The following is a 72,089-nucleotide window of genomic DNA, read 5'->3' as shown; positions in this document are numbered from 1 at the left end:
ACCCTAATGCTTGGATCTAGGTTTCTCTATTGTACATACAAGATATCCAAGACTATAAACCCTAATTCTAACATTCAAGTAATCATATTAACATGAGAATAGGTTTAATATGTTACCTTGATTGTTATGTAGCAATAACAATCCCAAATCTCCTTGTATTGACTTTAGAATGCATAGAGTCACAATTGTCACTCCTCTAATGGTTCACAAACACCATAAGCAAGAGGATGAAGAGGAGAGAGGATGGAGGCAACCAAAACCGTGTGAAAACCCTAGCAAGAAGCTTGTCCATGCTTTTGGTCCTTAAGGGATCTATATATAGTTAGGCTATTATGGTTATCTAACAAGGAAACCCTAATTTGGATGCTTAAGCCCTAAGCAACCCATGGAGCCATTTCCTTAAGGCCTTGGACGATTTCATATGGGCTTCCCCCATAGAATTCGTCTATTCCTTATTTAAAGGCAATCCATGGCCCAAATTGCAATTATCTTATAATTACAATTCCAGTCCCTTAAGTTTAATTAATCTCTTTTAGTCACAAAACTAATTACCAATTAATTATTGACTAATATTAATTAAACAATATGATTTCTCCTTTAATATATTATTCCCATAATATATTAATAAATCATATTTAATCCTTTCTCTCCATAATTCATCCTATCAAGTTGCTTTGGTGAAGGCAACCCAAAAGGACCATGCACCATCGGGTCAAGTACATACCAAAATAGTTATGGACTTAGACACTAATCCAACAGTCTCCCACTTGGATAAGTCTAATAACTATTATGCGTATGACTTCAGATCCTGATCTACAATCGTAGCTTTCCAAAGCCGCTGTCAACTCTGATCCTATCAGATACGCGTGTCCTTAGATAAGGGATCATATATTCCTCCATTCTAGATATCATATGAGATATGATTTCAAATCATTCTCTTTGTACTATATCTCGATTCCCAATTTATGATGACTGACTAATTGAACAAATCAAATTAGCCCTAGCCCGGCCAAGCATTTACGTTTGTCATCACTAAATCATCGAGGGGCCCAAAGATATCTCTTTTATCCTACTTTGGATAAAAGGAACGGATAAACTTTGATTCAATGCTCGCTTGCACTCACTCACCGAATCACACACAATAATATGTTTTATGACACCAAGTTACTAGTGCATTTACATATTATCAATGTGCAACCGATTTGCAAGATACAACTCACACATCTCGGTTCAAGAATATAAGATGTTATCGTCTCACCAATCACTCGTGATACAATTCATGGAGTGATCCAAGTGAGCGTGGGTTTAATCCAATGCTCAAATCATATTCATAAGCACTCATGAACGTTGCAGCAAACATTTGCTTATGTCTAATACTCTTTTAGACAATCCACACACCAATTCACGACAGTCTTCTTTCATACCTACTTCCAACATATGAACGACTGTGGCCTGTTCGAATAATTTGACTGTTCTAAACCAATTAAATTATTCAAGAAGTCAAAACATGCAAAGTGAAACACAAGAATAATACTAATCACATATGGCCTCAACCCTTTGAGCATAAATAAAACACCTTTTATTTGTCACCATATCGATTACTCATTATTTGTCGTTTCGGGTAATCAACTTCTTACTTGAATTATTACACTTGTCCCATGCTCCTAGCATGCACACAATGTTTACCTATGGTTCTTACTTTGTGAAATAGACCAAATTGAGTACATTTCCAATCATTCTCATTTCACAACTCCAAATCCTTTTTCATAAGTGAAAGAATATCAAATTCTTGCTACTTATAGAATATGCTAGATTCTAACATTTTATGCAATTGTCCTTTCGTAAATTCACTGCACCAAAGTCACAAAGACTATTGCCAATGATATTACAAAGTCCTCTATCGTAGATTGTTACAAGACAATTCCTTAGATATGACGTCTCTCACTCAAAGTACATTCCTTTGAACATCCTTTTGCATAAAAGTTTCTAATCTTAGACATAGATTTGCAATATTCAATTTCCCAATATGGACGCGTTTCCATATTTACCATATGACAACTCATTCTTAATAGAATCTTATCTATTCATAATAATGTCCATATGGTCCATTCAATACCATGCTTCCAACTACTCACAAGCAACCAATCCTCGTCGAACTTTGGATTGTCCTTTGATAGTTGTTTAATTATTTTAGTCAAAACCGATTCTTGTCCTTTTTCCCTCTAAATGCGCTAGACATTTGGAAAATTTTAGAATGGTCAAATATTAAAGCATTTGCAATCGATCCTATACCCGAAGCGTATGGGACACGACGCATAATGTTTTATTTGCTATGTTCTCAAAATTCAAATTGTGAAAAGGAATGCCGTAATCATAATCGAAATTTTAAGAACACACTATGTACCTTTGACTAAATTTATTAACATTTCTCAACCTAATCCTTTAGATTTGAAATGAAGCATAATATTCTCTCCCTTAATTATAGCAAACCACTTTACAACCCTTATGACTTTGCAAGGTATAACTCTTGTTTTCTATAATTAATATTGCCAACTTGCAATACGTGCCTTAATAATCATACAATCATAACATTTATGCTCCCACTATCATGATGATTATTATAAAACATAACACGTATGCTCCCACTAGCTTCACATGTATTCAGAAACATCTTAACTTTCAGGAAAACAATACCTATTGAATTTCTTAAGTCCATGTTTCTAATACTTAATGCTTTGATAATCTTTTTTTATCAAGGCTTCTTGAACTTATACACCTTTGCCTTAGATAGTTCATATGCGTGTCTAAACAATTAAGACTAATTGCCAAACCTCACAATTCAAATTATGGAAAGGGATACCGTAACCATAATCGAATTCGAGAATGCAATTTTACAATCACTATCTTCTTAAAATCTTTCTTAGTGAAAGTATTTCCTCACATTCATTTTCATGAAGGAGGGAATCTTATGACACTTAGATTTTAATGGTGTATGCGTTCCTATCCATGTGAATTTGTCAAAACCAAAGTTTACGACAAATTCAAACTCATATGGACCGAACTTTCTTAATCTTGATTTCTTGCCTTATGGTAGCACAGCTGCCCACCATGTCTTCCAAGTAGTTAAGCAGCTCACCTTTTCTTATCAATGTACTTTCCATTGACCAAGGTCCTTGTCTTTTATGCATTCAAATGAGAACTCATAGGACTCACATGCATAATTAACTCGATTGGACTGGCACATAAACAAAATGATGTCAACACGATAGGTTGTAAACCTTAACTCGTGTGTTAGTGATGATTGATAAGGTTTATTTGATTTGTTCTTGAAACCTTTCAAGACCATTAAGACTCCCACTGACTCCTTGACATATAAGATTCTCTTGTCAAAACATTTCTTGACAAACAAATATTCAAGAGTTAGTGTAGCTTTTATCAAAACACTTCATAAATTGGTCCTAGTTGATCTTTGTCTTATCCAAGACATCACAACTTTCCACATTTGATGAATGTTATAAACCTTTCATACTTTTCACTCATTGTCACAATCTTAACTTTAAGACTTGTTATTGGAACGAAGTATGATTGACTTCTTGATTTAACCATTTCTTCAATCCTTGATTCCTCTTCTTAAACATACAATTGTACTAAGACTCACTTAGAGGATCAATTGAGATATGGTTCTTAATCATTAAGACCTATCATAAAGCATAAAAGGTACTCTCCCTTCTTCTTAGAATGGAGAAACTTTTATCTTTCTGCCTACTTGATTCTTCTTATTCGTTCTGCTATTGATTTAAACCTTTTCAATCAATTCAGAATTACACTTAATCTTATAAGTATAATCATATTTACTAAACCTTTAGTAAATCATGACGAATATCTTTGTTACTCTTATGGTGAACTTGATCAACACACAACTTTGTGTGCTTGATCTCCTAGTCCTTCACTTGACACTTTGTCAATGAATTAGTCTAATTTCCAAATATGAAATTTCTCATTCAACGTGCAACCAAGTTGCATGATTCCAAGTTTCTGTCCAATTGAAACTTGGGCGATGAGAAACTCTCCCTATTTGGTAAATTCTCGACTTTCCATAAATAACATAAATAAGAACCAAATCCATTATTGCTAAACATTCAAACATCAATTTTTCATATACGCCATTGCAAGGATAAATAAATAATATAAAATCAAAATTTATTTTATTGCGGAAAAACTTTGTCCTTACAATGCAATTCATTGAAAAACTATGCTAATACATCTTTCTTAGCTATCTAATTCTAACTCTAATTAGTAGCTCAAGAATCTAATCTTCAAGTAATGCGATCGAAATCCATTTCTTCATGGTTAGATTCTGCTCACTTCTTCCCTTAAGCTTCCTTTCTTTTCTTCGATCCTTCAAAACATCAATTGTAATTTTATCACATTATGTATTAAGAATCTAGAATAGAAGCTTAAAAGAGTTAGTTAATGGATTTTACCTATATTAGAGCCATACGTTTCGACTCTCCCATCTCTTAGATCTCTTAGGTAAATATGGCAGCTTCGTCTCCAATGCCCTTTCTCTTGGCAATAAAAGCAAATTGACTCTTTTGGAACATGACATGGAACTACTTCAGACATTGCCTTTCTCTTATGATCAAACTTTTCGATCATAGCATGTCTTTCGTTGCCATTTTCCATATCCATAGAGGTCTTGAAGGCAGATTCACCAATCAACTTTGCTTTTCTATTGCGCCAAACCATTGCTGATTCAGCAGCAATAAGCATATAGGTGAGATCTATAAGGGTCACGTCGCGGTTCATCATATAGTACTCTCTTACGAACTCACTATATGAGTTAGGAAGTGACTGAAGAACCCAATTAACAGCCATTTCCTCACAGACAACGGATCCCAACATTCTTAACCTATCAATGTGTGACTTCATCCCTAGGACGTGTGCACACACCGGCTTTCCTTCTTTATGTTTACTTGCCAAAAGGGCTTGAGTGATCTTGAACTTTTCAAGTCTTCGAACTTGTGGGTTGGGGAGAATAATTGGAGGAGGTGGAGGAGGTGGAGGAAGTGAAGCATGATTTCTTGTTCCTCGATCGAATCGTGGAATATCATCTTCATGTGGAAAGCTTGTTCCACGGGATTTGGGAAGACCATAGTTGTCAAACTTTGACATCTACAAAACGGGAGAAAACGAATTCAAGTTAGTTGATTGATTGAGTCCTTAGTAAATCACCCAAATGAGATACTAAGGCTAGGACCCAACACAATATTCTATAACTCGGGAGAGGGATGCCGTAACCCAAATTGCAGAACATTTGAAGGTAAGTGAATGACGATTCACTAATTTCCACCATGAAAAACGAAAAAAGAAATTTAAGTTTTAAATCTATGAAAACTCCTAGATCCTTTGAGATTCATTGAACGTTTCAATGGCATGTTTAAATCTCGATATGCCCCTCTTGTTTGTGACTGGGATGCCGAGGATCACAAAGCGGGTATGAATAACCATGCAAACTACATGGTGCCCTCACATGTTACAGTCACCTATTCGTTGTGCCGGTAAACCACACACGCTCCACCGAACTATGACAAACATTGAGTCACCCTTTGCTACCATTGCTTAGAACCATTTAGTGTGTCGGTAAACCACACACGCTCCACTAACGTCTTCGCAAGGGCACAAAGTGTAATTTCATTGAATTGCATCAATTCACTTTTGCCTAAGTAACTAAGATTGGGAATTTGAAAAACATTTAGTTACTTTATTAATTCATTATACTTATAATGGAAGGTTTCGTCCTATCCTACCCGTTCGGCTAACGACCCTCCACTAGTCAAGAGTGCGGTAGGTAAGAGTGGATACCCATTCAATCGCCATTTTATAGGTAATTTCCTATAACACCCCTTATAGACCAGCTTCATGAATAAGGCCTACTAACGGTAAGACTGACTTTTACTCATACATATATATAATGTTAGACTTTTAATGTTATATATAGTATAGGGTGTATTTTACACTTTTAAAATATTAGGTGGTTAAATTTAACAATTATAATTTTAATTCAATTAAATTGTAAACCTAAAATTTTATGGATTTATTAAACCTCTTTTAATTATACACCTTAATTAATTAATAAAACCATAAGGGTGTGATTTGAACTTTTCAAACAATACTAGGGTTTTAGAATTTAACATTCCTAATTAAACTTTTAATCAACTTTTAAATTCCAAAACTTGAGGGCAAGTTTTGAAACATTTCAAAACATTAGGGTTTAGAATTTAAATATACATCAAAATTAAACAATTAATCAAAATTTAAATTCCAAAACTTGAGGGCAATTTTTGAAACCTTTTTCAAAACATTAGGGTTTTAACTATTTAAATTTCAAAACAACAAAACTTTTGGGTTCAAATTTAAACTATAAAACCTAAAGGGGAAAATATGAAACTTTTCAAAGCACAAGGATCAAATAACAAATAATCTAAATTAACAATTAATCACATAATTATCCATATTTGATTTATTTAATGATTTCTTGCAAAACAATTTACCAATTTAATCAAAATAATTAATCAATTATCACATAAGGAAACAATTATCTTATTAATTGATAAATATCTTCAATTAGATCAAGAATATATTCAAATATATCATAAAATCGGATTAATATTGATCTAATATGATAAGGTAACTATCCCAAATCAAAAACAGCAAGAAATCCCGAGATATGCTCCATCTGACGAGTTGACTCGTCGAGTCAAGCTTGGACTCGTCGAGTCTGCATGGACTCGGCGAGTTCAGCTATGGACTCGGTGAGTCCAGCCTCCAGAAACCAAAAAATCGAATTTTTTATACATATCAAGCATCAATACAATAGAAACCAACCTAGGCTCTGATACCACTGATGGGTTTTGGTCCTAAGAACATCCTATGTGCTCATAGAAACCCTAATGCTTGGATCTAGGTTTCTCTATTGTACATGCTAGATATCCAAGACTATAAACCCTAATTTTAACATTCAAGTAATCATATTAACATGAGAATAGGTTTAAGATGTTACCTTGATTGTTATGTAGCAATAACAATCCCAAATCTCCTTGTATTGACTTTAGAAAGCATAGAGTCACAATTGTCACTCCTCTAATGGTTCACAAACACCATAAGTAAGAGGATGAAGAAGAGAGAGGATGGAGGCAACCAAAACCGTGTGAAAACCCTAACAAGAAGCTTTTCCACGTTTTTGGTCCTTAAGGGATCTATATATAGTTAGGCTATTAGGGTTATCTAACAAGGAAACCCTAATTTGGATGCTTAAGCCCTAAGCAACCCATGGAGCCCTTTCCTTAAGGCCTTGGACGATTTCATATGGGCTTCCCCCCATAGAATTCGTCCATTCCTTATTTAAAGGCAATCCATGGCCCAAATTGCAATTATCTTATAATTACAATTCCAGTCCCTTGAGTTTAATTAATCTCTTTTAGTCACAATACTAATTACCAATTAATTATTGACTAATATTAATTAAACAATATGATTTCTCCTTTAATATATTATTCCCATAATATATTAATAAATCATATTTAATCCTTTCTCTCCATAATTCATCCTATCAAGTTGCTTTGGTGAAGGCAACCCAAAAGGACCATGCACCATCGGGTCAAGTACATACCAAAATAGTTATAGACTTAGACACTAATCCAACACAATTGTGATATGGTTTCATAATCACTAAGATAATCGTAAAACACGATACTCAAGTACTCTCCCTTCTTTTTTAGATTGGAGAAACTTTTATCTTTCTGCCTAATTTGATTCTTCTTATTCATTTTGCCATACATTGAAACTTTTCCGATGATTCAGAATTACATTTAATCATGTAAGTGTAACCATATCTACAAAAAATTTAGTAAATCATGACGAATAGCCTTATGGTTCTTTGTGGTGGAACTGACCAGCGCACAACTAAGTGTACCCGATCCCCCCAGTCCTTCACTTGACTCACATATACTTGTGAACAAGGAATTAGTCTTAATTTCCCGAAGACAAAGTTCTCATTTGTCACACAATACAAGTTGCATGATTCCAAGTTTCTATCCAACTGAAACTTTGGTGATGAGAATCTTTCCTTATTTGGTTAATTTCGACTCTACCACAAACGAAAGAATCAAATCCATTTTCCAATATTGCTATCAGTGGAAACATATAAACAACAATTTTCACAAATGTCATTGTAAGGAAAAATAAAATAAAACAAAATTTTTTTCTTTTATTTATAAAATTGCGGAAAACTTATCCTTACAGTGCAAATAGATATGAAAACTATGTTGTTATCTATTCCTAAGCAATCTATCATAACTCTTAAGCAGCAACTTAAAGTTCTGATCATCGAACCACGCGATCGAAATCCATCTCTTCACGATCAGAATCAACTTACTCTTCCTTTAAGCTTCCTTTCTTTTCTTCGATTCTACAAAACATCAAAATGTAATTACATTACATCATGTATTAAGAATCTCCAAATAGGAACTTAATAGAGTTAGATAGTGGACTTTACCTGAAATAGGGTCAAACATTTTGACTTTACCATCCTTGCGATCTTTCAGGTAAATATGTCAGCTTCGCAACCAGTGCCCCTTCGCTTGGAAATAGAAACATATGGACTCTTTGGGAATGGTACACGGGACTATCTCAGACTTACCCTTTCTCTTTACCATTTGGTCAGTTGACTTGACCATGGCCAATCCCTTTCCATTGGAAAGAGATAGCTTTTCTGGACTTCCAATGTTACAATTGTAAATGTCCATGAAAGTTTGGGGAGTAGATCTTCCAATCAAATTTGCTTTACTAGTACGCCAAATTATTTCTAATTCAATAGCAACAAGCAAATATGTAAGATCGTTAAGGGTCATGTTGTGGTCTGTCATATAGTAGTCGTTAATGAACCTACTATACGACTTAAGGAGTGACTAAAGAACAAAGTCAACAGCCAACTTCCTTGACACAACGACTCCTAACATTCCAAGCCTGTTAATGTGCGACTTCATCTCCAATACATGTGCACACACAGACCTTCCATTTTGGTGTTGGCTTGCCAATAGGGCTTGAGTGACCTTGAAATTTTCAAGTCTTTGAAATTGTGGGTTAGGGAGAACTATTGGAGGAAGTAGAGGAAGTGAAGTTCCGCTACAACACGAAGAAGGGATTAATCTTTCACCTTGAAATATCATCTTTATGAGGAAATCTTTTTCCAAAAAGATAAGGTAGACCATAGTTGTCAGAACTAGACATCTATAAGGGAGAAATTCAAGTTTTGTTAATTTAAGTCCTTAATATAACACCCAAATGAAATATTAAGGCTAGGACCCAACAAAATATTTTACAATTCGGGAGAGGGATGTCGTAATCCAATTGAAAAATATTTGAAGGTAGGTAAATGACGATTTACCAATTTCCACCATGAAAAACAAAATTTATTATTAAGTTTTAAATGAATTGAAATTCCTAGATTCTTTGAGACTCATTGAACTTTTCAATGGCATGTTTAAATCTTGATTGTGCCCTTCAGGTTTGTGACTGGGATGCCAAGGATCACAAACAAGGTGTGAATAACCATGCAAATGTGTTTGGTGCTTTTAATGTTATAGATCACCTAATCAATGTGCCGGTTAACCACACACGCTCCATTGATCTATGACTAACATCAAGCTACCCTTTGCCACACACTGTCAGTCCCAAATTAGTGTGTCAGTTAACCACATACGCTCCACTAACGAATTAACAAGGTGCAAAGTGTAATTTCATGGGTTAGCACCAAATTCACATTTTTCCTAAGTAACTAAGATTGGGAATTTATAAAGGTTTAGTTACTTGGTATTTTCATTATACTTTTAATGAGAATTAATGTCCTATCCTACCCGTTCGGCTAACAACCCTCCACCAGTCAAGGAAGCGGTGGGTGAGAATGGACACCCATTAAACCACCATTTTACAGGCATTAACCTTATACCCCCCTATAGACCGACTTCGTGAATGAGACCTACTAATGGTAAGACTAACTTATACATATATAATATATTAGACTTTTAATTTTATATAGCAAAGCAGTGTATTTTAAACTTTTAAAATACTAGGTGGCTTAATCTCTTAATTAAACTATATTTAATTAAACTTAAACCATGTTATTATGGATTTATTAAACTTCTCTTTTAAATTAAACACTTTAATTAATTTAATAAAGTTCATAATGTCTAATTGAACTATTCAAAGCAACTAGGTTATTAAAAACTCAAAATTAATATTGTTTAATTAATTTTTAAGTTATGAACCCAAGAGTTGCATCTTTTGAAACCTTTCAATTACAAGAGTTAATGTTTTCACAATTTGAGACTTTTCAAATACCAAAACTTGAGGGAACGTTTTGTAACTGGAAATTTTTTGATTTTCCATAACTTATGAGTTAATATGGTTATTATGAAAAAAAATTCATGTTCCATAACTTGAGGACAAGTTATGAAGGACTTTAAAAAAACATTTAAGATCAAATTTACCAAGTAAAATTATTGTATAATTTTCATGATCTAAATTAAACTCATAAGGCAAGACAATTCATATCAACAATTTATAAGAAATTAGTCTATCATATAAACTAATACAAATCCTGAAATTTTGACAATTATCTTTTGATTGGGTGAGCATAATCACTACCATATTAGAAAAAACAGATTTTATGATGCAAAACAGTTTGTGGTAGTGATCTTAATCCAATCCAGGCCAAAAACCCCGAAAAACTGGAATCTGATGATCCAACTCGTTGAGCCCAACTATGGACTCGTCGAGTTCAAAGAAAAATGCAACCTACTCGTCGAGTCCAAGCATGGAATCGTCGAGTACATGCTGACAGAACAGTTTTTCAGCTTTGAAAAATAAGCCATGCATCAAATATAACAGAAAACTATCTTAGGCTCTCATAGCACTGTTGGGTTTTAAGCACTATAACACTCCTATGGTGCACATGAAAACCTAAATGCTTTCGATCTATGTTTTCTCTAATTATACATTCAATAAAATTTCCAAAGCATGAAGCCTACAACTAGCATACAATTTGGTACATGAATCATAAAATCAAGTTAGAAGAATACCTCTTTATTGTAGCTTGTAGTTTTGGCATTTCAAGAGCTTAGCACCTCAAGTGTGATGTCTCAAATGATTTAAAAACACCATGAACAAATGAGGACTTTGAGAGAGAGGGTGGAGCACACAAAATCATTTATATGAACTATTAGAACACATAGGGTCACGATTTTGGCTAAGGGGCAACATATATATAGTGTAGGATTCCAAGAGTCATGGGTAAACCCTAATCCATAAACTTGGGTTATGATCCATATCTCACGTGGGCTAACTTTTATGGATACTTGCATAAACTTAGCCCAACATGGATCAATAGCCCAAACAATATATATATATATATATATATATATATATATATATATATATATATATATATATATATCATTGATTTACATAATCAGTCCACGTTAATTTAATTAGTCTCTTTTGATCACAAAATTAATTCTTAATCAATACTAATTAAATAATATGATTTCATATTAATATATTATACTTGTAATATATTAATAAATCATAAATAACCTCTTTCTCAAATGTCCATACTATCAGATTGTTCTGGTGAAGGCAACCAAATGGCCCATGCTACTCTCGGGTCGAGTACATACCAATTATAGTTATGGGCTTAGACACCAAATCGAACAGTATCCCACTTGGATAAGTCTAATAACTATTATTTCAAGTACAACTCAAAAATCCCGACTAGCAATCGTAGCTCTCAAAAGCCGTTGTCAAACTCTGGCCTAGTCAAATGGCGCGTTCATTAGATAAGGGATCATATATATTCCTTCATTCTAGATATCATATGAACTGAGACATTGATTATAATCATTCTCTCTATTCATGTGTTGTTTCCCAATTTGCGATTTATGACGACCGACTAATTGAACAAATCAAATCACTCCAGGTTTGGCCAAGCACTTAGGGTTTTCATCACTAAATCATCGAGGGACCCACAAATATCTCTTTTATCCTACTTTGGGTAAAAGGAATGGATAAACTTCGACTCAAATGCTTGCTTGTACTTACTCATCAAATCACACACAACAATATGTTTTATAACACCAAGTTACTGGTGCGTTTACATATGTCAATGTGCAACCGACTTGCAAACTACAACTCACATGTCTTGGTTTCAAGAATATAAAATATTATCGTCTCACAATCACTCATGATGTGTGACATCCCCATTTTCACGGCAAGAAAAGACCGATTGTGTTTATGCTTTATAAAAATCAGAGTATGTCTTTTAATAAAAATGTTGCAAAATTTGTTCCCAGTAAAACATGATAAACACGTTATCAAGGCATTTCCGAAGAAAAGTATTTTTATTCATTTTAAAACATTTGGGATGTCATCATCAATACAGAAACATAAGCATAAACAGAACTTACATTCATTATTACTAGTGATTTATATATCCTTGATCTCTCAGTGTAATGTGACTTCATATCAACACCTGTGATATAAATAAACTGAGTGGGTCGGGTTGGAAAACCTGGTGAGTACATAGGGTTTTCAACCCATAATAATATAATATGTTTAATCTTCAAACAATTAATCAACCCAATTACCCATCCCCATTATCTTCTTTACTCTTAAGGATCTACCCTAAGAATAAGCTATTTCTCATTCATTCATTCCTAAGGATTATCCTAAGGAATAGGTACGAAGTCCATCATTGTCAATGATACAGGTGTCAAGCACAACTGCTAGTTCTATCACTTAGGCGCAACTGCCAGAATTGTGACATTCTCTATGAGGCGCATCTACCGGTATTGTCAATTAGGTGCGAATGCCAGGGTTATCTTGTTTATTGACAGTATCGTTTTTGAGAGTCCACTCGCAATACAGGTCAATGGGTTTTTAAAGTACACCGGTGAACACATCATACACAACACCTACAGGTTGCGAGCCTGCTAGTGTTCCACTTGACTGTCTAGAATAGTCCATGGTTGTCATCCATACTCTGCTAGATGACGGGGCCAACATTTGGGAACAAGGTTTCTCACATCGTCCACCTATCACCCTTACCTCATGGTATATATCTGTAACGCCTGCAGATCCGGGCTAGTCAATTTAGAGGCAATAGGGGTCGAAAACGACTTTTCGACAAAAAGATTATTTAGAATAAATAATCTTAACCAAGTTGTAGAATATGTCACAGGGTTTCCGTATATATAAAGAACGCCGAAATCCGAGTTATAACGAAGAAGTTATGACCCGTCGAAGTTTCGCGTCGGAACCGGCACGGCGCCGAGAAGCGTAAATAGTAAATTTATGATAGAGCGAGATTTAGATTTAGCGCTCTAAACGAAAGTCGTAGAATATGTTAAACTAAGAACTTCGATAAAAAGAACGCCCAAATCTGACTTCGTATGAAGAAGTTACGATTTTTCGAAGTTTCGGATTAGTAGTGTACAGTCCGAAATTCGAATATTAGATCGAGCGATTTTTAGCCGACACAACCTAAACGAGAATTGAAGATCTCATTATTAGTAGTGTAACAATAAAAAGACAGACGAAAATGGACATCGGATGAAGAAGTTATGAGATTTTAACGGACCAATCCTGTCCCGACCTGTTAAAAATATAACTTTAAAAATAAAGTCAAAATTAGCCGACGGAGTCTAAACGAAAGTTGTAGAGTACGTCTCCACCTACGCGTGGATATAAATAACGTCAAAAACGGAGTTCGTATGAACGAGTTACAAATTATAATAACATATTTACGTATTAAAATAAAGTATAAATCATATATACGTACACATATATATACATATGTATATATCATTAGAAAGGTATCGACGATGCGGTCATTATAAGACTAATGTTGAGTTCTTTCGACATTAGTTTAGTGCAAATATCATTAAATCTATTTAAAATAGTATTATAAAGGGGTGTTTAGTTGTTTATATAACTATAAGGTCATTAAGTAATTATGGAGGGTAGTTTTTGTAAATTCAATTACTATAAATAAGAGGCTTGGGCTCTCATATTTCTTGCACCATTCTCTTGATTCAAGAGTCTTTCTCTCCTTATCCCCCGAGCATTTCGGTCCCTCGTGATTCGACTTCTCTTTCTGTAGTTTTAGTATAGTAAGGTGAGCGCTGAAGCGCTGCACGAATCTTTCTTAGAAAGATTCAGCGACGAAGTTCTGCCCCTACAGAGCCCGACTCCTAGCTAAAATCCCCTTGTAAGTAAGTTATGCTTATCCTATTTTAAATATAGTTTATATTTAAAATTAGTATTGTTATTATAAATTTATAATAAATATTTGAGCTATTATTATGAATTATATAAGTGTCGTTATAATATCTTTTTAACTACTCGCGGTACGGGGAATCTGGTTTAAAGGGCCGCATAGGGTTGTTGGATTTCAGAAGTGCTATATGCCAAAATGGTCCTGTCCTCCGGTGTTTTATGTCTGGCCCCTGTCTGTACATAGTGGTTGGAAAGTATTGTTTAAACGCTTATATAATAATAATAATAAGACTAATAATTAGTCACGGTAAATCTTAGACTAAAATCTAGTGGTAATAATACTAGGTTTCGTCGAAGGAAATTATTTTAAAGTAAACGAAGCGCTGTCCGAGTACCGAGTCACCACCTTCTCAAGTGAGTGCATGGTCCCTTTCATCTTACACATAGATATGAAGTATTTTAATATAAATTACGTGTTATGTGTGCATATTGTCTTAATACTTGCTGTCTATGCTGGTGAAAGATTTTTATACATGTTTTAAATGATTTAAACTGTATAAAGTATTTTATATCTACAAAATATGTTGCGTAAAACATGGGTAGATGAATGATGAGGGATAAAAGCTGAAATAGAGGAACATTAGTAGTACGGACCTAGTGCCCTATAGGTAATACATTGGCAGCAGTGGACCAAGTACCCTATAGATGAGCACTGGCAGCTGCGCCACAACCCGTAGATGTTTTAGATCTACGGTAAACGTCCTAGCAGCTGCGCTCTAAGGACAGTATCAACAGCTGTGCCTAATAGGGAGCCTTATGACCATGACAGTGGCGTTAAAAGGTCAATACCGGCAGAAGCGCCTCATAGGAAATGTCCCAATTCTAGCAGTTGTGCCTAAGTGACAAGATTAGCAGCTGCGCTTGACCAAAGTGTCATTGGCAACAATGGACTTCATGTTGTTTCCTTAGGATGATCCTTAGGAATGAATGAATGAGAAATAGCTGATTCTTAGGGTAGATCCTTAAGAATAAAGAAGATAATGGGGATGGGTAATTGGGTTGATTATTTGATTGTTTAAACATAATAATTATATTATTGTGGGTTGAAAACCCTATGTACTCACCAGGTTTCCCAACCTGACCCACTCAGTTTATTTATATCACAGGTGTTGATATGAAGTGACACTACACTGAGAGATTTAAAGAGATGTAGATCACTAGTGTAAATAATTGTAAGTTCTGTTTATGCTTATGTTTCTGTATTAACGATGACATCCCAAACGTTTTAAAATGAAATAAATACGTTTCTTCGAAAATGTTTTAATAACGTATTTACCATGTTTTTCTGGGAACAAATTCCGCAACATTTTTATAAAATGAAGTACTCTGATTTTTATAAAGCATAAACAACATCGGTCTTTTCTGGCCGTGAAAATGGGGATGTCACAGTTGGTATCAGAGCATTAGTTTAAGCGAACTAGGAATATGGATTTATTTATAGACTTAAACTTAGAATGCTAAGCGATGATTGTGAGGTGTGAGCACTAGCTTATTTTAGGAATTGTGCCTAAAATGCTTTTATGTGCTAAATGCTTGTGCCTGATATGCTGTTATTTGTTCGGATCTATGGTTTGTTGCCGACCGGATCTGGAAACTTTATGTGTTTAGGATTCTAAGCGTTTAACTACGATATTAGAACTAGCATATAAATGTTTCGGAGTGATAAGAATGATTTAAACGTCAATCCTAAGTAAAGGTCTAGATTCACCTTATTCGGCGTATAGATCAAGATGGCAAGAACCCGTAGCGGAAACGTGAATGCAAATGGGAACCGAGATCAACCCCCAGCGATTGAGCAAATACCGGTTGTGGTAGCCGCTGCTGAGCCAATAACGATGGCAGGAGTGCAAGCAATGATCCAAGCAATGTTGGATCGTCAAATGGAGGAAACCAGACGTTTGCTCCAACAAAATCGTGAGGAAGCGACTATTCAGATCGAACAGCCCAAGTTGAACGAAGGGCAGACTGAGGAAGGAAACTACAGTGGGACTGTTGGTCAAGTCAACCCACCAATAGTTCGACAAAACAACCAAGATGACGAAGTCGAGAGGAATGGATGCAAGTACAAGGATTTTCTGACTTGCAAGCCATCGACTTTCATTGGAAAGGAGGATCCGATCGGGGTCATGGATTGGATCTCGGAGATGGAATTAGCTTTCATGACGTGCGGTTGCAAGGGAAAACAACAGACCACGTTTGCAGTGCGTCAGTTTCGAGGAGGCGCTGTACGATGGTGGAATACCTTGGGAAAGACGCTGAGCCCCAATGAGCCCCTGCAACTGACATGGGCAGAATTTTTGGTGCATTTCAAACGTAGGTACTGCTCAGCCCAAAATCTGCTCGAGCTAGAAAACCAATTCCTTACCTTAAAGAAAGGAAGCATGTCTATTGATGAATACACCAACAACTTCACAGAGAAGATGGAGTTCGCCTTACGTCTTGTTCCGGATGAGCTGACAAAAATTGACAAGTACGCAAAAGGACTTCCATGGGAATATGCAGTGCCAGTGCGTCAGGCACCTACTTTGGAGGCAGCTATCTGGGCTGCCAAGTCGGTTGAGGAGATGATCAAGGGAAGAGCCGCCAACAAGACCGAGGTTGGCGAAAAGAGGAAGTTTGAGGGGTCTGCGAAGCCCGATGAGAGAAGCAAATCAAGTACCAGGAAGTTTAGAGGAGGAGGGAGTGAAGAAAGATGGTGTGAGAAGTGCAAAAAGAAACACTCTGGAAAATGCAGTGAGGAAGTAACTTGTTTCAAGTGTGGGAAGCATGGGCATTATGCCAACGAGTGTAAATTCAATAAAAGGGTGTGTTACGAATGTAATGAGGAAGGACACTTCAAGCAAGATTGCCCAAAGAGAGAGGGGGCTACAAAGCCAAATGTGCCGCCAAAGCCAAAGGCGAGAGCATTTCAAATGATCCTTGACGAAGCAGATAACAATGCGAGGATTCAGGAGTGACAACTTGACATCCAAAGATCGAGTTATGAGGTAGCCATAGAATCGTATGATGTAGCCTGTTAGAGGCATATTCTAGGGTGAACTTGAACACCTATGTAATAGTTTCAAGGAATAATAAAAACCTTCGTTTTGATATCTGATGTGTTAAGCTGTTATATGATTTTCTTGTGTGGTGACTTGGAAAACTGTGGGACAATACCTGAGACGAGTATGAGTAGGTGTGAATGGTAGTAGAGGCCTATACTACCGGAAGCACAGGACTCACACTTGGATCAGGGAAAGTCACAAGGTTACCAAGAAGCTAGTAATTGGTTTCGTGTGTGTTGTTACCATCGTTTCGGTAATGACTAAGAAGATTGTTGATATTCCGACCCTAGTGGTCGTATCGAATCGAGTCCGACTACGATGAGTATGTTGTGTGGTTCAGAGAACCAAGTTTGATGTAGCGTCCGACTTAAACCAAACGGTTGAAATCAAAGCGATCAATAGAAGTATCACACTCGTTGTTAAGGAAGTTGGTGGCTAGAAATGCCTAATGTTAAAGTGTGATTATATCACATTAGAACATGAAGGAATGCATAGTCTGTTTTAGAATTTAACTCTAAGAGACCTAAGTCTAAGTGTTGCAACATACGATGATAGGTCATTAGAATATGACACATCGATCTATAGTAGTAATAAAAGAACTTATCTCAAGTCCGTATCCAGCAAGGATCGAGATTGTGACTTGAAGGTCATAATTTGGAGTCTAACCTGAGGTAGAGAGCAGGTGCACGATCGAGTACTCTTACAGTCAATGAGTTTAAGAGATAGAATTGAAGGAATGTAGAAGTTATAATTATTACCTAGGATGAAGAGATGACGTATGGAGTCATTATATGACCCTGTTTCGTTGATGATTCCGGGACGTAATCATCCAAAGGGGGAGATAATTGTAACGCCTGCAGATCCGGGCTAGTCAATTTAGAGGCAATAGGGGTCGAAAACGACTTTTCGACAAAAAGATTATTTAGAATAAATAATCTTAACCAAGTTGTAGAATATGTCACAGGGTTTCCGTACATATAAAGAACGCCGAAATCCGAGTTATAACGAAGAAGTTATGACCCGTCGAAGTTTCGCGTCGGAACCGGCACGGCGCCGAGAAGCGTAAATAGTAAATTTATGATAGAGCGAGATTTAGATTTAGCGCTCTAAACGAAAGTCGTAGAATATGTTAAACTAAGAACTTCGATAAAAAGAACGCCCAAATCTGACTTCGTATGAAGAAGTTACGATTTTTCGAAGTTTCGGATTAGCAGTGTACAGTCCGAAATTCGAATATTAGATCGAGCGATTTTTAGCCGACACAACCTAAACGAGAATTGAAGATCTCATTATTAGTAGTGTAACAATAAAAAGACAGACGAAAATGGACATCGGATGAAGAAGTTATGAGATTTTAACGGACCAATCATGTCCCGACCTGTTAAAAATATAACTTTAAAAATAAAGTCAAAATTAGCCGACGGAGTCTAAACGAAAGTTGTAGAGTACGTCTCCACCTACGTGTGGATATAAATAACGTCAAAAATGGAGTTCGTATGAACGAGTTACAAATTATAATAGCATATTTACGTATTAAAATAAAGTATAAATCATATATACGTACACATATATATACATATGTATATATCATTAGAAAGGTATCGACGATGCGGTCATTATAAGACTAATGTTGAGTTCTTTCGACATTAGTTTAGTGCAAATATCATTAAATCTATTTAAAATAGTATTATAAAGGGGTGTTTAGTTGTTTATATAACTATAAGGTCATTAAGTAATTATGGAGGGTAGTTTTTGTAAATTCAATTACTATAAATAAGAGGCTTGGGCTCTCATATTTCTTGCACCATTCTCTTGATTCAAGAGTCTTTCTCTCCTTATCCCCCGAGCATTTCGGTCCCTCGTGATTCGACTTCTCTTTCTGTAGTTTTAGTATAGTAAGGTGAGCGCTGAAGCGCTGCACGAATCTTTCTTAGAAAGATTCAGCGACGAAGTTCTGCCCCTACAGAGCCCGACTCCTAGCTAAAATCCCCTTGTAAGTAAGTTATGCTTATCCTATTTTAAATATAGTTTATATTTAAAATTAGTATTGTTATTATAAATTTATAATAAATATTTGAGCTATTATTATGAATTATATAAGTGTCGTTATAATATCTTTTTAACTACTCGCGGTACGGGGAATCTGGTTTAAAGGGCCGCATAGGGTTGTTGGATTTCAGAAGTGCTATATGCCAAAATGGTCCTGTCCTCCGGTGTTTTATGTCTGGCCCCTGTCTGTACATAGTGGTTGGAAAGTATTGTTTAAACGCTTATATAATAATAATAATAAGACTAATAATTAGTCACGGTAAATCTTAGACTAAAATCTAGTGGTAATAATACTAGGTTTCGTCGAAGGAAATTATTTTAAAGTAAACGAAGCGCTGTCCGAGTACCGAGTCACCACCTTCTCAAGTGAGTGCATGGTCCCTTTCATCTTACACATAGATATGAAGTATTTTAATATAAATTACGTGTTATGTGTGCATATTGTCTTAATACTTGCTGTCTATGCTGGTGAAAGATTTTTATACATGTTTTAAATGATTTAAACTGTATAAAGTATTTTATATCTACAAAATATGTTGCGTAAAACATGGGTAGATGAATGATGAGGGATAAAAGCTGAAATAGAGGAACATTAGTAGTACGGACCTAGTGCCCTATAGGTAATACATTGGCAGCAGTGGACCAAGTACCCTATAGATGAGCACTGGCAGCTGCGCCACAACCCGTAGATGTTTTAGATCTACGGTAAACGTCCTAGCAGTTGCGCTCTAAGGACAGTATCAACAGCTGTGCCTAATAGGGAGCCTTATGACCATGACAGTGGCGTTAAAAGGTCAATACCGGCAGAAGCGCCTCATAGGAAATGTCCCAATTCTGGCAGCTGTGCCTAAGTGACAAGATTAGCAGCTGCGCTTGACCAAAGTGTCATTGGCAACAATGGACTTCATGTTGTTTCCTTAGGATGATCCTTAGGAATGAATGAATGAGAAATAGCTGATTCTTAGGGTAGATCCTTAAGAATAAAGAAGATAATGGGGATGGGTAATTGGGTTGATTATTTGATTGTTTAAACATAATAATTATATTATTGTGGGTTGAAAACCCTATGTACTCACCAGGTTTCCCAACCTGACCCACTCAGTTTATTTATATCACAGGTGTTGATATGAAGTGACACTACACTGAGAGATTTAAAGAGATGTAGATCACTAGTGTAAATAATTGTAAGTTCTGTTTATGCTTATGTTTCTGTATTAACGATGACATCCCAAACGTTTTAAAATGAAATAAATACGTTTCTTCGAAAATGTTTTAATAACGTATTTACCATGTTTTTCTGGGAACAAATTCCGCAACATTTTTATAAAATGAAGTACTCTGATTTTTATAAAGCATAAACAACATCGGTCTTTTCTGGCCGTGAAAATGGGGATGTCACAATATCACCTCTCAACTCATCATCCAACTCATATTTCATCTACCCATATTTTACCCAACATATTATGTAGATATAAATACATATACAGTTTAAATCATATAAAACTTGTATAAAATCGTTCATCCAGCATAGATAGCAAGTATACAGATAATATGCACACATAGCATGTAATTTATATAAAATACTTCATATCTATGTGTAAGATGAAAGGGACCATGAACTCACTTGAAAAGGTGGTGATTCTGAACTCACACAGCGTTTCGCTTCTTAAAAATAATTTCCTTCGACGAAACCTAGTATTATTACCACTAGAGTTTAGTCTATTATTCGTCGAGACTAGTTAATAGTCTAGTTATTATTACTATTATATAAGCATTAAAAAATACTTATATAACCCATAATAATAGCCCAAGTACTTATTATAAGTTCCTAATGACGTTACTATAATTAAATAAAAGCTATATTAAAAATAACGTAGGCGTAGCTCACTTACAGCGGGTTTTATAGAAAACCAGGTTTTGTTGGAGCAGCGTTCCCAAGCCGAAAAGCTCTTCTTCTCGGAGTCGTCGAGCACTTCAGGGCTTTCGCCTCGTGCTAGGGAGGTTCCCTAGGCTTTTCGGGGGATTTCGAGGCTAGAGAGAGGTTCTAGAGAGAGAGAGAGTAAAGAGAAGAAAGATTAGGAAATGTGTGAAGAAAATGAGGGTGTGAGAGGTTCTATTTATAGGGTGAAATATGGCTGAACTTGGTGCCACATGTCACCATCTGGTGGCAAGACTTGGGAGAAAGCAATGGTCAGGATTGTGTCACGTCACCCATTTTTGCACAGTACACTTCCGACTTCTAAAATCCGTAATTTTCACATACGAGCTTCGTTTTTGACGTTCTTTATATCAACGCATAGGTAAAAATAAGATCTACAACTTTCATTTTGACTCCGTCGGCTAATTCTCGACCGATCTTAAATTTAACAATACGATGAGATTATACTGTTAAATGTCCGCGTAAAATTCATAACTTCTACATACGGACTCTGTTTCCGTCCGTCTTTTTACTGTTGAGTTCCTATTAATGAGATCTTGAATTCTCATTTAGGTCGCGTAGGCCAAAAACTGCTCGAACTAAAATTCGAGTTTCGGGTCGTGCACTGTTATGCCAAATCTTAGAAAATTTATAACTTCCTCATACGAAGTCAGATTTGGACGTTCTTTTTTTTTTTTGTATGTTCTCGGTTTAACGTATACTACAACTTTTGTTTAGATCACTAAGGCTAAAAAGTTCTCTATCGTAAATTCACTATTTACGTCTCCCGGTGTCATGCCGGTTTTGCAGTAAAACTTCAGCGGGCCATAACTTCTTCGTTATAACTCGGATTTCGGCGTTCTTTATATATACGGAACCCTAGTAACATATACTACAACTTGGTTAAGATTAATTCTTCTAAATAATCTTCCATTAAAAACTCATTTTTGACGCTCATTGTCTCTAAATTGACTAGCCCGGATCTGCGGGCGTTACATGATGAAATCCATGAAGTGATCATATGAGCAATCCAATACTCAAATCTTATTCCAGAAACACTAAAAAAATCATATGTGACAACATACTAACAATACTACCACTGTCTCCAAGCTTAATGTTGTTAATGAAGTTGTGATTTAGGATGAAGGAAATCTAGATGATATTGTCCCATAAGTGTTTAATGATGAGAAATCCTAGTAGTGTTGACATTGAAACTAAAAATATTGGTGATGAGAGCCATCCACTTGAACCGATCGTCTGGCAAAAGTTCATTAGTCGAACTACATTTACAAATTTAGCAACAATCTTTTTCTAATAAATAATATTTATTGTGTTTTTTATAGATCAATAAAGTGTATTTTGGAAGAATTAAAAGAAAAAAAACATCATGAGTATTGAAATAGGGATGTCAAAAAGTTCCGTGAGACACCGTTCCCGTGGGGGCCTCATCCCGTTTGGAGGATTTTTTTTAAAAAAAATCAGGGGCGGGGCCAAGGTTAACCCCCGTTTTATTTTCGGGGGTGGGGGCGGGGTAGGCAATCCCGTCCCGAAACCCCCATGGGGACCCCGTTAATAAATTACACATATATTTACATATATTAATTATATAAATATAATAAACAATAACAAGATTTTGAGCTTCCAAAATTCATCAAAAAACATGTTTTTAAGTTGTTAGTATAATTTTTTTAAATGTTATAACTTTTTTATTTTTAACATGTAAAATTCTGCTATAAATAATTATTTGTTACCTAAAAAATAGTTTCTTTTAGCTTAAATAACAACTTCTTTTAGCCCAAAAAAAGGTATCCCAAAATCAATCGGGGCGGGGGAACGGGGACGGGAGCAGGGGTAATAAAGGGGATTCGGGGGCAAGGGCGGGGGTAGAAATGCTGAACATTCCGGAGGTGGGGGTGGAGGCGGGGTAACCGGGAAATTTCGGGAGCGGGGATGGGGGATGCACTCCCCATCCCGTTTGCCCCCGTTGAGATCCCTATATTGAAACGCTAGTATGTTTAGTATTTCTGCCCATCATTAATATTCCGTTCATTTTCTTCGTCCCACATAACTCCAAGGAAGAAAAAAACACCATGTTGCTTGCTCAATTTTTAAAACATTGCAAAACATATAGTCTCCTCCTTCTCACATCTAATAAAAATGTTCAAATACAATTTATTATCGCCCACATCCCTCTTAGCGTCGTTCACACCATGCTACCCCCATCCATTTCTTGCCTTTTTTTTCTTAAACCATGGACCACCGTTAACCACATCCTTTAAGGATGCAATTCTATTGTTAATTTGAGTTTGAATTGTGTGGAGGTTTAAATGTAAGTTTGAATAGATTTTTTTTTGCAAGTTGTAACCGATTTTATATTAATTACTTGGTGGTTGTGGTGATTAGGGTCACTAATCTCAACTCGAACTCAACCTAACCTAGCAATTAACAGGTTGAGTTGAAAATTAAAAGGGTTAGATTATGGCTGAAATTTTCTATCATTTTACAACCCGTCAACCGGATTAATATTTTTTTTAATTTATATTTATTTAGTATTATTGTGTACTTGATTATTATATTTTTATTTTTTATTTTTGAAATAACTTGGGGTAATAATCGTTATACAAGTATTCGGGTTTTTAAGTTCTTCGAACATTTATTTGAAGGATTAGTTGATTTATAAGGGATTTTTTTTCATAAATTAATTTTTAAGTTCTTTGAACATTTATTTGAAGGATTAGTTGATTTATAAGGGATTTTTTTTAAATTAAATAGGTCAACTCAGGTTCAACCTATTTATTAAACAGACTGGGTTGGAAAAACAAGCAATGAGCCAACCCGATTTTAGCTTATTTACTAAAAAGACAAAACTGCAAAAATGGTCCCTGTGGTATGCATTTTTTTGGGGTTTTAGTCCAAACCACGACTTTTTTGGATTGGTGGTCCTTTTGAGCTAGTTTCATTGCGTTTTTTGTCCCTGTGAATAGTGAAATGACTGTAATACCCTTGGGGTATTTATTTTCCATTTTTAAATTCATTTTTTTCTAATTTAATAATTATTTATTCATTTTAATTATTAAAAAAATAAGAGGACCCACCTCTCTCTCTCTCTCTCTCTCTCTCTCTCTCCTTACGTTTATTTCAATACACCTCAATCTCCATTAAACTCCACCCAATCTAAAAACCCAGTTGCTCCTTGGAATTATTTGCACATTTGTCATCACAGCCATGGAGCAAAATCAAACTCAGATCAATATGAAGACATCAACAAATCGTTCGAAAAGAGAAAAATGATCAAAATTTATCCCTCTTGAGCTAATCCCCTGAAATTGCCACCACCCATGTTTTGTGAGTCGAGCAAATCCTTTAACAATGGTAAATAACTCCTCACAGTTTCTTCAACCAGGTTAGGGATTGAAAATTGAAGAATTCGAAATCCTTTCTACCACATCTGGAGTAGAGGGCTGTTGCTGAATGATTTTTTCCTCGATTTTGACTCCACTAGACCCTGATAATTTTCTTGATTGGGGTATTTTCTTCTTTGAACTGTTGGGATGTGGATGTGCAACACCCTTACCGTTTTGCTCGTTCAAGTTAAAAGTACAGTTTATGTTAGGATCTGGGTTTTAGGATACATCTACAATTACAGGAGTGGATACGAGAGCAGATTTGGAGCTCGATATCTTACATGATATCTCGAAAGTGATATGATCATGGGCGCTCTTGAAGACATATTTTGTGCTGGCATATAACAGATCTTCATCAGGAGGAACAGTGAAGGAATTTTACTGGGTTTGATTACAATGGCGGTTCGAAAATGGTGAGAAAGTGATGTTACAGACAGATCTGATTGGGTTCATCCGTTGGCATGTTACAAACAGATCTAAGCAGACGTGTGAGAGAGAATGATGGAAAAGTTGCAACGGGGTCGGTGACAATCCGACTACGGTGATCGGCTACGGTGGAAACTCCGATTGTGGTATGAAAATGGTGAGAGAGGGATGTACAGTAGCTGCTATCGAAGATGGTTGATTATGTGACAAAGAAATTTGTGAAGTAGTCTCGTCTTCTACCTCTCTCCGGTGGAAACTCCGATGGCATTCACAGTCAAGAAAGATTTGGGTCCGACTCTGAGTTTGAATTCCTGTGTGTGTTTTCTAAGTAGAACTGTGTGGGTTTTTTTAGGAGAGAGAGAGAGAGAGAGATGGGGTGGATATGTGGGTCCAATTTATATTTGATATTAATAATAATAATAATAATAATAATTTTAATTTTAAAAAGTGAAAGAAAAATAAAAATTAAATTCATTAAGGGTATAATAGTCTTTTTAGTTTGAACAGGGATCAAAACTGCAAGTAAACTAGCTCAAAAGGACCACCAATTCAAAAAAGTCGAAGTTTGGACTAAAACCCAGAAAATATGCATACCACAGGGACCATTTTTGCAATTTTGTCTACTAAAAATATTGGATTCAGTTGGAAATTATCAACCTGCTTATTAAACAGCTGGAAATTATTTCCACCCTTAGGCCGTTTGGTATGGGTATCACGAAGCTATTCGTGGTCCAGGTGGCCACGGTGGTTTTCCGTGCACACCATCTCGTTCCTCTCGTGGTGCTGATCTGGAACCACGAGCGTGGTCTCTCGTGTTGGCCACCACAATTCACCACAGACTCTTTCTTCTCTCTTCCTCTCCTCTTCTCTCTTGCAGCTTACACCCACAACGACCACATTCTTTCGTTGTGAGTATACCGAATTGAGAATAGAAGGATGGTGGAAGAAGAAGATAATGAGGTGTATACACACCACCAGCCTTCTCGTGATGTGTATACAGGATGACCTTAGGGGCGATGAATAGTAGAGATTGGTGATTGACGTTGCAAATGGTTGTCTTTATGTTGTTTGTTGGCATTTGGTGTGGTGGAAAGTGTTTCTAAAAAAGATGGTAGAAACATAAATTAACGATAAAATCGTATAAAAAAATAATTTACTGTTAAAACATGTGAAAATAATAATTTAATAGTAAAACATTTAAAAAAACAACCTGCTGTGTTCAAAATTATAAGTTTGAAACAATCGTAAATAAATTTAATAATAAATGCTATAGAAAAACACTAAATATATATTAAAATAACCAACATGTTATATCCTGTCAAAATTATAAGTTTGGAGACAACTTAGATAAATTTAATAATAAATCCTATAATAAAACACTAAATATATATCAAAATAATGATCGATAATCTTACAAATTCATTTTTTTTACAAAGTTATATAATATGGCAATAGGTAGTATATTAAAAGTTATATTATTGTGAATGCTTTGAGTTGAATAATATCACAATATCACGTGTCATTATCAATATTCTCCTTTTAGTTTTGTATTTCATGTATGCTCTCCTGGTCACACATTCAATTATTCAAAGAGGATGCCGACCATTCAATTATTTTATATTTTTGTCGGTTAATTGAAAAAGAATTTCCTTGGCTTTGAAGTTTTTTGTGCACATCAATAAAGTTTTCAAATATCAACTTTTTAAAGTTCCAACATAATTTGTAAAAATTAAAAATCAGGATGTTTTTTTTATGATACTTAGAGATTTAAGATTGCTTTTATTTTGTTACCCACTATATTTATTTTTGAACGGCAGATTTACATTAAATATGCAAAGCAAATTGCTAGTGGTGGAAAAGATATTATCTGAAATCACACTATATAACTATGACCAAAAATATTATTACGAAAGAATATATTTTCACGCTTTATAATAATTCAATCTACATATCACATGTTCAAAACACATAAATCTAAAAGTATATTGTAAAATATAAAATTAGACCAGATGGTGGCAGGCCAGCGCCTCTTGAATATCGAATAATAATATGGCATCACACTCATAATCAAACATTTGATTTCATCTTAAAGATGTGGATTGAATAAATAAACAATTAAATCCCCAGTTGGGAAATTATGAAGAAAAAATTACATCAATTGTTAAAAATAAAATAAAAGAAACTCCACTTCTTTGTGATCTAAGTTAATCGATAATCATCCTTGTTCCTCTAATTAAATATTATGTGATCAAGGATTATCAAAGAATTTTTGATTGCTGAAGCTTTTGCTGTTATGCCATCAGTTGTTCTTGATCTATATACATCTGCTCAACCCATTGTGGCACCTTTTCCGATGAACTGTACAGTCCGGCGCCGCCCCATGGACCATCTTGCTCGTGATTCCCTTTGACTGGTGAACCCCCGTTCCCACTTCTGAACCCGAAAGATGCCGACTTTCTAAGCTTAGAAGCATCTTCGCTGTTGAACCCCCACTCCAGCTTTCCATCAGGCGAACCCCATTCGGAATAAGTGGAAGACGGAGGCACTGACCGGAGGCTCATGGTGGATCCGGCACCACGGTCTACGAAGCTCTGGCTTCGTTGTTTGGCGAATGAACCCGATCTTGAATTCATCACTGCTTGTGCCACCGCAGCCGATGAATCAAACCCAAAACTTGTGGGGTTTCTCCCCGGAGAAGATGGGTAGTTTGCCCGGAGTGGGCTCGAGTTCTGCCGGATCTGGTGGCCTGACGGAGACTGCAAGAGAGATTGTGTAGATGACACTTTTGGAGACAAACCCTGTATTTGAGATCCAAAAACATCATCATAATTAGTTTGTTTCATTTCGCCAAATCTATTGTTGTAAAGATTGGATGATAAGTCGTCGATCATCTGCTGCCTTTGTAACATCTCCATTTCCATCTCCATCTCCATCTTCAAGTCCCTGGCAGTTAAAGACGTCTTCAAACGACTGCCGGGAAGCTGCAGCGCCGGTGGCGTTAGATGAACGAATTTGTTCTGCCACATATTCCCGTTCGCCGGAGAATTAGAAGGAGACATGGGTGAAGTTGAACCAAGACCCATCGGACTCATCGAACCCATTTCGATTGGACCTGATTTCGGCGATGGAACAGCTGAACCAGTAGATGCATACAGAGGTCTGAGTTCATCGACCTTGTGAGCAAAAAAACAAACTTTTCTTGCACAACCAGTTTCATCTTTGCAGAGACGAGTCCGGTATTGAGCAGGGTGAAGCCAAGATTCAAACACCCCGTGTGCATATTCGCAGTTATCTCCTTTGATGCAGCTTCCCTTACGAAACTCCGGGCATGGCACACAGCTATACTGATGCTTCCTCGGATCACGCCGCCGTGCGTTCTCGCCGGGATGAACAAACGGACACTCAGTCCAGTCATGAGAATAGGCTCTGGAACATGGTTTCACCTTAAACATATACATCCTAAACTCATCAGTACCATAAACACCATCGTTAATATCCGGCAACGATACGTCAACCGGGTATTCCTTCTTCGCCGCAATAATCTCTGTTTCTGTTTCTTCGGTTTCTTCCTCATCGCTTATAGAGAAACCCCTCAATAACATCTCCAAAGCTTTCCGTTTGGACGATTTGATCCCACGGGCAATCAAGTCAACTGGTTTATTGTCGTTGTCGTCGGTTAGATTAGGATCGGCGCAAGCCTCGATCAAAAGCTTCACTGTATCGATGGATGTAGAAGACCCACCTGCTGCGGCGCAGTGAAGGGCGGTGGCGCCGTCGGAATCGGAGGGCTTGTTGACATCTACCTTTTTAGTGCCGATTATATATTTCAAAACCTGGATGCTTCCGTAGACGGCGGCAATCATAAGTGGAGTTCGTTCTTCAAACCCCATCTTCCCTTTAGACCCATTTCTTCTTCCATACCAGAAGCTAAACTCGTCTAAATTCATCCCTTTCTGTTCTACCGTGGTTACGAACTCAGAAACATCATCGGTAGCAGCTAACTCCAGTAAAATCGAAGATTTCAAGAAAAATCCATTTTTATTTTCTTGAAACTTTTCTCCTTCCATGATTAAAGTTGTAGAACAAAGCTTACTCTTCGAACCCTTACACATCAAAAAACCTGCAAAAATTAAAAACCTCCATTAACAATGATTACTCCAACCAAAATGAGTTGTTATTCCATAAAACCAAAGATTCGACATACCTGATTGGATTGACGAAGAAAACAATTGAAATGTTAGCTGTAAAGAGTTTGTGATGATTGTTGAAGCTGTCGAACAAATCCAGTTAGACCGATGAAGAGAATGAATTGGGATGAACGATGATTATATATTGTTCAAATTGAAGAATAAATAATGGAAAAAAAAGGACACACGGGGATATGGGAGAAGGAGGCAGGAAGGTGTGGGTTTTCTTCGTCTGTATTTCTGTTTGTCGTGTTGTGGGTCTAAGTCAAAGCTTTCAACAATGGTGGAACACCCACTTCAAATGCAACTGCAAATGCAAATGCAAATTCAAATGCAAATGCAAAATTAAATGCAACGCAAATTCAGATGCAAATGCAAACGGTGGGATCCACTCTGATTGGTTCTCTTGATATTTGACTGTGCTATATACCCGCTGTCTAGCTTGACCCGGCTGGATTTGCACAACGAACCCCACGCGCTTCATATTAATTAAATCAAGTTACACATTTGGTACCTCGACTTATATATAGACAACTTGCATTTAGTACCTCGACTTATATAAGACAACTTGTATTTATGGCTTTTGATACTTATATATTAATCAAGTCACTAAACTAACACTATGAATGATATTTGTTATTCTTTGTGGGTAAGGAGGTTTAATAAACAAAACTGTAAAAAAAGAGAAAATAAATAGACTACTAATATGGCCGAAATAACACCCCAATCTATGCCTAGAAGGTGTGGATCAGCTGAACATCAAACAAATAGTGAAGTAAATTAGCGGACTTAAAAAATCAAGCCCACTGCATTCCTAATTTGTTGCAAGGGGGCTTAACTAATTTTAGGAGACAACAACAATAAGTCAACAACGCTAACCCAAGTCTAAGCACATAAAAATCTGCAAGGGGTGAGATAAATAAACAACCATGTGGATCGTGTTATTGCTTTTGTGGATGACCTCAGACATAATAATGAAAAAAGAGGAAAAACTTGAACCCACTTTGAGTTATCTCTTGCATATGAAAACATCAGCCAACAACATAGAGAAATATATAAGCAATCAAGTAATAAGTAAATGGAGCAATTATATGCAAGTAAAAAGTGTGTTGACTCATAGAAAGGTACTATGAATAAATATGTATATTAGTAACACAGGCTGAAAGCATCAATGAAGCCATGATAATATTGTAAAACTATATGGGAAGCGCATCAGTGGAAAGAACACTAATACATAGGTTACCCTTAAGGTACTCAACTATCTTAATTATTAGCTTGTGCATCCTATATGAGGTCATGTCATAGTAAGAACCAAAATTTTGAAGTCTAACCTCGTGTTATCGCCTCACTTCCTTCATATGCGTGCTTTCCTTCATGTATCATCTTCCTTCATATGCGTGCTTTCCTTCATGTATCATCGATATTGCCTATCTCCACCATTTTAACAACAATCATTAGTTGTATTTGATGGACATATTTGAACGACTACAATCTTCCTTCCCCTTAATTCTTGGTGATTGGTGCCACGCATAACAAACTTTTTATTAATGTGTTCGAAATCATGTTCAACAAAGTTCTACCACAAGTTTGCAACATCCAGTTTTAGGATAACAAACCGTAATTTGATTGAGTAAAGGTACTGGGCTTTAAGAAAATAAAGTTTGGACCTTATCGGATGTTGATAATGTTGGTTAAATGATTTAAGCCTTTGAATTATGCTTTGGATCCAAAGGGCAGAATGGAAAAAATGACATTTGGACTTCTTGTATTAATTAATGAATTTGGTTCGGTATGTTATAAGTTAAAAGTAATTATATAGAATTATGGGGTTTGTCAATACATTCGCATGCATATAATGATCACGGAAAACAGAGTTGGAACGAAGAAGTTATGATTGTTTGAAGCTGAAGTTGAAAATCGAAAAAAAAAAAATCAAGAATTTATCTGAGTAGCGAGGAGCGCCCTTTAAGAGTGCAACCCCCTCCCCCCACGACCTAGTTGGTTGCGCGTTTTTTTAGGGTTTTAGGGTATTTAAAGACCATTAACCCTAAGGGTTCGTCATTTTCAGCATCCACCTCCTCTAGAACACCTCTAATGAAACTCTCGCCTCCACTAAAGTGTTTGGAACTCATCATCTCTCCTAAATCCATGTACTCTCTTAATTTCCATTTGGTGCTTTCTTTTAGTGGTATTATGCTCTAGAAGGAAGAAAAACAAGAAAGATCGGTCTTTGAATCTATGCATTTGATGTATTCAGCCTCCATTCACCTTCTAGACCTTTATAAGTCACAAAGTTCCAAGATTTATTGTGTTTTATCTTTAGATATATGAATATATGGAGTTTTGGTATTTTTTTTTAATGAGTTTTGGTCCCTTGGTGGCTTGTTCCATAGATTTTGTAAAGCTCTTGAGCTTTTGATTGATGTTTGGGATGATATATGGTCATTTGGTGGCCTAGAAAGTGCAAGTAAGAGCTCTCTTTACTCCAAGCATAAAGAAAGAAGGCTTTTTGGCCACATCTCGACTTAGAGTTTTAGATCCTGGAAGTTTGTGGCCTTATAATGGATAAAGTTTGAAACTTTATCAATTTATACATCATGTTGATGCATTGAAAGTGGAAGATTTGGATTTATTAGATTAAGACTGAAAAGATGCGTTCTTGGACTTTATGAGACTTACAGTTTAGATCTTAGTTGATCGGACTGTCTTAAGGGGTAAAGTTGGAAAGTTTATGTAACGCCAGCAAAAACTTGGTCAAAATTAAATTGATCAATAACCTCAATTGGGATAAATAAAGTAATAGAGATCATAACTAGGTTTCCAAAAATATAAAGAACACTCAAATCCGAGTTATAACGAAGTATTTATGACCGATCGAAGATTCGCGACTAAATCGGTAAAACACTGTTGAACGTAAAAAGTGAAATTTCAATAAAAAGACTTTTTAGCCTTAAGTATCTAAACAAAAGTCGTAGATAATAACAAACCGTGAGCATACATAAAAAGAACGTCCAAATCTTACTTCGTATGAGGAAGTTATGATTTTTATAAGTTTCAGAACAGCAGTAGACGGCTAAAAACTCGAAATAAAGATCGAACGATTTCTAGCCAACGCAACCTAAACGGGAATTGAAGATCTCGAAAATAGTAGTACAACGGTAAAAAGACAGACGAAAACGGACATCGGATAAAGAAGTTATGAATTTTTAACGGATTTATCATGTCCCGGCCAGTTAAAAATATATTATTAAAAATAAAGTCAAAATTAGCCGACGGAGTCTAAACGAAAGTTGTAGATTATATTCTCATCTACGCGTGGATATAAAGAACGTCAAAAACGGAGCTCGTATGCAAAAGTTATGCATTTTAGAAGTTTTTGGCACACACTTCGAGGCTTATCCGAAGGAGTACGCCCAGCGTACCGAATGAAGGGTCTCAGACCGGCCACGTCGCCCCTAAACCCGCTACGGAAGTCCCATCCGAAGACCAGAGACATCATCGTTGACGTACAGTGTACGAGGTACGCCCCGCGTACTTCGGTGTACGCCCAACGTACGAAGCCTGGTAGCCCTCCTATAAATAGCATGCGATGCCTCCGAGTTTTGATTGCAAAATTATCATTCTCTCTTCCACTTTTTCACTCTCGAGCCTCCCGAAAATATCCCGACACCCCGGTTTCATATCCAAGCCCCAAAGAAGGTCCGAAGCTCCGAAATTCCCGAAACACTCGCCGCTTCCCGGTCGGAGTGCTGCCCGTGGAAAAATCCCGTTTCGTCAAATCATCACACCTTCCAGGTGAGTTCATACCCCATACATTTTTACGTTTTCTTTATTTTTCGGGGGGGGGGGGGGGGGGGGAATACAAGTTCAAAATACCAAAAATTATCTAATACATGTTTAAGAGTTTTCCTACACCTTGTAACATGCTGAGCAAGGTGTGTATAAGGTTTACACTTATCATTTCAAATGTCGATTTATGGAAATACAATGACTTGCATAAAAAGGTTTCATCCAAACACGCACGATAATTTTTGATAAACTATATTAGGTATAGTTTGAGCACTTCGTTAGACAAAGAAACAGTAACTCAATCGACTTGCAAAACAAATATTTCATTACACACTACGTGATCTTGTATTTGTTAAATTCGCAAGACATTCTCCTTCGGGGTACTCCTAAGTACCACAGAAAAGTCCTGTAGTTATAATCAGAATCTCCGGGAGGGAGAACGTGATAGTTGTGTATAGATCTATATTGGGTCTGACAAACCCGCACCTAAGCTGCTTGCAACAGTTAGACCGACAGGTCTGGGGTGACAAGTGTCATAACTTTCTAACGCCTGAAGGACGTCGCATACAAGACCATCTAGTCTTTAGTATGATTATAACATCTCGCATGGAATATGAACACAACATACAAGTCACGAAAACTCTAAGGCTTTATACAAAGGAGTTTTATTTAAATATAAAACACACACACATAAGTATGACGACTTACTTACACATACTAAGCCTTGTTTCAATTCAGTTTACAACAAATCTTTTAGAAAATATTGGATTTTCTGGAAACAAACTTGTAAAAAACATTAAGGAAACACCATTCATTTTTACAAAATACTTATGAACTCACCAGCTTTATGTTGATACTCTCTTTTCAAAATAACTTGTATTCTAAGGTAATCAGTAATACAGGTAACCGCAAGATTTATGAAGTCAAGACGCTAAGGCATAGATTCTTTTGCTACATTTTATCATCATATGTAATTTAATTGGAAACATGCATTTTTGGAACATGTATTTTGGAAACAATGTAATCCTTTAAATTATATCTATGATAGTTGTGTTTTACTTTCTTTACTATGGTTATGATACTGAGCATGACGTCATCCGCCCCCAAATATTTCCGCCGTTCTGGTTTGGGGTGTGATAGATTGGTATCAGAGCATTGTTTATAGTGAACTAAGTATATCGAACCGCATAAGATATACAAACTATAAATGCAAAGGGACTAAAACTCTCTGACTAAACGTTTTCGCATAAACTATACTTTTAATATTAAAATGCTAGTTTTATAAAAGTAGAAATACATGCATGCACAACGGTCTAGTATCATAGTCAAAACTATACAAAAGTATTAAGACAAGGTGGACACTATGATTAGGCCTCGGAATGTGTAATCAGATCTGGGATAAATATAGCCTGATCAACTATATCTATCCGAGATGTGACCAACATATGTTGGGGAATAATCATAGTGAGCAACAAGTCGAAAACTTACCAAAGAAAACACTAGAATCAAACTTACAAATTTAAAATACTATAGGAGTATTTTGTGTTGCTATAATTACTTATTTAAGAACAAAAAGGTCTTTATTAGTAGGTCAATAGTTGCTGAGTAGATACGCTAAGGTTATATGTGACTAGGGTGTCATAGATTCAGAATTTGTGATCTTTGCTTTACTTCCTATTCCTTGTTTGGTTGTGGATTTAGAGTTAAGGTCACTTCTTCGAAGGTCTATTCTATCTTAATTACATATGGTCGATATGTACTACGCAAGTATTGAAGTAACTAGTAAGGATCATCCTAAAATTTTCTAAGTTATACGTCAATTAGATATTTCTTACATCCCTTTTCTCACTTAGATTTCATGACTGGACCCTACCTCCCCAGCGACCCATACTTTCCCAACCAAGATAATGGTAGACGGACCGATGCAGAGCCAGAAGAAAATCATGTAATTCCATTAGATGACAATTTCACAGAAAATTTCCCAGAAGATTCTAACTCCGAGTTAGAATCCAATAATTTACCCCTGGTGGCTCCAATCCAAAATCCTAATCCTCGACCGAAATTTCATGACTCAACACCTCTATGGGCAACCAACTTGAATAGGTGGAGTCGCGAACAGGGTCAACCCCTTCCATACAATGGAGACCGAAGCTTCTACAATCTGAGCGAGGGAGGCTCAGCAGACATAGTCCTTCCTATATTGGTTCGCCGAATTGCTTGCATTGACGAACAAGGAAGGGAAACTATCCATCGAACCGAGGAAAATGATGCGAACACCGGAGTCAACACAGTTCGCATCCGACAGTTAGAATCAAATCATAGAAGAACCATAAATCAAAATGAAGCTTTGCAGAGAGAGTTGACTGCAACTCAAACTGAAGTTAGGGAACTTAGAGCACGCCAGGCAAGGTATGAAATGCGGTTGCTCGAGATGGAACGTCAGTTGACAGATCAAAAGGCTTAGCAGAACAGTTCCCGCCGCAAGTAGAGGATACCCTACTCACTCCTCTTTTTTGGATTGTGAAATAACCTTAGTATGTACTCCGAGTGTACTCTTTTCGTGTAAATATTTCCTTCTAGCAATTTCTGTTTCGCTAAACCTCTATGCTGTCAACTTTTCCTTGTATGGCATGTTGTTGGCCTACGCCAAGGTCAAGTTTTCCAAATTATGTGTAACTTCTATACCAACTATTATGACAGACTTCTTGTTTCTTTTAAAGATCCTCATTATCAATCCATGCTTTGGACTATGTAAACAGTTCGTGTCATAAACTGTTATAGAAACTCACTACACTGTCCCCATCAATCTAATTTATTGTAGCTCAATGTTATTCAACTCAACAACTCTGGCGAAGTCTTGCCACCATTTCATTTGTAACCCTATAGCTGGAATTGCGTTCTCACTATTCAAACAGACTCAATCCTTCGATAAATTCAACTTTTCTAACACCTACACCCTTTAGATAAAGAGACAGTTACCATAGAATAACAAACCCTTACAACTTCAACTAAGGGCAATCCAATCAATGACTGAGATTAAACATACCTGAGGAAAAGCAAGGACGTCGTAAAAATAGATACCAGGCTATAGCTAATCAGTACCACTGAGGATAGGACAGAGAACAGAGGAAACCACTCGTGAAGCATGCGAGGTGGTAGATACGTTGGACTAATAAGTAATAATTATTATTACCTATTGAGTTGGAAAATATATTACTCACGCTATGAGATAGGTACATCACATCCTTCTTCATAACATGGGATAGTAAGAAAGATACCCTCTCCCAAAAACCCCTGAAACTAGATCGGCTTAAGATTTCAACATCCCTACCCTAAATTGTTAAAACTAAGCTTAAATACGATACCTATTCCAACCCTCAATCATAAATACAACATAAGGAATGTAATTCGAAACATTAGAAACCGAATAACAAAATGAGTAAATTATACTCCAACTAACAACGATCGTAGTTATCTAACCAACTCGCTTCACATCATGTAACAGAATCATGTCTTCACATGGAAATAACCGACCAACCAACGAAACACCACTCCTGCATATTGACTCAACTATTTTTCAAGCTACGGTCACAGTCGCTATGACAGTCATCATGGCACACCTCGACGCAAGAAACACTAGTAAAACTGGGATGGATGTCAAAAATTCCAATGTTTGTGGCAACCAAGGAAATTAACGAATGTCTACCCACAAGGATACTCCAAACCACAAACCTAGTAATGCGAAACGAAGGTTCGAGAATGAAAAAGGGAGCAGTTCAAAACAAGGGTCTACCAAAAGACAACAGATAGTGACAACCCACGTTGTTACTGTTCCTACCATCCCCACACCCACAAGGTCGTACAACGACAACAAGCCTAAGTGCAGCCGATGCAACTTTCGTCATCACGGACCCTGCCGTAAAGTGCATTACACTAAGTGCAACAGTAAGGGACACATCGTCCGCTACTGCAGGGAACCAACCCAACCGACCGCTCCAGCCACAAATGTCGTAGTAGACCGTACTTGTTATAAGTGCGGAGAAGTAGGACACTTCAAGCATAACTGCCCGAAGTCAAGAAACCCCAACCCTGGTGAAGTGGGCAGAGTGCTAGCGATAGGTCGGGGGGAGCAGTTGCAGATCCAACTGTGGTCACCGGTACGTTTCTCCTCAACAATACATACGCATGCATTCTTTTCGATAGTGGCGCAGAGAAAAGCTTCGTGAGCCATCAATTTAAATACTTGCTTAAACAAAAACCACAACCACTAAAAGGCACATTCACTGTAGAAATGGATAAAAAACAAAGAACACTAACGATATTTTCACCGAGTGTACCCTCGCCCTAAACAATCACTCTTTCCAAATCGACCTTATGCCAATCACCATAAAAAGTTTTAATGTCATCGTTGGCATGGATTGGTTGTGCCTTCACCATGCTGAAATCCTATGTCACGAAAAGGCCGTTCGCCTTAATATACCAAATGGTGAAACTCTCGTCGTTTATGGCGACAAACCTAACTCAAGCTTTCAGATCATTTCTTGTGTCAAGGCTCAAAAGTATCTCTACAAAGAATAACACGCCTTCCTAGCCCACGTCATAGACACAAAACAAGAAACGAAAAACATCAAGGACATTCCGGAGGTCTGTAATTTCCCCGACGTATTCCCAGAAGACCTTCCCGGAGTGCCTCCTATTAGACAAGCCGAATTCCGAATCGACCAAATTCCTGGGGCTACCCCCGTAGCCAGATCCCCGACGTATTCCCAGAACACCTTCCAGGTGAGTTCATACCCCTACATTTTTACGTTTTCTTTAGTTTTCAGGGGGAATACAAGTTCAAAATACCAAAAATTATCTAATACATGTTTAAGAGTTTTCCTACACCTTGTAACATGTTGAGCATGGTGTGTATACGGTTTACACTTATCATTTCAAATGTTGATTTATGGAAATACAATGACTTGCATAAAAAGGTTTCATCCAAACACGCACGATAATTTTTGATAAACTATATTAGGTATAGTTTTAGCACTTCGTTAGACAAAGAAACAGTAACTCAATCGACTTGCAAAACAAATATTTCATTACACGCTACGTGATCTTGTATTAGTTAAACTCGCGAGACATTCTCCTTCGGGGTACTCCTAAGTACCACAGAAAAGTCATGTAGTTATAATCAGAATCTCTGCGAGGGAGAACCTGATAGTTGTGTATAGATCTATATTGGGTCTGACAAACCCGCACCTAAGTTGCTTGCAACAGCTAGACCGACAGGTCTGGGGTGACAAGTGTCATAAATTTCTGACGCCTGAAGAACGTCGCATACAAGGCCATCTAGTCTTTAGTATGATTATTACATCTCGCATGGAATATAAACACATCATACAAGTCATGGAAATTCTAAGGCTTTATACAAAGGAGTTTTATTTAAATATAAAACACACACATAAGTATGATGACTTACTTACACATACTAGGCCTTGTTTCAATTCAGTTTACAACAAATCTTTTAGAAAATATTGGATTTTCTGGAAACAAACTTGTAACAAACGTTAAGGAAACACCATTCATTTTTAGAAAATACTTATGAACTCACCAGCTTTATGTTGATACTCTCTTTTCAAAACAACTTGTATTCTCAGGTAATCCGTAATACAGGTAACCGCAAGATTTCTGAAGTCAAGACACTAAGGCGTAGACTCTTTTGCTACATTTTATCATCATATGTAATTTAATTAGAAACATGTATTTTTGGAACATGTATTTTGGAAACAATGTAATCCTTTAAATTATATCTATGATGGTTGTGTTTTACTTTCTTCACTATGGTTATGATACTGAGCATTACGTCATCCGCCCCCGAATGTTTCCGCCGTTCTGGTTTGGGGGTGTGACAGTTTATCTATTAGGACATTCTTAAGGATCAGATTTGGGAATTTGTGGATTTGACTTAATGAAATAAGTCATTTTTGTTGGGTGTTCTACGCATCAAATACACTCTAAAACTAGGCAGCGGAAAAATCGAAACAACGATATACCTAAGTGTACATGCATCCTATGGATCTATGGCTTCATGATAATTACCTCAACCCTATAAAACTTAAACATAAGTAAGAAAACATACCTCTTATGATGCCCTTGATCTCCATGAGTGAGATCATGAACCTCCATGAAATTGTTTGGATGAAAGGACCCAAACCAGAATCCCTCTAATGGTATCACACCCAATGACACCAAAGAGAGGAATAAAAATAACTAGGAGAAGGGTCAATTTTAAAAACTAAAAGGCATTAGAAATCATCCCTAAGAGGGGTAGGAAGAAGGGTTGGCGAATATTTCAAGCCAAGGTGCAAGGAGGAATGAAATCCCGAAGGCCTTATTTATAGCTTTGGATCCCTCCTAGGGTTTAGTACTCCTTCCCATGTGGGATGGAGGCCTAAACATGGAATTTCACTCCTTTCCCATGTGGGATGGAGTGATTTTCATTCAACCCTAATTCCATAAGGGTTCTGGAACATTCCTGATTAACCAACTATCGATTAATGAACATTCAACCCTTTAATTAATTAAACTGTTAATTAATTCCCAAAATATATTTCCAATTAGTTTCTAATTAATTATTAACCATAATAACTAATAAACTAATTTCTCCTTTATTTATTCTACTCAATTTGGGTCTTGAGGGCAACCTAGAAGGACCCTGCTATTATTAGAAATATTACCAATAGTTAATGACCTTGGACACTATTCCAACAGTCTCCTACTTGGACAAGTCATCAACTATATGAGGGCCAATATTTCTCCAATAATCAACAGATCGTTATCCATCCAATGCAACTACCAAACTCTTGATCTAATCAAGGTTTATCCCTTAGATAAGTGATCAACTATCCCTTCGTTCTATGATATCTATATAAATTCGAGACATGGATAATTGTCAATCTCAAGAATTCAAGATTATGTTTCCCGATATAGATTTGTGATGACTGCATCTGACTACAAATTGAACACATCAATTCCAGTCAGGGCTCGGCCAAGCTCTTTAGATGTCAGCACCAAATCATCGAGGAGCTCATAGATATCACTTCTCCTATTAAGGCATAAGGAACGAATAAACTTTGACTACATAGTTTTTGTCCATTTCATCATGTCATACATGGACATACCCTTTATAACTACCAGTTACGGTTAGCGTTGGAGTAGACCAATACATAACAGAATCATAGAGCAAAACCCCACATGCATCTAGGTTTGAAGAATAGAAGATATTATCGTCTTAGAATTACTCGTGACTGAATCTATGAAGTAATCTTTAAGCGTGGGTTGGTCCAATACTTAAATCTCTATTAAGCACTCATGAGTGTTAGCGCAATCTCTATGTTATGTCCAATTAATATGGACAATCCACTAATATTCATGACAGTCTTGAATCACTACTTACTTCCAAGAGTATGATCGACTGTGGACGTTTAAGTAAATTAATACTCGGGAAATGGGTTCCAAACATGAATAAGTGAGAACGCAGTGATAGGCTAATTGAAATTACCGAAATCCATCATATATCAAGATCACCACTTAATAAGCGCCAAATCAAATTAAAACTTATACTGCTTAAAGTTCTCGGGTTTTAAAACAAACCAAACTAAGAGTGTTTAAGCCAATTCATTTGCAAATCTAATGCCTCTAGACTTTGTCCGATTGTCAGACTTGGTCAGTGACATTGGCTTTGGAATGGATCGACAAGATTATTTTTCGATATGACATATTGACTATGATATCTTCACATTTGAATCACTATCAAACGTGATGGTATATACTGAGTATATGTCATGTGAGCTTGTGTGACTTGGGATCCATACTCGAGGTAAGTTCACCCTTAAAGTCACAAAGAGACTTCATAAGGACCATCAATGATTGAATTTCAACAAAAATGTCACTAATGAATCTCTTTCAGCCATATTGTCTTCTTTGCAATTTAACCAACCGCAACATACTCTAAGTTTTCAAAATCCACTATGGTGTAATACTTGGTACTCTTCCAAGCTAAAACTTCACCATTTAGAGAAGCACGAAATTCGACTATAAACGGAAACGTCTTTATTAGTATGGAACTTAGCATCAATGTAACTCTTACAATGATCTCTTCCATACTATCAAGATCATATCTTCTGTCCTCCAAGGACACTTAATAATGTTCTTGATCTTAATTCATTGATTCTTGCCAAAATTTAACTAATACAACTTTCATGCGCAAGGCATACGAGTCATCAGATTTGGTACATGTCATGGCATATATGATCGATCCCATAGCAGAAGAATGTGGGACACAAATCATTTGCTTTAGCTCAATAGTAGAACCAAGACATTAGTATTACTCAATGTCATGCCATATTGTAATAAGCCTAAACTCCTTTTCGAGTTTCCTCAACATTCCATGTACTTTGGCTTAATCCAATGAATCACTTTGATCTATCTCCATAGATCCTTATTATGCACGTGTCTTGTATTTCCATGTATATCATAGCGAAACAGTTCTCATACCAAGCCAAGCTTTTACACCTGCTAAGTTACAATATAGTTTCCTATAAATCGTACATTGTCTATGTACAATATAAGGGTGACTATAGTGCTCCCACTAGCACTGACATATATATGGCTTATCTATGTTTCTCGAAACTCAAACTCCTTGAACTTTTCTCATTGAAACAAAGATTCCAATTACTCCCACTAGCTTTGACATATATATGGCTTATCTTTATTTCTCAAAATTCAAACTCCTTGAACTTTCTCATTGAAATAATGATCCCACTTGCGAGATGCTTATTTCGGTCCATAAATGAACTTATTAAGCTTACACATCCTTCAAAACCTATCTTGGTTTAATTATGTGTTTGTTTATGTCCATAATTTTCTTTACTTGAAGATCCACTTGCACCTAAGGGTTAAGGTCAAGTGCTAGGTCTACCAAATTTCAACATACACGGACTGAATCTCGCTTTCCATGTCTTCCTTTCATGTTGTAGCCTTTATGGCCTACCATAGCTTCTGATAGCTGGTATACTCTGATTGCAATCTGCCAGTGACTCAAATACCTTAGCAATATAAACTCTTATATAACTAGGTCCATGATGTCTTCTATCAGATCTATAAGGAAAAATGGAAATATGTCAGTTTCCTTAATAGCTATTTCAATTCGAAATTGAATGTTATGTCCAACTTCAGGCTCTTTGTTAGTTGAATCTTGAATCTTATCAAGATCAATGTGGCTCCCACTAGCCCTTTTGGAAATCAGCTCTATCTCTCTCAGAAGACTACCCTTCGAGCAACATACACTTTGTTCTCATAAGGATTATTAAACAATTATCCAAAATGCTTGATGGGTTCACCAACGAAATAACACATCTCTATGCAAAGTCCTAGATTGTCGAGCGCTTCACGACGAGCGTAAGCCTCATAATCGTAGACTTCCATATATGGCAATGAGGATAAAATCCCACTTCACATATCATAGAGTGTTTCAAGAACCTACTTAGTTGGCACAAGAACAAAGGACTTCTTGTAACATTATTCATGGTACAATCCACAAATTGTTAGCAAGCACAATGCAACTCATCTAGTACAAAATCAATGAACGATTTGTTTCTTTATCCAACTAACACTCCCTAGTGGTAGTGTTTTGGGCGGAGATAGATCATGAAACTCTTTCACGATCACTTAGATGATCTATAAATTTTGGACTGAGATTCTCACTATGAGTGTCTCATCCTATTGCCCAATTGATTCTTAACTTCACTATATGAGAGCTTTGAACACCTGAAAGGTTCCAGACTCACATTTATACGAAGTTGGTCTCAATATGTATTGTGGTTAATCTGAACGGTCCATTAGTGTGAACTAATTCCAACAGATACTCACATCATCTAGTGACGCATTCATCATCTATCTTGATAAACAAGATTTGCAATTATAATAAGACTCGAGGTCAAATGATATCCAAAATTTGTTCCACCTGTATACTTGGTAATGCATTTCTCATTTATGTATCCAATACTATGATTCCACAAATACATTTCACCCAAACATTTGGATGTATATGAATAAGTACTTATTATGGTCAATCTAAACGATCCATTAGTTGAACTAACATCAACAGATATTCACAATAATACACCTTATTCAAATGTTCAAATCAGTTTTGAACTATTATGGTCAATCTGAACGATCCATTAGTTGAACTAACATCAACAGATATTCAAAATAATACACCTTATTCAAATGTTAGAATCAATTTTGTGAGTTCCATATCATTCTCAACTATATTCTAGATTGATGTGTCGGTTAACCACACGAGCTCGACCAACAGAATATAAAGAGAATGTGCATTTTTCATGGATAATATAAACTCACATTCTATTAATAAAACGGGATTTTGTTTTGTACTTGTATTTAGAATAACTTTAGATTGACCATTATCACTATCAAACCTTTCGGTAACTCCATTCTCAAAATGCAATAGGGTGGTGAGGGTGGTAAGCGCAAAGCATATTAAAACCAACCTCATTAGGAATCAAAGAGATCTCCTGAGACCCCTACATTAGAATGGGTGAGCCTAATCACGGTAAGACTAACCATGTCAATATTTAAACGTGTGAGGACGCATGCTGTAACTTTCTTATACATATAGTAGACACAATTCTAATATATATAAATACAATGGGTAAATTTAAAACTCTTTAAATTTAGTTGTCTATTATTAATTCTAATTAATTGTGAGGGCGCATTGTAACAATTAATAAATCATAAGGGTGTAATATTCAAATTTAAAAATCTGTATTATAAAAATATTAAATATTTAAATTCACTATTCAAATAACAGATAAATATTCAAATTCAAATAAACACATTTAAATAATCTTTATCAATTATCAGATAAATATTCAAATTCAAATTCAAATAAACATATTTAAATAATATTTATCCATTTTTCAAATTCAAAAACAATTTAAATTTAGGTATTTATCCATGTTTATCAAAGCTACATATTCGAAAAATGGAAAAAAAATCCGAAACCCTAAGTTCTGCTGAGCTCACGTCGTGAGCTCCTAAGTCCACGTCGTGAGCTGCGACTAGGGTTTTATCACATTACGGATTTTTCAATTATTCTTCTTCCATTCAGTTTCAAACAAGTTTTTACAGAAAACATGGATCTAGGGTGAAAGTAACCATAAACCAATGGCTCTGATACCACTGTTGGGTATTCTACGCATCAAATACACTCTAAAACTAGGCAGCGGAAAAATCGAAACAACGATATACCTAAGTGTACATGCATCCTATGGATCTATGGCTTCATGATAATTACATCAACCCTAGAAAACAAAAACAAAAGTAAGAAACATACCTCTTATGATGCCCTTGATCTCCATGATTGAGATCATAAACCTCCATGAAATTGCTTGGATGAAAGGACCCAAACCAGAATCCCTCTAATGGTATCACACCCAATGACACCAAAGAGAGGAATAAAAATAACTAGGAGAAGGGTCAATTTTACAAACTCAAAGGGGTTAGAAATCTTCCCTAAGAGGGGTAGGAAGAAGGGTTGGCGAATATTTCAAGCCAAGATGCAAGGAGGAATGAAATCCCTAAGGCCTTATTTATAGCTTTTGATCCCTCCTAGGGTTTAGTACTCCTTCCCATGTGGGATGGAGGCCTAACCATGAAATTTCACTCCTTTCCCATGTGGGATGGAGTGATTTTCATTCAACCCTAATTCCATAAGGGTTCTGGAACATTCCTGATTAACCAACTATCGATTAATGAACATTCAACCCTTTAATTAATTAAACTGTTAATTAATTCCCAAAATATATTTCCAATTAGTTTCTAATTAATTATTAACCATAATAACTAATAAACTAATTTCTCCTTTATTTATTCTACTCAATTTGGGTCTTGAGGGAAACCTAGAAGGACCCTGCTATTATTAGAAATATTACCAACAGTTAATGACCTTGGACAGTATTCCAACAATTTTACCCTTTGGATTGAGGCAAAGCATGGTGCACCCTTTTCTAAGTGGTGCGCTTTAGGGTTTTTCAATGCGTGCATGATTTAGCGTGGATCTTGTGTTTGTTTTGTCTTGTAGTGGGCGTTGGGCGCCTTTGAGAGGGCGCGGTGTGCCTGTTGACCAAAGTGTTGACTTTTGACAGTTGACTTTTTTGTTAATTTGACTTTTGGTCAAACTTTGGTAGAATTTAGTATTTCACTAAGGGTTGGTCTTGGTTTAGCTTTAGTTGGCTTGGGTTAGCCATTCTCTTGTTGAGGTTGTTGTTCAGCTTCTGCTTAGTAGTCTAGGTGAGTCTTCTCATTATACCGTGTTGTGACAACCCGAACCTTTTTCAGTCAACGAAAGTCAAATCCTGTTAAATAAAGACTTTGAATTTTGTTTATTTTGTCAATTTTGCCAAGCTCATAAGGGTTGAGAACAACTTAGATTATATAAATTAAACTTATATGAGTATCGAGACTTAAATCGTGCGAAAAATCAAGTTTTTCTTCGAAAATCAGCCAAGTCTCGTTCATCCCGATATTTACGGCCGTAAACCGTTCACGACTTGGGGACCCCACCTCCAATCGTGAACCCAACCTATATATATATATATACCCTCATTTCTACAAGTTTGGCCGAAAACACTACTTTCTCTCTCTAAAACCACCAACTAAAAACTCAAGAAAATCATCCAAATCCACCTTGGAACTCGTTTTGGAGCATCAAGCATTCATCCTTTCATTAAATCAAGCACTCTTCATTCTTGGGTTTACGGCCGTGAACCATCAAATCTTCATATTTCACCAATAACACCAATATCAGGTCGTAAACCATTCAAAGGTTGAAATCAGTTCACGGCCGAGAACCGTTCACGATCACAATCTGTAAGGTCAAGCCTTGAAATATGATAATGTTTAAAACAGACTCAGCGTCAGCACGTATCTCAGCATCAGCACCAGCACGTCAGCAGTTCAGTTTGTAATAGTTTAGTCTATTCAGTGCGTTGTAACAAATCTTGTACTTATCCTGTTTCCTTAGTTATCTTAATGTATTAGCTAGCGTATCCCTGAATTGTAGGGATTATCTAGAATAGCAGTATATATTGTTTTGTATAGGTTTGTGAATGGTGACGCCTTTCACAAACCCTAATTGTCGCTTTGTGCACACGATAATCTCTTTGTGAGATTATCTTTCTTAGTGAAAGTTTTTCTTCGTGAATTTCTCTTGTTCTTATTTGTAGTCATTGTTTGATATTTAGATTGATCGAAAGGCTTCTTCAATTGGTATCAGAGCGGGTTTCTTTTATCAAACAAATGGCTTCATCTTCTTCTTCATCAAACTCATCAAATCATCCTTCTGCTAAAATCCCTCCTTTCGATGAAACTAACTTTGCTATGTGGAAAATAAAGGCTCTATATGCCTTGGAGTCTGTTGATGAAGACATGCTGGACATCGTTGAAAAAGGTCCTTATGTTCCGATGTATCAGCCTCTTAAAAATAATGTTCCTGATGGCACTATGAAGAAAACTCCCAAAGAAAACTGGACGGCAGATGACAAGAGAAAACATGGTTTAGATGTTCGTGCTCGTGCCGCTATCAGCTACTCGTTGCCATACAACATCTTTGGGCTGGTTCAAAATTGCATATCAGCAAAAGAGATGATGGATACTCTGACTGTATCCTTTGAAGGAACTGAAGAAGTCAAGGCTACTCAAATAAATGATCTTAACCGAAGGTATGAACATTTTTTTTGCTAAGAAAGGTGAAACCTTGACTCAAACTTTTAACAGATTCAATACTCTTGTTAATGATCTTTGGAGACTAGATCAGTTGAAGCATAGAACTGTTCTAGTGCAAAAGTTTTTGGATTCTCTAGGTGCAGGTTGGGAGAATCATGTTGATGTGCTGAAAAACAGTGAGAAGATCAACTCTATGGACTTACAAAGTCTCTATGGAAATCTTCGATACTATGAAGAATCTAAGCTTCAAAGAAAGGAACTGATGAAAGATTCTCAGCATGAATCTTCTGTAGCCTTGTTCTCCAACAAAAAGCCGGTGTCAGATTCAGACACTGAAAGTGATTCAGACACTGATTCATCTAATACTGACACTGATGATCTTGAAAAGGTTGTAGCCAGTGCAGCTTTGATTGTGAAGACCTTTGAAAAATCAGGTCGAAACTTCTCAAAGTTTCAAAAGAAGATTGGTGGCAAATTCTCAAAAGGGTCAGGAACTGATAAAAGGCATGGTGCTGATAAGAAAGAGAAGGCTCAGTGCTTTAACTGTGGGATCATTGATCATTTTGCAAAGGATTGTAAACAAAAGAAACAAGGCTCAGATGAATACTGGAAGCAGAAGTACAACAAGCTGATTGAGAAGCTGAAAGCTGAAAACTTGGAACATAAAGTGCTTGTAGCTGAAGAAGAAAAATGGAAAACTGATGAAGAGTCATCAGATGATGAAGTCAAGTGTCTCATGGTCAAAATAGAGGACCCGAATATTCCTGATAAAGACAGAAGTACTTTTGACACTGATATGTCTGATGCTGAAAATTCCAGGAAGCACAACATTGACTCTTCTTCAATGTACCAGGTTAAAAACTTTGTTTCCTATTCAATGAATGAAAAAATCAAAATGTTTGAGTATTTGGTTGTCATTAATTCTAAGAAGAATCAAACCATAAGAAATTTGCAAAATCAAATTGATCTTCTTGAAACTGATATATCCATGAAAAATAGCATTATTGAGTCCACTCAGGAAAATCTTAGAATTACTAGTTTGTCAAATTCATCCTTGTCTGCTGAAATTGACGATGTTAAAAATCTTTTGATCAAAGAACAAACTGTACTTCACACTTGGGCCAAATCTCATAAGAATGCCAATTATATTATTTCAGCTCAAATTCCACATTCTTGTGAGAAAATTCTTGGGGGTAATTTTGCAGAAGCTGAAAAAGTTTGTAAATCACAAGAAAAGGAATCTGAGGTCTATTCCATGAATGAAATGAAAAACAATTTCAAAAATAAGTTTTTCAGTAACTCTTTTATTAATCAAAGTTTAATTGATGAATATTGTACTATTAATTCTGATGGTATTACTGAGTGTAATGTTGAAATTACCGGAATTGATCCTACCTCTTATCCTGCACATCTTGTTAGACCAACCCCTCTAACTGAGAATATTATTGCTTTTCCTATCTCTAATGGAGTGTTTCATGCTGTTCATGAACTACTCAAGCACTTCCCTGATTGTAATCCATCTGTGAATGAGTCAAAATCAGATACTGATAGTTCATCTCCCAACACTGATCATACTCCTTCTGACACTGAACTCAGTCGTGACTCAGTGATAAACAAAAGGACTGAAAGCTCTATTGGTGAATCTTACATGTCAAAATGTGTTAAATCAAAAATTTTGCTCACCAAGAAGAACTTTGGAACTAGAGTTTGCTACAGATGTGGTGATTCCTCTCACAAGATCAGTGAATGTTCTTTTGATAAATCATCCTCAAGAGCTGAAAATATTAAAGTTAGGAATGAAAAATGGACTCTTAAGTCAAACTCTTTAAACTGTCTTCCTAAAGAGTGTTATAATTTATTATCAAATAACTTTGTGAATGACCCATCTTCGAATGGGTCAGCATGTTCTAACTAGTTTGTCAGCACTGCAGGGTCAGGAGCATCTTTGGTACTTAGATAGTGGTTGCTCAAGGCATATGACAGGATCAAAGTCTCTCCTGGAAGATTATGTTAAGAAAACTGGTCCTGCAGTTACTTATGGAGACAATGGAAAAGGGTTCACTAAAGGATATGGAAACATCAAATGCAACAATGTGGTTTTTCAAAACGTTTCATATGTTAAGGGTCTCAAACACAACCTTATTTCTATCAGTCAATTGTGTGATGCTGACTATGAAGTTCACTTTACAAAGAAGGAAGGAAGAGTTGTAAACACTGACAAGAATATCGTACTCTCAGCAAGTAGAAAAGATGATATATATGTTCTTGACATGTTCCCAAGTGACAAGGCACTGATGCAATGTTTCTTTACAAAGTCTCAGACGAATCTTAGCTGGATTTGGCACAAAAGGTTTTCTCATCTGAACTTCAAGAATCTATCCAAGATATCTAATCAAGACCTAGTTAGAGGGCTCCCAAAATTTAGCGTTGTGAAAGACAAGATGTGTTCAGCTTGTGAACAAGGAAAACAAACCAAATCCTCTTTCAAACCCAAGTCATGTTCCAGTATATCAGTCCCTCTTCATCTACTCCACATGGACTTGTTTGGACCTATTCCTGTTCGTTCACTAGGTGGAAATAAGTATACTCTAGTGGTCGATGATGAGTTCTCTCGATTTACATGGGTAGTTTTCTTGAAGAAGAAAAGTCATGCTGCACGGGAAATTATCTCACTGATTCGTAAAAATGAGACACTGACAGGTCTTAAAGTCAAGCAACTAAGAAGTGATCATGGTACTGAGTTCCGAAACTCAACTCTTGAAGAATTTTGTGATCATAAAGGAATTGGTCAAAACTTCTCAGCTCCTCGTACTCCTCAGCAAAATGGTGTTGCTGAACGAAGAAATAGAACACTGATTGAGGCAGGAAGGACCCTGATGATCCATGCTGGTCTTCCTATGTCGTTTTGGGCTGAAGCTGTCAATACAACATGTTTTACTCAAAATCGATCTCTAATTCACAGGATTCACAAGAAGACTCCATATGAAATGTTGAAAGATCGGAAAACAGACGTATCCTTTTTTCATGTGTTCGGATGCATTTGTTATATTCTAAATCAGCGTGACCCAAGATCCAAGTTTGAACCTAAGGCTGATAAAAGTATTTTTGTTGGGTACTCATCTATTTCAAAGGCTTTTCGTGTTTTTCATGTGAACAGGCAATGTGTTGAAGAATCCATTCATGTGAAGTTTGATGAGGAATCATACACTGATGAAAAAGTCACTCATTCTCCTTCTATCTTTCAAGAGCTTCTCTCTTGTCCATTCGATGAAGCTCCTTCTGCTGACGATAAGACTAATTCCTCTGATCCTATTATTCCAGTTCCATGTTCCTTGAATCAAGATACTGCAGCCACATCAGCAGATGATTCATTAGGTGCTGATGAAACCCTTGAAGCTGAAGACTCTTCTAAAACTGATAATGTGTCAGTGTCTATCCCTCCGGAATCAGCATCAGTCATTGTACATCGAGATCATCCTGTTGATCGAATTATAGGGAATATTCATGATGGTGTCCGAACCAGATCTAGTGTACTTAATAACTTTTGCATGTATGTTAACTTTGTTTCAATGATTTTACCTGATAAAGTACACACAGCTCTTCAAGATGCTGATTGGATCAAAGCCATGCAAGAAGAACTGAATGAGTTTGAAAGGCACAAAGTTTGGACTCTTGTCCCAAGACCATCCAGGAAGACTGTCACTGGAACTCGCTGGGTCTATCGTAACAAGGTTGATAAAGATGGAATCATCACTCGCAACAAGGCAAGGCTTGTAGCTCAAGGGTTTACTCAGATTGAATCTATCGACTACGGGGAAACTTTTGCTCCAGTTGCTCGCATTGAAGCTATCAGACTGTTTCTCGCATACGCATCCTACATGAACTTCATTGTCTATCAGATGGATGTGAAAACAACATTCCTTCATGGTGTGTTAGAAGAAGAAGTATTCCTAAATCAGCCCCCAGGCTTTGTGGACAAAGATCATCCTGATTACGTGTACCGGTTAGACAAAGCTGTTTATGGACTGAAGCAAGCTCCCAGGGCTTGGTATGAGACGCTAACATCGTATCTACTTGAAAATGGATACAGACGAGGAGCAATCAACAACACTCTCTTCATCAAAAACAAAGGCTCAGATATGGTTCTTGTTCAAATTTATGTCGATGACATTATTTTTGGCTCTCCAAATGAGACACTGAGCAAGGAATTTGCAAAGATCATGTCTCAAAGGTTCGAAATGAGCATGATGGGAAAGATGACCTTTTTCTTAGGTCTTGAGGTTCAGCAACAAAAGACAGGTATTTCCATTTGCCAAAGTAAATATATTTCTGACCAGCTTGTTAAGTATTCTCTCAGTGACTGCAAACCAGCATCTACCCCAGTGTCTAAGACCGATAAGATACACGCTGATCCAACTGGAACTAATGTCAATCACTCTCTGTATCGAGGAATGATTGGATCCCTCTTATATCTCACAGCAAGTCGTCCTGATATCATGTTTGTAACCATTCTCTGTGCTCGATTCCAAGCTAATCCCAAAGAATCTCACCTCATGGCTGTCAAACGTATTTTTCGATACTTAAAGGGAACTCAAAACCTTGCACTGTGGTATCCTCGCGACTCAGCATTTGAACTTTATGGATACACTGACTCAGATTATGCAGGATGCAATTTAGACAAAAAGAGTACATCTGGTGGATGTCACTTCCTTGGCAACCGTCTCATCAGCTGGTCTAGCAAGAAGCAAACATCAGTTGCCATCTCAACTGCAGAAGCTGAGTATGTTGCCGCTGGGAGATGTTGTGCTCAGCTCTTATGGATTCAAAATCAGCTTCTCGACTATGGGTTCAAGTTCTCAAAGACTCCCATCTATTGTGACAACACCAGTGCCATTCAGATCACACAAAATCCTGTTCAGCACTCGAAGACAAAGCATATCGAGATCAGACATCACTTCATCAGAGATAATGTTGAAAAGGGAAAAGTTGTTCTTGAACATGTCAAGACTTCGGAGCAACTTGCTGATATCTTCACAAAGGCACTGGATTCTCAATCAACTGCTTACATTATCGGAGAACTGGGAATGATTTCCTTGTAATTAATTTTGATGTTTAATTGTGCTAATGTTTGATTTTGTCTTATAAGCTGATGTACATTGTGCTGATGATGACATACTGATGATATTTGCTACTGAGCACTTTGGTTTGATTTCTTATCTTTATCTCTTCTTCAAGTCTTCTAAATAAAAGTTGAATGATTCACTGTACTAAACCATACATTGATAACGACTTGAAACTCTTTGCCGATGGTTAGATCAAAACACCAAGATCTATCACACGCAACTACCCCTTCCTACCAATCTTACACTGATTCTGTGATTCAGTGTGCCAAAACACACGCTGATGAGAGTCTAAAAATCTTTGCTGATGGTTAGACCAAAACACCAAGGTTTATCACACGCAACAATCCATTCTTTACCCTCCTCTTATTCAGTGTCTAATGATTCAGTAAGATAAACCACTCACTGATGAAGTCACAACACTCTGTGCCGATGGTTAGATAATGTAACTAGTATCTATCACACGCACCAATCTCCTTGCTAGCCCTGAATAAGCAAGCTGTACCTTGAATTGACGGAGAAATATTTTTCAGCATGTAACTTTTGTGACACTGAGCTCAGCGCTTCCGCAAACACTGATTGACGTTTCACCTTCAGTCAACGGCTCTTTTATCCAACGGCTATTTTCTACTCTGACAGGTTGTTACGATGCGCCGTTTTCCTTAATGAAGATAATCATCACCTTTTCAAGATAATCATTACCTTTTTTAAAAACCCCTTTTCATTCCACATTTAAACCTCTTTCTCCCTTGGTTTAATTTTTCCTTCCAAAACCTTGAACTTTTCTCAAAAACCCTAGAATTCTCAAATACTCTCCAATGGCGGCATCTCTGTTCACATACTCCTCAACCTCTCGAAGAGTCGTTCCTGCCCCAAACTCTCCCCCACTTCCAATTCACATTAAGGCAACCAATGTCGTCTTCAACCCTGACATTCCAGAGGTGCATCGAGGTCTTGGACTCGATGATTTTGTCAATTTCTTGGCTTCTTGCCGCCTTCGATATGCTATCAGTGATGTACCGTCCGAGTTCTTCCCTGAACAAGTATGTGAGTTCTACTATACTGCAACAGTTAATGAAGAAAACAATGTCATCACCGGAACCATTGGCCATGGCAGACACTCTGTCTTCATCACTGCAGAACTACTCAGTGCTGCGTTAAGGTTACCGATTTTCGAACCCTTTTCTGAACCTCCTACTATTGAAAGATGTAAACGCATGTTTGATCAACTGGGCTATGATCATTCAAAGGCTGGAACTCGCTCATCTCTTATTTTGCGTCAGTGCATGACCCCAGGCTGGAAGTTTTTCACTGGTGCCTTATGCAAGTGTGTGGGTCACAAGTCTCGCAGTGGTGACCAACTGAGCAATTATGAGCAACAAGTTGTCTGCTCCCTTCTTCTCAACAAAAGGCTGGATTATGGGGCACTATTCTTTGATCAGCTTGTTCAGCTTTTACGTGCAAATGTGCGTGCTGATCATGTTCCTTTTCCACGCTGGATTGCCCTGGTGTTCGATAAATTCTTCGCTCCTGAATACTTTTCTCACTCTGGGAATCCAATTCAATGCCCTCGAATGTCTGTTCGTATGTATCAGGATGATCCTTTGGATACTGACATTGGAATCTCAGATAGGATGAGAGAATGGATTGCCAATCCATACACTGTGCTCTCTCTCACCGTTGACACTGATGAAGGAGGTGCTGATGGTAATCATATGGATCATGCTGATCAAGAGGTGGACCATCATGATGGCGGACATTTCTCCCCTCAACTTTCTCATCACATCATCACAGACACTGGCAAAGCCTCCTCAGCACTACAAGATTCCATGCCTCTGGGGGAGCAACAATCTCAGGGGGAGCATCCCTCACAGGGGGAGCATCAGTCTCAGGGGGAGCATTCGTCACCAGCAGCTCACCACTCCTCTCCAAGGATGCCACCTAGCTCTCCAATTGCCCCAGGTACCTCAATGGTTCAAATTTCCGCTTTAGCATTTTCTGAACTGTTGTCACTGACTCGGGACATGAGTCAGCGTCTGCTTCGTATTGAGGCTGATGTTCAACAAATCAAGGAGGTTCTCTTTCTTACTCCTCCTTCTAGTCCCAAATCTGATGATGCTAAAAAAGGGGGAGATACTGATGATGATGATGATGATGCTAATGCTGATGATCATGCTGATGGTGACCCAAATGCTCATGCTGATGGTGAACCAAATGAGAAAGACACAGAACCTGCTGACAACACTATCATTCAGCATGAATCACCCAATCCCATTCCTGAATCTGATTCTGCGGGGCCTAATAGTCCAGCAGCTACTGAAAAATTGTTTGAAGACCGTGAGCATGATGAAGAGCCTGATGAACCTGATGATGAATGTCAAATTCTTGACATGAACTTCATTGATCCTTTCATTCCAGTTCAGCAAGAAAACTCAGATGACCTTGAAGGATCTCATCCGATATTAGCCGATCCTATTGCTGATCCCATCATTCTGGTCCAAGGAGAGGATTCGGACGTTGTCAGTGAAGAATCTCATCCGCTGTCTCGAAAGCGGAAGGCAGCAGATACTGATTTGGATCATTCTCAAACTGATAATTCTTCGTCTGTGAAGAAACCCAAGTCCATTGTCAATATTTCAAACCTTGCCACTGAATGGAATATGTCCCCTGACCAAGTCAAGCAAATTCTTGATGAAGCCAATCGAGCTCAGCTTTTAAAGAACATTGCTCAAGCTGATGAATCTCTTATTCAGCACAAACTTCAGGCCAAGGGATCATTTGAAGCTCAGATGCAGAAGTTGCTGGAGTTTCAGTCCAAGGCTCAGTCTTCTCAACCTCCTCCTAGCTCTAGCAAGCCTAAGACTGACAGTGTTCTTGACCGGATTGATCGAAAGAGGTTTGAAGATGTTTTTAATCGGCGTATGTGTGGAGATAAAATCATCAAAGTCAAAGCTTCTAAACCTCGAAACGAGAAAATCCTTACGTTGCTGATCACTCGTCAAGGTTCTCAGCATTCTTATGCTGAAGTTGTCAAGAGGGATGAGCTGATCAGATATGGGTATTCAGAATGGATGGAACTGCTCGATCTAGCATCCAAGCAAACCTCAGCTCACTCTTCCGAACTGACTTGTGCTCTTCATCTGCTGATCAAGAAGGTTCAACTTTTGGATCTTGTTCCTAAAGAACGACCTCAACATCAAGGCCAAAGGGCATCAGTTCCTAGATCTCGAAGGACCAAGTTTCATGTTGATGGTGAAGATGTATTGGTTCTAGACTTCGTTGCTGGTGTGATTAATAATTCTCTTCCTTTCGGTGTTGATCCGGTTCAACATCAATTCATCTCAGCTCCTGAACACGGAATGTTCTACCTTGATAAAAACAAGAGGATGTGCTTTCAGCGCACTACTGAGATCCCAAAAGCTCCAACCACTCACCTTGTTGGCTTAAGGCAAATGTGCATGAGTCATCAAGATCTATCCGGAGAATTTCACATTCTTATCGCTATGGAGCTGCTGAACGGAAGACAGGAGTTGCTGGACAGTCCTTACTGGCCAGTTAAAATTGAAGCTGAAGCTGAGTATGAAGAATTCCTTTCCAGAGGTGTCTTAATTTAGTTTGTTTTGAACATCATCATATTGGGGGAGATTGTAAGGTCAAGCCTTGAAATATGATAATGTTTAAAACAGACTCAGCGTCAGCACGTATCTCAGCATCAACACCAGCACGTCAGCAGTTCAGTTTGTAATAGTTTAGTCTATTCAGTGCGTTGTAACAAATCTTGTACTTATCCTGTTTCCTTAGTTATCTTAATGTATTAGCTAGCGTATCCCTGAATTGTAGGGATTATCTAGAATAGCAGTATATATTGTTTTGTATAGGTTTGTGAATGGTGACGCCTTTCACAAACCTTAATTGTCGCTTTGTGCACACGATAATCTCTTTGTGAGATTATCTTTCTTAGTGAAAGTTTTTCTTCGTGAATTTCTCTTGTTCTTATTTGTAGTCATTGTTTGATATTTAGATTGATCGAAAGGCTTCTTCACAATCAACCCTAAGTCGTGGAACTTAGCTGAAAACCCACTTTTTTTCGATCCAAACAAGTCTCGGTAACATTCCTAAACCAAAAGCAAGTGTTTTCCCAACATTATAATCAATGATTTTGCTAATAAGATACATATATGTGTTTAATTATTATTATTAGGATTCCGTTAATTCCGCGAACAACAACTCGAGGGTCCTCATTTCAGTTTCACTGTCCGGCACCTTCCCGTAACCATTAGTGAGTCCATACCCCTACGCTTTTACTATTTTAATGTTTTCAGGGGGAATACAAGCCAAACACAAATAGTTTTTGTGAACTTTATATATAGAATTTCAACAGGATTAAAACTTATGCAATTGATACAACCAAAAGATCACAACATTTTACAAAGTATTTAGATATCTTATCCCTTTTTGTAACATGCTGAGCATAAGGGAAGTTTTCAGCTCACAACTATAATTGCATAATTTTCAGAACAATACACAAACCGAGTACTTAACACACATGCAAACTATAATAGGCATAGTTTGGGATTTCAATACACAGTTTTAACATCTCACGATAATACATTAACAATCATATAAACTATGTCAGATATAGTTTATGGTATACATTACTACTTTCTGAATACAAGAGTACAATACTAAATAATTATTTAAGTATAATTATTATTACTCTGTAAAGCATACATATGATTTCAAGTACAACACAATGATACAAAACTACATATAAACTAGTTAATACTTAATACAGAATCGTGAGACATCACTTCAATTGTACCCTTCGGGGTGCGGGCTAAATCTTATCATTAGTATAACTAGAGTCTCCTGGAGGGAGAGCGTGAGATTTGTGAATAGATCTATTCGGGACTGACAATCCCACACCTAAACTGCTAGCTACAGTTAGGCAGGTATGCCTGGGGTGACAAATATCATACCGTCCGACGCCTGAAGAAAGTCGTATAGGTATCAGTCATATCAAGCATGGTTATACGACTCACAATAGTATAAACTAACATTTGTTTAGGATATTTCATTCTTCATTAGTTTTATTTTAATTAATATGACAACTAAACATTATATTGGAGGATTCCAGGGGATAAAATTCATTGTTTTATTTTAAGTTATGAAACGACAATACATCTGGTGGTAACCAGGCATACGAACTAATACTTTATGGAACACCATAACAAACTCATATGTTAGAAAATATTGGATTTTCTTTGAGAAGCATACAAACCATTTTACCGATTATTCAACGAGTTTAACTTTCAAAAACAGCTTTATGAACTCACCAGCTTAATGCTGATACTCTTTTAAAATCGCTTGTATTCTTAGGAAATCAGTAGACATGTACTTGATGGGTTTTTATGCATAAGAACAATCCTATGTCCTCATACAAACCCTAATGCTTGGATCTAGGTTTCTCTATTGTACATGCAATGAATCCAAGACTTGCAAACCCTAATCTACCATACATATTTTTGAAATTAGCTAATTACATCAGATCTAGATGTTTACCTCTTCAAATAGTGGCTTGAATCTTCTTCTCTTGAGCTTATAGTCACAATTGTAACTCATCTAATGAGTCACAAACACCACAAGCAAGAAGGAAACTTTTGGAGAGGAGGTAGGATGCTAACTTTCATCCCTAGAGTTTCTCTTGGAAGCAAGTAGTCGAAAATTGAAGCCTTGGGGTCTTATTTATAGTGCAGGCTGCTAGGGTTTCAGTCTAAACCCTAATGGACAACTTAGCCACCAAGCAGCCCAAGGAACCTTCTGGAATAAGGCCCTTGGACAAAAATATGATGATCCATCATCATAATTTCATTCCCCCTTAGTCCACTAGGTTTCCCAGCCCAGAACTCAACTATCATACATTTGACAGTTTATGCCCCTTTATTTAATTAATCTCTTTTAGTCACTAAATTAATTCCTAATTAATTTATGACTAATACTAATTAAATAAATATGATTTCTCCTTTAACATATTATTCTTATAATACATTAATAAATCATATTATCCCCTCTCTCTCATCAAATTACCTTGTCAAGTTGCTTTGGTGAAGGAAACCCAAAAGGACCATGCATAACCAGGTCAAGTACATACCAAATATAGTTATGGACTTAGACGCTAATCCAATAGTACTCCCGCAGACTTTTAAGAAGACGGAGCGTATAAAGTCACGTCTTTTATATTTTTCTATACTTTGATATATATATATATATATATATATATATATATATATATATTCAATGTAATGGTTGTGTTTACTTTGATTACTATGACGCAATTGTTGTGATACTATACATGATGTCCTCCACTGAAGACCGGAAAGAATGTCTGATCAAGTCAAATCGCAACAAGAACATGTATCCTCATGAAATCAACATGATCATTGGAAAACCTCAACTCTGTCTACTTTCAAAGGTAGTTCCTGATGTCAGTTGGTTATGACATCGAAGGCTTGCTCATCTAAACTTCGATATATGAATGATCTTGTTTCCGATGAAATGGTTAGAGGTCTACCTCTCCTCAAGTTTCAAAACGATTATATGTGTGCTGCCTGTGAATGTGGGAAGCAATCGAAGAAAGGTCATCCTATCATCATCGAATTATCAATCTCGAAACTGTTAGAACTACTTCATATAGATTTGTGTGGACCCTCCACTATAGAAAGTCTACATCACAAGAAATACATTCTTGTGATTGTGGATGATTTTACAAGGTTCACCTGGGTTTTCTTCCTTATGCTCAATTCAGAAACAACCTAGGAACTTATCAACTTTATCAAAGAAATTGAAGTTCTTGTCAAACTACATGTTCGACGAATCCGAAGTGATAATGGTTCGGAGTTTACCAATGTCACCATTGAGAAATTCCTCTCCGAGAAAGGTATTGATCACAATTTCTCAGCTCCCTACACTCCTCAACAAAACAGTGTGGTCAAAAAACGTAATGTAACCCTCACTGAAGCTGCTCGATCGATGCTTAACTTTGCAAATCTTCCACTTTATCTTTGGGCTGAAGCCGTGTCCACTACTTGCTTCACTCATAATCAAATCATCATCAATCGAAGCCTCAATATGACAATGTACGAAGCCATGAATGGTCGTAAGCTGAGTATTTCTTTTCTACATGTCTTTTGATGTCGATACTTTATCAAAAAAAATCATGATCAGCTCATGAAATTTCAACCAAAAGACGATGAAGCAATCTCTCTTGGATACTCAGCAAAATCAAAAGCTTACCGAGTTCTAAATCGCCGAACTTGTGTTCTTGAAGAAATCTTTGATGTCACCTTCGATGACAACTATGTTTGGAATTCTGGCCCAATCCATGTCACAACCCATAGCATGGAGTCCGATGCTCCATACGCAGGATGTCCGAATCCTCAAATAATTCATGAAGTCGACTTTGAAACCCTGTTCAGACCATCTGAAACAACTCTTGAATCAGAATCCAGATCAAGACAATCCTCATAAACTGTAGCTCCAATCTCACAAAATGTTTCAGGTCCGACACCCACATTTCCTCCATTTGATTCCGAATCGATTCAACGTTATTAGGTTGAGGGGAAAATGGTCTTCCCTTTCTTGAATCAAATGTTGAAGGATTCCAAGATGTAGCAGATCAATTCACTGAATTCGGTCCCATTCCGAACAACAACAACGACAACGCCAACTTCTTTGACTTTTTGGACAAAAATGACGTTAATATCTTCGGTTCAGAAGTTCAGGGGGAGCATCATCCTCAAATTCATGTTGTTCGGGGGGGGGGGGGTAACACAACCCCATTGTTTATATCGGATCATCTGTTGCAAAAGAGCTTCCGAGACTGCACACCAACATCCTCAAACCAAGTTATTAGAAATCTAAATGCTGGTATTCAAACTCGTTCTGCCACCAACATCCAAAATGAATGTCATTTCTCGACATTTATCTCAATGGTTGAACCAAAACCCATCATGGAAGCACTTGAACATGCTGACTGGATTAGAGCCATGTAAGAAGAACTGGCAGGATTTGACCGAAATAAAGTATGAACTCTCATTCCTCCTCCTCAGTATCACCCTATTGTAGGTACGAGATGGGTTTTCCGAAACAAGCTAGATGAAGCTAGAGTTATAATTCGAAACAAAGAAAGGTTGGTGGCCAAAGGATTCACACAGATTGAAGGACTTGATTATGACGAGACCTTTGCTCCCATTTCCCGTCTTGAAGCCATCATAATCTTTCTTTCTTATGCAGCTCACAAAGGCTTTAAAGTTTACCAAATGGACGTCAAAAGTGTTTTTCTTAATGGTGAACTGGACACTGAAGTATATCTTCAACAGCCTCCTGATTTTGTCAATCCTTCTTATCCAAATTATTGCTACAAACTCTAAAAAGTTGTTTATGGCCTCAAGCAAGCTCCTCGCACCTGGTACGAGACTTTCACTGACTTTCTCAAGCGTACTGGTTTTCTAAGAGGAATTCTCGATCCTACCCTGTTCCGAAGATCAAATGGAAAACATCTAATGCTGGTTCAAATCTATGTGGAAGATATTATTTTTGGATCCACCGATCCATCAATGGTTGATGATTTTGCTAAGTTAATGGTTAGTCGATTTCAAATGAGTATGAATCATGAACTAAGTTTCTTCCTTGGACTACAAGTAAAACAAACCAACAGAGGAATCTTTACTCACTAAGAAAAATAAATTTCCGAGCTCCACAAGAAATACTCAATGGACACTTGTACCTCTGCAAAGGTACCTATGGGTTTCAGACACGAGATCTTTTTGAACCCATCAGGTGTTGCTATTGATGAAAAGAAGTATAGAGGAATGATTGAATCGCTACTCTATCTAACAGCAGGTCGTCTGGACATCATGTTTTCTACATGTTTGTGTGCCAGATTTCAAGTCAATCCAAAGATGTCTCATCTTTTGGCGATCAAACAAATATTCTGATACCTCAAAGTTACAAAGAGTCTCAGAATCTGGTACCCAACAAATGAAAGTTTCCTCCTACAAGCATATTCTGATTTGAACTATGGTAGTCTTCAATAGGATAGAAAAAGCACCTCTGGTGACTCTCAATTTTTTGGGTGGAAGATTCGTTAGCTGGTCATCTAAGAAACAGAACTGCATTGCACTTTCAACAGCCGAAGCGGAATATATTGCTGCTCAACCTCTCAAGTTCTTTGGATGAAATCACAAATTTTGGATTATGATTACCGGTTCCAACAAATTCGCATCTATTGTGATTCTCAAAGTGCCATTGCGATTTCACACAATCCAATTCAGCACTCAATGACTAAGCAGATTGATATACGATACCATTTCATTAAAGATCATGTTTTAAAAGGAAACACTGAACTTATCTTTGTTCCATCAGACGATGAAATTACTGATGTCTTTACTAAGGAATTAGACAAAAACCAAATTCAATGGTTTTCTGAACAAAATGGGTATCATGTTGCCTGATCCTCAATTCTTTCAAGAGGCTTGCACTCTTTGATGTTATCATCACGAAGTGAAACAATTCAGAAGTCAAATTTGTTTTTCATCTCAGAATCGTTCCTCTAGGAACAAATAGGATTGTTTTATGTGTATTTTTATCTAACCTCTTATTCTAGTTTAAGATTTACAGTTCACTCAATCTCTTGAAGTTCATAACCTATATAGTCACATTGGTATTTTTTTATCTCGCCTCGGAATCTATCTCAAAAAGTGTGTTATGAGGCTTATCTCGGAATTTAAGTCCAAAATGGTAATGTGTGTGTTCACCTCTTACCTTTGTCTGAGATTTGTTCCTTCATGTCTCGGAATCTCAAAATTTGTTTAAATATGTCCTCTAAGATTTTCTTTCCTTTTACCTCTGATATTCAGTCTGATTCTGTGTAATCTCAAACTCTATATCATGTACAAGTATTTTCATTCTCATCTCGGAAGTATCTTATGACTATCCATCTCGGAACTTTCATGCTTCGAGATCACTTTGACAATTCATCTTGGAACTTCCTTGCTCCGAGATCACTTTCTTGAAAAGTAGTTCAAAAGGTTTTTCATTATTTATGAAACGTTTTTCTTAATAACTCAAACAATTTTTTTTATGATGATTATCCTTTAATCCTTGAAAATTGCACCTTTTGCACACGTCTCAATAAAGTAAACATCCTTTCAATCAAACGGCGATTTCCATTTTGCACGTCTTGCCATAATATTCTTTCGTCCTTTTAGGTCAACTCATACCAAATGTGGCAACACATTAAATGCGATCCATTTCTATATCCGGGTACAATCATTAAATTTTCTTTTAACCAGGGCCACCTTCCTTAACCCTATAAAAGGCTCACTCAAACCATTTGATACCTTTTACAAGCTTATCACTTTCATCACTTTCTCTTTGCAAACTATTGTTCGAGCACTCAATACCTGTAACAATGGCTTCCTTACAAAATGCCCCCAAAATCTCCAAAACTACTCCCAAGAAGAAATCCTCCAAGGGTTCTGCTTCATCGTCTTCAACTGAACCCTTCCTTCGTGACACCACTCAACTGTTCTCCTTTGATCCCATGGACTATGATGAGTCCATCCAGGTTATGATCGAATTCATATCCCATCATCCCGTTGTTGTTCCTCTCATGAAAATCCCCGATCCACCAATTCCACTTCGTCTCCTTCACACCGCCTTTGACATAATCAAGATCGAAGATGGAGTTCTTGAAATCAGGATAACAAGCGATCGCATTGTGCCTATTCCAAAACAGACGTTTTTAAGGGATATTAGGATTCCAGAAAACCCTTTACAGTTCTAGAACCATCGTCTAAAGAGTTTCAGATGTTTCTCAACCACATTGGGTATGCTGAAGAATTCAAGGCGAAAATGTTCAAGAAATCTACAATTCGTGGACTATGGACAATACTCATGCATCTCGTCGTTCGAGGTCACTCAGGGAAACATGGAGGAACTAACACTATGAGCAAAGATTTGCTTTATGTTGTCTACAACATCTACTCTGAAAAGACGAACGCTATTGACTTAATTGAAGTCTTGTGGCAAGACTTTCGGAAATTTGCTGTGAAGAGAAATCCTCTAGAGATATCAAGTCCGAGATTTTGGGCTCTTACCATTCAACAACTCTACCAAGAGAGGCATGAACCAATTCCAGTCGACACCATTCCGAAAGAGATATTTCTAACCTTTAAAGCTATTAAGACTTATCGCCTTCTGAACCAGGCATCTTTCAGACCTATACATAGATTGCCTGAATACATGTTGGCCACTCTACCATCCAAGTCCTTTCATTTGAAATATCATTTAGAGACTTCAGTTTTGTACAACCCTACACAGTCTACTCGTATCTCTATTGAGTGCACCTCAGATGTGGCCAAGCTAGTCTCAACTGGTGGAAAGAAAAAGAAGGCAACCAAAAGAAAGACCTCTCTCTCTAAACAAAAGGCCAAAAAAAGCCAAAGTCGATACTTCCTCTCAAAAGGAATCTACCAAAGACATTCTGACTGAATTTGGTCATCCTCTCACCCCACCTGCCCACTCTTCCGAAGTACCCTTCGGAGTTTCAAAACCACGTGCACACATTCCCGAGGAGTCTCCACATAATCTACCCTCACCTTCCAAACAAGTTGATGTCGGTGTTGAACAAAGTTCTTTGCACTCTCCTATAACACATGTAACGCCTGCAGATCCCGGCTAGTCAATTTAGAGACAATAAGCATCAAAAATGATTTTTTGATGGAATATTATTTAGAAGGATTAATCTTTTCCAAGTGGTAGTATATGTTACAAGGGTTCCGTACATATAAAGAACGCTGAAATCCGTGTTATAATGAAGAAGTTATGACTCGTCGAAGTTTTTCGGCAAAACCGGCACGACACCGGGAGACGTAAATAGTGAATTTACGATGGAGGAATTTTTAGCCTTAGAAATCTGACTTTGTGCGATGCCACGTGTGAGCACTTGGCTCAGACTTGGAGCCCAAGCTCACTCACGACGTGAACATCAAGAAATTCACGACGTGAATCTTCTTCCAGTCCCCTATAAATAAGAGGTGAAGCCCTCTTCATTCCTCACACCTCTCATCACTTCCCTCTCTCTAGCCCCGAAACCCCCCGAAAAGCCTAGGGAACCTAGCACGAGGCAGAAGCTCCCGAGTGCCTGGCGGTTCCGAGAAGAAGAGCCTTTCGGCTCAGGAACGCTGCTCCAGCGGATCCCGGTTTTGAGAAAAATCCGCTATAAGTTAGCTACGCCTAACCTATCTTTAGTATAACTTATGTTTCAATGTAGTAATGTTATTAGGGCCTTATAATAAATATTTGGGCTATTAGTATGAGTTATATAAGTGTCGTTATAATATCTTTTTAACCATTCGCGGTACGGAGAATCTGGTTTGGAGGGCCGCTTGGGTTGCTGGATTTCAGAATTGCTATATGCCAAAATGGTCTTGCCTTCCGGTGTTCCATGTATGACCCTATCTGTACATAGTGGGTGAAGAGTATTGTTTTAACGCTTATATAATAGTAATAATAGCAAGACTATTAATTAGTTTCAGTTAACATTAGAATAAAATCTAGTGGTAATGATACTAGGCTTGTCCAAGGAAGTTGTTTTAAGTAAACGAAGTGATGTCCGAGTACCGAGTCACCACCTTATCAGGTGGGTGCATAGTTACTTTCATCTTACACATAGATACGAAGTATTTTATATAAATTACGTGCTAAGTGTGCATATTGTTTGTGTACTTTCTATCTATGTTGGATGAACGATTTTTATACATGTTTTAAATGATTTAAACTGTATATGTATTTTATATCTACAAAATGTGTTCGGGTAAAACATGGGTAGAAGAAATAGTTGTTGTGTGACAAAAATAAAATGATGAGAGGTGATATAGACCATGAGATAAGGGTGAGAGGTGAACCATGAGAGAAGCCTTTTATCCAAGTGTTGACCCCGTCATCTAGCAGAGTATGGATGACAACCACAAACTATTATAGACAGTCTAGTGGAACACTAGCAGGCTCGCAACTTATAGGTGTTATTTGAACTGTGTATTCACCAGCTGTACTCTAAAAACCCATTGACATGTATTGCGAGCGGATTCTCAGAAACGATACTATCGATAAACGAGATAAAAAAACCATTGACATGTATTGCAAGTGGATTCTCGGAAATGATACTATCGATAAACGAGATAACCCTGACAGCTATGGATTTAGTGTCTTATGAGCAAACCCTGACAACTATGGATTTAGTGCTTGTTGAGGAAACCCTAGCAACGATGGATTTCGTGCCTATTCCTTAGGATAATCCTTAGGAAAGAATGAACGAGGAATAGCTAATTCTTAGGGTAAATCCTTAAGAGTAAATAAGATAATGGGGATGAGAAATTGGGTTAATTGTTTGATCATTAAACATAATAATTATATTATTGAGGGTTGAAAACCCTATGTACTCACCAGGTTTCCCAACCTGACCCACTCAGTTTATTTATATCACAGGTGTTGATATGAAGTCACATTACACTGAGAGATTAAAGAGATATAAATCACTAGTGATAATGAATGTAAGTTCTGTTTATGCTTATGTTTCTGTATTTACGATGACATCCCAAATGTTTTAAAATGAATAAAAATACTTTTCTTCGGAAATGCTTTGATAACGTATTTATCATGCTTTACTGAGAACAAATTCATCAACATTTTTATTAAAAGAGGTACTCTGATTTTTATAAAGCATAAACAAAATCAGTCTTTTTTGGCCATGAAAATAGGGATGTCACAACACACTCATGAGTCATCTCGGATATCCCTCCTTCATCTTCTACACATACACGATTCGAGACCTCTGTCTCGGATCCTAAGCTTTCCAAAGCCGGGGTAGTCCCTCCAACCTTGGAAGCCTCAACTGGTCTGATACCTGGCTCAGGTAGAGGACGACCAGGTACTGATGATCCCGACTGGTTAGACTTTGTTAGCAGGGATCACACCAGGCATCCGGAGCTCACTCGCTCCCAAGTGGAATAAACTCTCATCTCTATGAGAAATCGAGCAATCCAGAGCAATACACCTTTTGTTCCTCCATCTGATGATGTCACCAACCAAGAGTTTGCATCAGGAGAGACCCATCAAGACAACATTCTGAAGTCCTCCCACAATGATGCATTACATCTGGATCCTAATGAGGAACATTCGTCAAAATTTATGCTTGATGACGATAGTATTTCCATTGTTGCTCCTCCAGTCATCTCCACTTTTCACCTTCTTCAGAATCCGTCTTCATCAAGGCCCATTTATCACTTCGTTCTTTCATCCTCTTCATTAGAGCATGTTGATGAAGAAATCCAAGTTGCTGACCATGTTCAACACACTCTTGAAGGTGAAACAGAAGCAAATCCTCCTAAGGATGATCAAACAACCACTGCCAACAATCTTGGCCCTTCCGATCCTCCGGCCCATCAAGTGAGTGATAAAGCCAAGTCTGAGCGTTCCACCTCGTACACTTGATCATCAGAAGAAAATTATGTTGATCCCTTTGCCTTTTTGGAACTCCGGGACAACATGTCTACTGCAGTCTTCAAGTTTGAATCTTTAGACAAGTCGGTTGCCTAACTTTACTCAAAAAATGATGCCAAAGTGTTTGGTCTTGACACTAAGCTCGATGAAATTCTCCTCTCCCTCTCGAAAGTCAAGAAACCAGGGCCCTCGAATGAAAAAAGGGAACAACAACTAGATCAACTCATGTCCCTCCAACTCAAGCACGCCATTGAGGAGGTTGAGCAAAAGTACAACTCGAGTCTTGATCACTACCTCAACACAGTTACTACCATGCTGAAGTTTCATGATGACATGATCAACGCCAACAATGAGCTGATAAAACAAACTCATGTCAAGCATGAAAAGCAGATTCAGAGGATGGAGAAGGAGATCAAGAAGAAAGATGAGATGAATCTCATTGTGCCACAAGTTCTCATCAAACTCCTCTGAGCCTGCTGGAATATAGTGGATGTTCCGAACAATAAGTTTGATGAAATGCTTTCCATCCTTGCCACTTTATTTGACCACCTCAAAGCTTAGGCTCCACTGCTGAAGCCTATGATGCCCTCACCCTGCAGATGAACACCAATTTTCAGAAGGTGTTTGATCGACTCTCAGAATTTCAACAATCAGCTTTACTTGCCTCGGTTGTTGGGCCATCTGATGCAAAAGGGGGAGAAGGTCCAAGCAAAAGAGATCACTCTATCTCTTGGAAGCCTGCCTCGAAGTTTAAACTTTGTGATGAATCTGATGATGACTCTGTCCAAGTTGTTTCCACAGGTACTCCATCTAATGATGATGATAAAGATGTCGAGTACATCACAAATGTTGTGGTAGTTATTCAAGCTCCAAAAAAATTTCCGGCGAAAGTTCTTTCCGAGGAAGAGCAAAGGATATGGTATGTTGTCTCATGGCCATCATCCTTAGTTGATGTTCTATAGAGAAGCCGTGAAATGGTTAATCCAAAGACGAAGCTCAGAATTGATGCTTTCCGAGCTACTCGGTCGATGCCTCCCCCCCAAATTCCCTTACCAAGAATTGATCCAATTGATGAAGGTTCTCCACTTTGGAAACCTGATAATATTCCAGAAGAGCCTCTGATTCCTCCAACTTCAGAGTTCGCCATCGATGAGAACATGTAACATGTTATTTATGTTCTCAACAAGCAACAAGACAAAGGTAAAACGCCTATCTCGGAATTCCACAGCTCCGAACAGACCACCAAAAAGTCCAAAGGTTGGTCTCAAGCTCAATAGATCAGGCTCTTGAAGAAAGCATTCGGATCCAAGCCCTCAAAGATAACCCCAATCCAACGCTAGGGCTTTCACCCACTTTGTCGTGAAGGAATAATCCATGATTTGAACATTGTGCCATTCATGTATTATGATCTACCAACTCAAGACTCGGACCAACTCGATCTTCCCATCTCTCCTTATGGAAAGTTCCACATCAAATTTTCTCCTCTCCACCTTGAAGATGATCCTCAAATGATCATTAGAACCGAAAGAAAACAATTGAAGACATTCTACTCCTTGAATGCACGTCCCAAAAAGAAGTGTGGTCTCGGAAGAGGATTACATAAATATCTGGGTTCGGAAGAAAAGTCTTAACAAAGTTTAACTTAGATTGTTTGTTGCATCGCTACTATGTTTATCGAAACAAGTCAACTCAGCTCACCATCACGGACACCGAATTCCCCTCCATTAATCTGTAACGACCCGTTTCCGGTATGTTAATTCCTTGGTATTTGTTGTAAGTTTTGCAAGAGGAACTCGGCGAGTTCATAGCCTGACTCGCCGAGTAGGGTCGCGGCTGCGAGCACGCGTGAGCCGGGGACTCGGCGAGTCCATCCGTCTGGGTGAAACCCTAAATCCCCGGGTTGCCCAATATTTAAACCACCTTATAACCCCATTCTCGCCTCCCTCACCCTGTGAACGCAGTGAGAAAAACCTAATCCTTCCTTGAGAGCTTATAAGTGTTTTGGTGCCATTTTGTGAAGGTGTGAAGAAGGAGAAGAAGAAGGAAGCAAGGAGAAGAGTTGGAGTGCAAAGATCCAAGGGCAAGTCTGAGTTATTTGAGGTAATTTCGAAGTTCCCTCTTGTTATATGCTTTAACTTCCATTAGGTCTCTCCTAAGAGCTAGTTGATGCTTGTTCCAAGCCTTATGTGTGCATGAATGCCTTAATAAGTCGAGATATCTTTAGATCTGAATGATGGGGTGTTGTAGAGCCCAGATCTACTGTCTTTTTGGAGTTACTTTGCATATTAACCAAAGATCTACCCATTTTGTGCATCTTTTAGCCTTATTTCCCTTGCTCATGAGGTTGTACACGTAAAGTTGGAAACTTTACGTGGTAAATCAGCTTATTGGACTCAGATCTATCAATTGTATGTGTTGGATTCAAACAAAATCGAGTAAAAATCAGTTGCATGGCGGCAACTCGGCGAGTCGGGAAGAACGACTCGGCGAGTTGGGTCGCGAGTCCCCGATTCCTTCATTTTTATCAGTGTCGAGTGGATCCAGTGAGTTAGAGAGTGGACTCAGCGAGTTGAGAGTAGACTCAGTGATGGAGGGACTCGGCGAGTTGTTCATACAACTCGGCGAGTCCAAGGCAATCTTCTTAAGCTCAAGAACAACTCGTCGAGTTGTTCATAGGGACTCGGCGAGTCGGATGAAGATTGTCTGAGTTCTTGGATCGGGAGAGTACTCGTCGAGTCGATGCCATACTCGACGAGAAGCAACGAGTTAAGTCGAAGAGTGAGAATAGGGACTCGGCGAGTTGGCGGCCCAACTCGGCGAGTCAGGTCAACTATGGGTTGACTTTGACCGAGAGTTGACTTTGTCTGAGAGTTGACTTTGCCCCGGGGTAAAAGAGTCATTTCACCCAGTGCAGTGTTTAGTATTTGATTGAGTATGCTTATGGTCTTGTAGCCGGGGAGTTACCGGAGCAGCAGCAGTTAGCCCTCAGAGCTATTCACTCAGCAGCCAGTTCACGAGGTGAGTCTCCTTTCAGTAGGATCGGGTCTACGGCCACAATGCCGGCCCGTGTAATTATCAGTAGTCCGGTCTTTAGTTTGATATAGTAGCTAGCGGGCTTGACGTCTTTGTGATTCAAGCATTTTTGTGTTATGTGTTCCGGACTTCGGTCCGATGCAGTTAGTTCCGGACTTCGGTCCGATGCAGTCAGTTCCGGACTCCGGTCCGATGCAGTTAGTTCCGGACTCTGGTCCGATGCAGGGGACAAGGTCCCGGTCAGTTTCGGACTTCGGTCCGATGCAGCTAGTACCAGACCCCGGTCTGATGCAGTGGGAAAGGCCCAGTATGTGATTTATATGTATTGTATGGTATGTGGTAGTTTGGGGGAGCTCACTAAGCTTCGTGCTTACAGTTTCAGTTTTGTTTCAGGTACTTCCACTTGTGGAGAGAGGAGCTCGGGATGATGGCATCGCACACACCACAGCTTTAGCTTTTATCCTGGGAGTTGATTGGTTCTTGATTTTTATATAACATGGATATGATACAGTTTTTCACATAGTGTTTTATTATTATATTGAGATACATCATGTATGGTTTATGATATGATACTCAGATTATGGTTTTTGGTTATGTTGAAAAACGAAATTTTTGGGTCGTATTTTTGGGTCGTTTCATAATCCTAATGACATCTTGACTATTGCAGCTCATTTCCGAACTCGTCAAGACAGTCAGATGACTTCGAACTGGCTCATTTGTTCAGAACTGAAAAGTTCTTGGCAAAGACTGATTACAAGCTGCTTGAAGCTTAAATTTTGACAGAATGGCCAATTGATGAACCGGTGTTGGGATACGTTTACTTGTAAAAGAAGACAAACAAGAAGGACTTCTTCAGAGTCCTAGACAAGCATCTCGTTCCCTCAAAAGTTCTTCAAAAGTATATCTCAAATGCAGAATAGTCAGAAGCCCCGGAGCATGTGAAGACAAAGTTCATTAGGAAATCTCAGTGGTATCTTGAAGTCCGAAACTGGCTATACAGAGTTCATGTGTTCATCCAAGAAGAAGCCAACTAAGCTGACCTGATTGTTAAGTTCACTTAGGGGGGAGATTGTTGAAATATGAAAAGTGAACCTCTAGCAATCACAAGAATGAAGATCCGAAGTCAACAGTGTCCGAGATTGGTGAAGTCCGAAATAGAGATGGAGTATGAGATAGAGATCATCCGAGATGTAGTGAAGATCCGAGACTAGCTGCCTGTTTGAACATTTAATGTTTCTTGTCTTACTTGTGATGTAACGTTTCATAGGACTTATCTTTTTTATATCTTTTAGATAATCAGTTGTCAGTAGCTGCTTATTAACCAGCCCTAGGAATGTTACTTAGTCTGTACGATGTACCTCCTTAGTCTATTTAAGGAATGTTTTGAGTGCAAGAAAAATATGACTTGTTACTCCAAAGATAGCAAAAATTCTCTTTATTCTCTTTCACTTTTCTCTCAAGTCAAGATCTTTCATAACATTCTTCTTGTTCATTAAATGTCTTTACATTGATTATACTCCTAGTTTACTTCATTTAATAATGAGTACTTTGTTGAATATTTCATTCATGTCTTGATTGGTATTACCAGACTCGACTGCAACTTTTAATTAAGAGCAGACATTGATCTTAAAGATTTACTCAAGGTTTGAGTTTTTAAACCTTGTCCTTGCGCATTGATTCTAGTACTCACATCTTTAAGATGTCATGTCTTACTCGGAAAGAAAACCCATGATCCTTGATTGATTATGCATTTAGAACTCATCCAAAACACCCATTCTAGTTGCCCACTTCCTTGATCTCGCATCCCCTCTTGCTCCTTCTATTCTCCTCTCGGCTAGACAAAAAAACACGACACACACTTCACACTAGATTAGGGTTTGGGCGAAGGAGGGTTTAGTAATTCCTAGGAAGGGCCGAACATGAAGGCTTCAGCTGCAAATAAAGAGAACCTCGTCACTTTAGAGGCCCCATGCAAGAATTTCGAATTTGGCAACATTAGTGCCTCAAATTCGTACAAATAACACTTTTGGTCCAAAAGGCAAAAAGTTTGGCAAAAAGGAACTCTTTAGATTTCTCTTAATTAATTATCTTTGACTAATTATTCTTTTTATTACGTTACTTATATTATTATTGTTTTTTTATTTGTATTTATACCTATTATTATTTTCTAAAATAATTAAATAGAAAATGGGACATTGCATCTTTTTTACATTTTAAGTTGTTTTAAACGTATGGTGATTCATTAAAATGAAAATGGTGTCTACAGCGCATTACAAACTAAAATATGATGCAAAATTATGGGTATTAGGCAATAACTAAATTTTTTAATAATTGCATCCTAATATTTGAATGCTACAATCAGATAGCAG

At 37.5% G+C, this 72,089-nt stretch overlaps 1 protein-coding gene across 1 annotated transcript; it reads right to left on the bottom strand.

Annotated features, from left to right (window-relative positions):
• Positions 1-27,299: 27,299 nt before the first annotated feature.
• LOC145088614 (zinc finger CCCH domain-containing protein 29-like) lies at positions 27,300-29,595 on the bottom strand. Its single transcript, XM_079026988.1, has 2 exons — positions 29,440-29,595; positions 27,300-29,355 (listed from the first exon to the last, which is right to left on the bottom strand). Exon 2 carries the CDS (start codon positions 29,345-29,347, stop codon positions 27,527-27,529), a length of 1,821 nt encoding a protein of 606 aa, XP_078883114.1. The 5' UTR covers positions 29,348-29,355; positions 29,440-29,595; the 3' UTR covers positions 27,300-27,526.
• Positions 29,596-72,089: the final 42,494 nt, after the last annotated feature.

The sequence above is a fragment of the Lactuca serriola genome, chromosome 2, assembly GCF_051521515.1.
Source record: "Lactuca serriola cultivar US96UC23 chromosome 2, Lser_US96UC23_V15, whole genome shotgun sequence".
Lineage (NCBI taxonomy): Eukaryota > Viridiplantae > Streptophyta > Magnoliopsida > Asterales > Asteraceae > Lactuca > Lactuca serriola.
The sequence above is the reverse complement of the archived record's forward strand: the minus strand, read 5'-3'. Positions and strand labels throughout refer to the sequence as shown.

What these genes read in the sequence shown, in the direction of transcription:
- LOC145088614 (XM_079026988.1), bottom strand. Translation starts at nt 29,347, where the DNA reads ATGTGTAAGGGTTCGAAGAGTAAGCTTTGTTCTACAACTTTAATCATG.